Source organism: Euleptes europaea, chromosome 9 (assembly GCF_029931775.1).
Source record: "Euleptes europaea isolate rEulEur1 chromosome 9, rEulEur1.hap1, whole genome shotgun sequence".
Taxonomy (NCBI): Eukaryota; Metazoa; Chordata; class Lepidosauria; order Squamata; family Sphaerodactylidae; genus Euleptes; species Euleptes europaea.
This window is the reverse complement of record NC_079320.1, coordinates 12,561,958-12,634,046: the sequence shown is the minus strand read 5'-3', so window position 1 is coordinate 12,634,046 and position 72,089 is coordinate 12,561,958. Positions and strand designations below refer to the sequence as shown.

The following is a 72,089-nucleotide window of genomic DNA, read 5'->3' as shown; positions in this document are numbered from 1 at the left end:
TGTTTGTCTGACAGGGCATCTAAGGCAGCTGTCACTGCGAGATCCAAGCTCTCTCAATAATTTACTTCAGGTCTGCAGTAGGAGTCTGATAGACTGACATAGCCAGCCACATTTCTTACTCTTGAGACAGATCAGTGCTCACCAGAAGACGATTTAGCTGTTAGAAACAGCAAGGCATTTGAGTTAACACAGTTTCACATGAGGGTTGCCAACTCCAAGCTGGTAAATTCCAGGAGACTTGGGGTGGATCGCGGGAAGGGTGCGATTTGGGGAGGGGAGAGACCTCAGAGGGGTATAATACCATAGAGTCCACCCTCCAAAAGCAGCCATTTGCTCCATGGGAACGGATCTCTGTAGTCTGTAATTCCAGGAAATGTCTAGGCCCCACCTGGAGGCTGATAACCCTATGCCCAACATTAGGGTTGCAATAGCAGTTACGTCGTGGTTAAGAGTGGTGGTTTGGAGCGGTGGACTCTAATCTGGAGCGGGGTTTGATCCCCCACTCCTCCACATGAGCGGCGGAGGTTAATCTGGGGAACTGGATTTGTTTCCCCACTCCTACACATGAAGCCAGCTGGGTGACCCTGGGCTAGTCACAGCTCTCTCTGAACTCTCTCAGCCCCACCTACCTCACAGGTTGTCTGTTGTGGGGAGGGGGAGGGAAGGTGATTATAAGCCGGTTTGAGTCTCCCTTAAGTGGTGGAGAAAGTCGATATATAAAAAGCAACTCTTCTTCTTCTTCTTCTTCTTCTTCTTCTTCTTCTCCTTCTTCTTCTCCTCCTCCTCCTCCTCCTCCTCCTCCTCCTCCTCCTCCTCCTCCTCCTCCTCCTCCTGGTACTTTGGATATTATTATTACCATTATTATTATTATTTGTTATTATATAGCACAAATTGATCTGAAGAATGTATGTTCTTGCTTTCTTGCATGAGCTGTGACTCACCTTCCCCAAGACCAAGAATTCAAAAGGTGCCGCTGGGGAAGGGAGAGGAGTCTAGCAGATAATTTGATGGGTGACCCAGGGACTGTTTGCAAACCTTGAGACAAGATGGCCCATTAAACTGAAGCAATCTGGCAAACTCCTTTTAGCTCTTGTTTTATTGTCAAGGGTTGGCTATGGTTCGGTAACCAAAGTATTAACTTGACAGCTTTGATTCTTCCTGGCGTTTTTTTTTCAGATGAATAATTCAGCAACATTAAATAATTCAGGGAAGGACCTTCTCGACGGATATACATCTTGCTCTGTTCTCAGTCCAGCCACCTGCCGTCACTGTCTGCAGAGCTAAGTTACCCCTTTGAAGCTCTCCTTTCTGGTTTTTGATCTTGCATTCTCTCTTCTCCTCCACTACCGTTGTGCTTCGGAAACAAATAATTGGCACAAAAGCCATGTTCGGAAAAGTCATTCCCTCCCCCTTAACTACCTTCCCCATTATATTAACAAACTTTATTTGCCAAGGATTATCAAACATAATAATAAGATGTCTCCGGAAAAGACAAATGGATGGGGTTTTTCAAAGCCACTGTGCTAGTCATTGATCACAGACGGGCTTGAAGAAGAGATCAAACAACTTTGACGGGGCCTCCGAGGGAAGGATCAGATTCAACCTTGCACAGAGACACATGGGGCAACGGGAGGCCGAGATCAAACAAGGAAGCGGATGCTTAATCTTTCATGATTGTCCGGTACTGGGAAACAAAGTCCAGCTGGTGAGAAGGACAACCTGCCGGGCTTTTGAAAGATGTTGCCTGTTCAGAATTTCTTTCCTTTTTTTTTTAAGGCTGAAAAAGTGATTGCATTAAGTTTTAGAACAATACTGGCTGGTATCTGTGCCTGCAGTCATTTGCACTAGCTAGAAGGCTTTCCCTTAAATACCAATCTAATCTTATGTTGGCAGTGCTGGTTCTGGGGTAGGGTTGCCAGCTCTGGGTTGGGAAATACCTGGAGATTTTATCAGGAAATCTTAAATCCAAGCTGTTCTCAAGAGAGAAGGACGAGCCCAAGAATAAACCAGACTTGAGTTTGTCATGAAGTTTATTCATGAAATCTGAATATGGGCAACATGATAGGGCTGTATGAATATTGGGGGAACTTAAAAACCAGTGGCAGCCAGGGCAGGGAGTGGCTTAAGCATCTTCCCTGATAATATCCCAAAGTACATACATACTTAGCTTTCTTCCAGGTAAATAAATGCCTGTTTCAGTCAAATAGGGAAAACTAACCACTGTGGGGTAAAGGCGGAAGCCATCTCCATCCCCTGGAAATGGATAGCCCAGACATCACTGCAAAGCTTGTTAGTGGGTGGTAGATTAAGGTTGTTTATGCATGGGTACTTTCACTCACATTCACCCCCTAGGGTTGCCAACCTCCATGTACTAAAGGCTATAAAAATATAGATTTAGTGCTATACTGGCTAGGCAATAAGAATATACAAGCAGCACGGTGGCCAAACTAATAGTAATGAAACAAAAAACACTTTGCTCACAGTGTTGCAATGATGCTATATTACAAAATGAACAGACCCAGGCAGATGACAATACTGTTGTGAAAAACAATGACACATAGCCCTACAGCTATTAAACCATAGCCATTACTAAGAATGTTAATACAATACAGCAACAAGGTAATAGAAGTGCCATAGAGAACACATCAGTCACAGAAAACACATATATGATCAATTTCTGCACTTGTGTCAAATCGAAAGGGAAGTCCGGTTGCTAACCCCTTTCAAGCATCTTTGTCAGTCACATGTGACAGAGTGCGCAGATGAAATTGATCAATGGACGCTCAACGTTCCTTCGTTCTTTCGTAGCGATTACATTCAGCAGTCTGTTTGAGGCACTCAGTGCCTTAATGCCTAGAACATTTCAACGGAGGCACTATCTAGCAACCTTCCACGTATGTCGTATGCTTGAGTCCTGACCCACGTACTAAACAAGCAAAGAACTGTACGATGGCTCAATATCAAGAATATAATGATACAAATGCCAATGTAACGCTGAGTCTTTCGTGTCATTCACAAGCTGAGTTTATCGGACATAGCTGAGTGATTTTGGACTCCTTTGCTCCGTTTGCAGATTACCTGATCATCTGCTGGATATTAGTAGTGTATTTTTGTTAGTAATTGGTTACGTTGGCATTTGTATTATTATATTCTTGATATTGAGCCATCATGCTGTTCTTTGCTTGTTTATTACCTGTTTCTCAGCACAGGTAATTTTTGGTTTTTTCATCAGTGTTAACCTCCAGGTACTAGTTGGAGATCTCCTGCTATTACAACTGATCTCCAGCTGATAAAGTTCAATTCACCTGGAGAAAATGGCCGCTTTGGCAATTGAACTCTATGGCATTGAAGTCCCTCCCCTCTCCAAACCCCACCCTCCTCAGGCTCTGCCCCAAAAACCTCCCGCTGGTGGTGAAAAGGAACCTGGCAACCCTGTTGCCCCCAGTCTGTCTCGGTTGTTCCTTGGAGATATGCATGAGTTTTCTGTCCATTAGAAATGATCTCACTGCCAGCCCTCACAAATCCCAGGACTTCCTGCTCCTCTATTACACCGATTCTTCCCTCTCCCATGAGCTCAGCCCAGGTGAAATCCCTATGCATACAGCAAAGCGTGGGGCACGCAAGCTTGTTTTCTCTCATGGCCAATTACAAAGCAGCATGTAAGGAGGTGGGGATTCAAATGCTTCCTGCTTCCTGGGAGCTCTTTCTGAGCAGGCTTTTAAAAAGTAAGGCTTGGATTTCTCCCCTCCCTTCCTTTCAGATTGCTCCATTTTTTTTTCTTCTTAAAATGCTTTTTTTATTTGGCAATTGGGTTTTGGGGGGGGGCTTTTCTCTCACAGTAAGCTTTACAAAGTAAGCCAATTACAAAGCAGCATTTAAAGGGGCGGGGACTTGATTTGAGCTTGGAGACTGCTGGTGCAGAGATTCCCAACAGGAAGGTGTGGGTCCAGCAAGCAACGAATCTCAGGTAAAACTCCCATGCGTAAATGACCTAAGATTCTGTGTGCTCAGTGCAGAGAGATGCGTTGCAGCACACCACCCACATCCCCATAAAACACTGAGCCCGATCGGTGATCGCATTCTTCAGAATATATAGTCTTACACCAAGTGTGAAAAACCAGACAAAAATCCTGCAGAGGCTTCCTTCCAAAGTCTCCCAAGAGGATTCGAGTCACACACCAGGTGGGCTTGTCCGATTGTCAGCAAAGGACGGGATGTCCAGACCTGTGACTGATCGTGTATCTTGATGAAGTGCAGCTGTCATAACTGGGGTAGGAAGTGTCGCTGATTATGATGGTGATTAATAATAATAGGCGTCCACCTGCCGAGGCCTCATTAGGCGAGCCTCTCCTTTGTCGTGAGCCAGAGCTCCGTCTCCTGCTGCATTACTGAAACAGAATCCAAGAAAGCAGAGTAGCGCCCTTTCATCGACGAGGTTTCTCCTACATCGTCTCCAGGTCTCTTTGTAATGGCAATGCAGGCAAAGCACCCACTCCCAGTGGGAGTCCAGGGGGAGGGGACATGGGGCGCTGTTGGGCGACAGCGTGATATCACTGCCAGTGAAACCCTAGAAATTATGCCAGTGCTCTAGGAATCATTAGAAAACCATAGAGTTTGCAACGATTCCTATAGCTGACTAACGTCACTTCCAGGCTTTATCCAGGAGTGACGTCATGAGAGCTTAAGAACATAAGAAGAGCCATGCTGGATCAGACCAAGGCCCATCAAGTCTAGCAGTCTGTTCACACAGTGGCCAACCAGGGGCCTCTAGGAAGCCCACAAAAAAGACGGTTGCAGCGGCATTATCCTGCCTGTGCCCCACAGCACCTAATATAATAGGCATGCTTTTCTGATACTGTAGCGAATAGGCATGCATCATTACTAGTATTCATTTTGACTTGTAGCCATGGCTAGCCCTCTCCTCCATGAACATGTCCACTCCCCTCTTAAAGCCTTCCAAGTTGGCAGCCATCACCATATCCTGAGGCAGGGAGTTCCACAATTTAACCATTGCCCGATGGCAGCTTAACCCCCCCCCCATACTGGCTTCAAGAGAGGTGGCAGGAAATGGGATCCAGAGGCAGGGAATTCCTTTCCCCAGCAGGAAACTGGCAACCCTGGTCTCCGAGAAGTCTAGAAGGGTAGTCTTTTGTGGCAAAATAAAACAGAAGTCCTATGGCATCTCGAAGACTAACAACTTTTATTCCAGCACGACCTACACAGAGAATTACTATAGAAGTGTACTTCTTCTGGAGTACGACTAATATCATTGTTGGTTCTCAGGGTACCTAAAGTACAAATTCTGGAACCGAGTCTTTCCATGCTGAAAACGTTGGACAGGCAGCTGATTAGGATATTTTTGGATTCAAAATTAGGGATTTTCCGCATTCTTGCTTGACTCCAGAGTTGGTTTGGTAGTTGATCCCCAAGCGTTGAAAAGTGTTTGAGCACAGTTCTTCTGCACGTCTGCCTTCCCTCTGCATTTTCACAGTTGTGGAGTCTGTGAAAGCTAACGTGGTGTAGTGGTTAGGAGCGATGGTTTGGAGTGGTGGACTCTGATCTGGAGAACTGGGTTTGATTCCCCCACTCCTCCACATGAGCGGCGGAGGCTAATCTGGAATACTGGATTTGTTTCCCTGCTCCTACACAGGGTGTCTGTTGTGGGGAGGGGAAGGGAAGGTGATTGTCAGCCGGTTTGATTCTTCCTGAAGTGGTAGAGAAAGTTGGCATATAAAAACAAACTCTTCTTCTTCTTCATTAAATAATCAAGATTTTCATGGGAGGTGTTGTCATTTTATTTTTTGTGCATGGTTATACTGATATATTGATATAATGGTTGCATTTTAAAAAATATGGCACTAAAATATCAATAAACCATTATCATGATAGGTTATGTAGGATCTCTGAATTCCCACTTTTCATTTTTTTTAAAAAAGTAAGTCTCTAACCCCTTGCCTCGTGGAGATATAAGGAAAAAGGCAGATCTCCACAAGGGACCAGGCTAGAGACTTCCTTTTTAAAAAAAAATGAATGCTGGGAATTCAAAGAACTTGCTTTACCTATCATTATTACCGTGCATGAATATATTGATATTTTAATGCCATTATTTAAAAAAACAAAAACAAATGGAACCACTTGTCTTCAGAATAGGGAGGAGGAGAGGGAGTGGTTTGATGATGATGACAGTCCAGTCATCGAAAAGTGGGCTGAAGTCTAGGGTTGCCAGCTCTAGATTGGGAAATACCTGGAGATTTTTGGGTGGAGCCTGAGGAGGGCGGGGTTTGGGGAGGGGATGGACTTCAATGGGGTACAATGCCATAGAGTTAGGGTTGCTAAGTCCCCCCAGGCTATTGGCAGGGGTGGGGGTGGGGATCTTACCAGGCTTAAAATGAGGCCGAGGCCTTAACGTCTCCTGTGTGATGCCATCACCTCTGGAAATGACGTAATCATGGCGATGGGGATGAGGGAGAGAATTTGGTATTTGGGCAAAAACTCTATGGCAGAAGCTGTTTTTACCATAGCGTTTTTGCCCAAATACCAAAGTGTCTCCCCTGTTGTCACCTGTGTAATGACGTCACTTCTAAAAGTGACATCATCACACTGGTGAAGTTGAGCCTAGGCATTTTAAGCCTGGTAAGATCCCCGCTGGCCAGCTGGATGGTGCTAGGGGGAGGGGGTCCAAAGCGGGGGATCCCCTGCCCCTAGAGGGGGTCTGGAAGAAAAAAGGCTCTGTGCTGTATAATATGGGAAAGAAACAGCAACAGCACAAATATCAATGCAGTTATATATATTGGGTGCAAAAAATATATACAGTGACTACATAAATAACGAACAGTACATAAAAAGACAAAAGACAAGAATTCACTTAATAAAGGTAAGTACTAGACGTTATAACTATCACTGTAAAAGAAAATTGATATATCAGTGATAGTTATAACGTCTAGTACTTATATATTTTTTGCACCCAGTATATATAACTGCATTGATATTTGTGCTGTTGCTGTTTCTTTCCCCTAGCGGGGGTCTGGCAACCGTACATAGAGATTTCCAAAGTGGCCCTTTGCTCCAGGTGAACTGATCTCTGTCACCTTTAGAACAGTTGTATTAGCGGGTTGGCAACCCTAGGTGTGTGGGAGTGACCTGGAAAAGAAAACTGACAAACATTATGCATAGGGTTGCCATAGGGAGATCTCCTGCCATGACAACTGATCTCCAGCCGATAGAGATCAGTTCCCCTGGAGAAAATGGCCGCTTTGACAATCGGACTCTATGGCATAAGTCCCTCCCCTCCCCAAGCCCGCCCTCCTCAGGCGCCGACCCTCAGGCTTGGCGGCGAAGATGGACCTGGCAACCCTAATTATACACAAGGAAAAAGTGGCTCAAAACCGGCTTCCAGAAAAAGATCAGGGTAAAAGTGATCTCAAAAGAACCAGAGGGAAAAAACAGGAAAAAAACAGAAGCGAAAACTAAAGGCACAAAAATGCACATGGAAATCAAGGGATAAACAAAAAACAGTATGGGGATAACCCCCTCCCAAAAACAAATGCAGAAAAGCCCCTAGACAGGCAAACTCCTAAGACTATCTCCGTCTCAAGAAGGGCTGGTCCTTTGACCTGCTATGTTCCCCCACGTGCAGTTTGAAATGATGTAGCTCTGGAACTAGGGTTGCCAGGTCTCTCTTTGCAACTGGCGGGAGATTTTGGGGGTGGAGCCTGAAGAGGGCGGGGTTTGGGATGGGGAGGGACTTCAATGCCATAGAGTCCAATTGCCAAAGCAGCTATTTTCTCCAGGTGATCTGATCTCTATTGGCTGGAGATCCGTTGTAATAGCAGGAGATCTCCAGCTAGTGCCTGGAGGTTGGAAACCCTATGTCAAGTAGGCTAGAAGATATTCCATGATCGCTGCTGGGGTAATCTAGCCCTGAGTTGGTTGTGGCGTGCAGTTTGCAAGATTCCACAACCAGTCTTCCCATTTTTAATTGGTTCCATTAGTAGATTAATCAGTTAAGGCTTTAGTTATTTAAATTGTTTGGGGGGGAAGCAATTTTAATCAGCGAGACTGAGACTAAGGGTACCTCTATTATATCTCACAGTTAGTTGCGTTCCACTGCTAATCCCAGAACAGGGAATTAAAATAAAATGTCTCTTTGTTGTAACAATAATATCTTTTAAATGGGAAGTTCTTTTAGGAGACATGCATTTTGAGGTTTTCATACCATGCACATTTAGCCTACTCAGATAGAAGTCCGAAGATTGATTTTATTCAAAACCAGTTGACCGTTTTACTCATATGAGGTAACAGCTAATCCAACAGGACTTTTGCTTGGTGCCAAAAAAAGAAAAGAAAAAAAAAAGTTTATATTAACGAGTATCAGTGGTTCTTACTTTTTATGTTTCTCTACCAAGTAATAATACCTCCAACTGCTGGATTTTTATCTTTTACTCCTTCCACAGAAATCATTTTAGAGCTCTTCCCTTGTAAAGATACCCTTCCTTCTGCCCTGTTGTAGGATTTTGGACAGGGAGAGGGTAGAATTCGCACCTCCTCTTCAAGGTGAGGTCATGCCACTGATTTCTAAAATGTATGCCAAAAATTTCTGAATTATTCACTACCGCTGTGGCACCCTGAGTAGAGGCCTTCATGAGCCGTTTGCGGCGATGCCTCCCTCCCTTCCCTGAATAGTTAATTTGGAAGCTATCAATGTGTCAGCAGAGTTCAGATTATTCCTTTCAACACATATTACCTTCCTCAGAGGGGTGGTGAGAGGTTTAATTAGTTAATACCCACAAAGTGCTTTGAAGCTGTAAAGTGCTACCTAAATCAGTCTTATAACGTTCGAGGAAATTGGAGGAGAAATGTTATTTCTCAGCTTGGCTGGCTTATTAATGTCACAGGTATTTGCATAAGGAGAGGGCTTTCCCTCACTACAGACCACATCCATTAACAGCCATAGGCAAGAGCAGGTTTCTGGCCTTCTTGGTTTCTCGCTCATCTGAAGATCAGAGATAGGTTTGGACAGGGATAGTCGCAGCTTAGTGGTAGCACATATGAGCTGTGTTCAGAAAGTCTCAAGTTCAGTTCTCACTTACAGGAGCAGGTAATGGTTGTTGGGACAGACCTTTTTCTGCTTGAGACCCTGGAGAGCAGCAACCCGCGTAAAACTGATCCCTGATACTATAAGGCGGATTATTTAGTGGAAACACTTTCTAGCTGTTAGAAGGGTTCAACACAACCTAAGGATCCTGTGTGAACACCTTCCCTCAAGGTTATTATGGGAAGGTTGGCTTGATATGACATCAAGCCAACCTTCCCATAATAACCTTGAGGGGTAGCTGAGCTGCAGTAGTGTCATGTGACTGAGGGATGTGATCAGCTAACCTCATATCAGTTGGGGTCAGCAGTCCTATTGAAGCCTCATTGGGAGGGGAGGCATTAATTTAGGCCCGTGGTTTCCAAACTTTTCGGGCCACCGCCTCCTTGGTTCCACAAACTCAACCCCAGCATCCCCTACTCTATCCTATAAAAAACATTATTCAAAATAGGAGTTTGCATGACTCACTAAAGAAGATGATAACAATAAAATTTCAAAACTAACAATTAATTGCACATCTATTCAAAATCAAATTAAAACTTTTTAGTTGAAATATATTCAACAAAACTGATGAAGTTGGATCCAGTGGTACCAGCTCTTCAAAGTCTGGGAAAAAATTCTTATAGTTTCCACCAAATTTGCCAGCATGGTGCCACAGCTTGATCAATTGTAAATTAGTGAACAACACAGTTGAAGGGGCCCACCTCTAGCGCCCCCCTGCTGCCCCCTTGCCTCTTAGTGCCCCCCCAAGGTAATCCCACCGCCCCCCAGGGGGTGGTACTGCCCACTTTGGGAACCACTGGTATAGACCAAGGTGTTTTACAGGGGTAAGGGTTGGATGTGAAACAAAATTTTGTAGAGGACGCTGGCTTGGATCAGTTCCAATGGAGTTTTTAGCTGCCAGGGTAGTTAGATGCCAGTGTGGTAAGTAGGTCCCTATTCTGAGGTCCTTTGCCAGTGTGGTAAATAGGTCCCTATTCTGAAGCCCTTTGCTTATGGCTAGGAGGCTTTTAGACAAAGGCCTTTCATGCAGGGACATTTCCCCGCAGTCACCCTCGCCGACTGCTTCAGGGCTTCCTTTTGATTATGCATGCCTTAAGAACATAGGAAAGGCCATGCTGGATCAGACCAAGGTCCATCAAGTCCAGCAGTCTGTTCACACAGTGGCCAACCAGGTGCCTCTAGGAAGCCCACAAACAGAACAACTGCAGCAGCATTGTCCTGCCTGTGTCCCAAGGCACCTAAGATAACAGGCATTCTCCTCTGATCCTGGAGAGAACAGGTATGCATCATGACTAATATCCACTTTTAGTAGTAGCCATGAATACCCCTCTCCTTCATGAACATGTCCACTCCCCTCTTGAAGCCTTCCAAGTTGGCAGCCATCACCACATCCTGGGGCAGGGAGTTTCACAATTTAACTATGTGTTGTGTGAAGAAATACTTTTACCTGTTTTGAATCTTTCACCCTCCAGCTTCAGCAGATGACCCTGTGTTCTAGTATTATAAGAGAGGGAGAAAAGCTTCTCCCTGTCCACTCTCTCCATACCATGCATAATGTTATAGACCTCTATCATGTCTTCCCTTAACCACCTTCTTTCCAAGCTAAACAGCCCTAAGCGTTTTAACCATTCCTCATAGGGCAGTTGTTCTAGCCTCCTGATCATTTTGGTTGCTCTTTTCTGCACCTTCTCAAGCTCTGCCATATTCTTTTTTAGGTTTGCTGACCAGAACTGTACACAGTACGTGTGGTCTCCCCATAGATTTGTACAAGGGCAGTATGAGTGCCTCGCCGTCCCTGCGTGTTTTGCCTGCATTTTCCAGATTCTGGCTAAAACAGCACCTGGAAAACATGAGCAAAATGCGCGGGGAGAACGAGGCAACCTCTGACGGGTGGAAAAGGCACGCATAATCAAAAGGAAGCCCTGAAGCAGTTGGTGGGGGTGACCGTGGGGAGACATCCCTGCATAAAAGGCCAAAATATCTTCTGGGTTAAATATCAGAGCCAGGACACAGACTTTCTGGGGAAGCAAGTGAGACTCAGGACCTCTCAAAGACTCTCCTATCTATTGGACTGAAGGTCTTGCTTCCTGCTCTTGGCTTGAGACGAGCCATGCGCTCTCTTTCTGCTTTACGATCCCTTAAGCAAGGATTTGTCTTCTCCTTTTTGCCCTGCCCTCCCTCCACTCCGTTAAAGAAAACTGACTCAGCAAACTGTATTTTTCTCACAGCTTCCTATGCTATGTGGCTTCTGGCCTCATGGTTTCCCTTTCTACAATCCCCTAAATTTATTGCTCCGTCGATAGTCCCCCTCTGCTCCAGGAAACACACCGACAAAGCAGAGTGACAGAAGATGTTCTTTGGTCCGACCCGCCTTGAAATTTGTGGGCTGGCTGTCAAGGTGAAATTGAGGAGAGGCTTGTCTGGATTTTGGACTGGAGCTTAATGCATTTTGGCCGATCGTGGATTCTTTCTCAGATTAAAAAAAAAGGAGAGAGCGAAACGACATGGGTACCCTCACATTAGAGCTGGCTCTGCCCTCAAACATTGGCTTGGATATTGTGCCATTGTATTTGGATAGAGGCTTGCAGGGCTATCCTACACATCTTATTGAGCCTGTGGGCACATCTGGAATTTTGAGAGGGGGTGGTGAGCGCCACCCTAAAATGGCAGCCACATAGGGTTGCCAACCTCCAGGTACTAGCTGGAGATCTCCTGCTATTACAACTGCTCTCTCGCTGATAGAGATCAGTTCACCTGGAGAAAATGGCCCCTTTGGCAATTGGACTCTGTGGCTATTTATGCATGATCAATATTGATGCTCACTCAAAGCTCTTTTTTTAAACACGACTTTAAACATGCCTATTCACGGTCCCGACGCAAAAGGAGAAATTTCACACCCCCTCGCCTGCTCCTTCGTTCCGGTTTGCATAGCCATTAGCATGTGCATAGCTAACATGTCGCTGTTATTTTGCATGGTTCCTTCAGGGGATTTTTTGCGGCGGGGGCGGAGCAAACACCAAAGGTCGCGTTAGAGGGGCTCTTAAGTAATGCGAAGCAGGTATGCGCCGGCTTTGCAGTCACTTCCGGAATGACGGTTCAGCGTGAATAATTCAAAAAAATTTGTGGGGCACTTCAGCCTGGAACTCGCTGCTAATTACCAAGCATAAATGGCCTATGACATTGAAGGCCCTTCCCCTCCCTAAACCACACACTGACTAAGGTGCTTACCAGTCATCCTGATCCCCCAGTGGAATACCCTTTCATTTGAATGGGGACAACCAGTAGGGTTGTCAGGTCCCTTTTCGCCCCCAGTGGGAGGTTTTTGGGGCAGAGCCTGAGGAGGGCAGGATTTGGGGAGGGAAGGGACTTCAATGCCATAGAGTCCAATTGCCAAAGAGACCATTTTCCAAAGCGGCCATTTTTCTCCAGGTGATCTGACCTCTATCGGCTGGAGATCAGTTGTAATAGCAGGAGATCTCCAGCTATTACCTGCATGTTGTAAATTACCTGGAGGCTGGCAACCCTTGCAACCAGTAAGAAGCTTTGCCTGACAATGGCTTCACCTACTTTCTAAAAAGCTTGGCAGGCACCGAGGGAAGTACTGGGAGGGGCCATTGTGCGCACAAGCATCATGTTTGGGGACCCTGGACTAGAAAGTTGTAAGCACACTTGGGAATCTGCTGCCAGGCGAGGGTTTTTACTAGCGTCGCATGCTCAAATGTTTGTTTCTAAAAATTGATAGTAATTGCTGCCACCACTCCAAAACAGGTAGGTAGTAATTTTCTTTTTGTTGCTTTCTTGGGCTTCGGGCGTGCCTCGGTTTCTCCTATAAAACCAAAATTTTCACTTGCTACTAGTGGATAAGAATGCATTTTGGGTATACATATGCAGACAAGGCACAAATCCAAAATCAGTTTAGAACGTAAGTAATAAAAATAGGTTTTTTTTATTATGTCTTAGGACATCTATACTTTTGGAATCCAAAAACCACAAAATAAAAGAAGATATTTCTAAATATGTTTTCACCCCATGGGCAGGCTCTTTACTTGTAGGCTTTAAAATACAGCAGAGAATGTACAGCATTCTAAGAATCACAGTCTGCTGGAGCCAGAAGGCATAGATTGCCAACTTCCATTGCCCCAAACAGGGCCGGTTCAGGTTCTTCCCACCACCAAGCCCCCCAATATGCCCTCCTTCCCTCCCTCCCACCCATGTGCCTCCCACCTGCCGGAGTTCCCTTCCCTTGCCCGCTCGCGAGCTCGAGAGGGTGCAGAGGAGAGCGAGGAGGAAGTTCAGGGGCCTGGGGACCAAACCCTGTGTGGAAAGGCTGAGGGAGTTGGGAATGTTCAGTCTGGAGAAGAGGGAGTTGAAGAGGGACAGGATTGCTCTCTTTAAGTATCTGAAGGGCCGTCTCTTCGAGGAGGGCAGGGAGCTGATCCTGTTGGCAGCAGCGGATAGGACCCCAATAATGGGTTCAAATTGTGGGCGGAAAGGTACCAGCTAGATATCTGGTGAGGTGGTGAGCTCCCCCTCTCTGGCAGTCTTTAAGCAGAGGCTGGGCAAGCATTTGTCAGGGATGCTCTACGCCGATCCTGCATTGAGCAGGGGGTTGGACTAGATGGCCTGTATGGCCCCTTCCAACTCTATTATTCTATGATTCTGTATGCTGCAAATCAAAGCGCTGGGAAGCAGTCACTCTTGTTAAGCTTCCGGGGAATTTCAGCCCATTCCTTTAAACAGAAGCTTGGCGTTGCTTAGATTCTTCTCTCCCGGACGGAGTAAAATCAGAGGGATGCAGAGTCGACTTGCCCTGTGCCTTTTCTGCATGCACACCCCCTTCCACCGGCTTGCCTTCCTGGTCTGCAACGTTGTCCCTCTTGCCTCCCCCTTGCGGGGCCCCTTCCTTTTGACAGTGGTACCAGTGACATTCTCTGGGAACAAGGCTGGAAGCGAGCATCAGATAGCCCAAGCCCCTCTGCCGGGGATCGGACCTGATTTCTCTCTCGCCATCCTTTTAGAGCCACCTGGGTTGTTCCCTGCCAGAGAGGGGGTCCTAGCAGCATCCCCGCTTACCTTGCAGAATGCTGGGGCAGAATGAGATCGGGTAAACACGCTTCCCCCTTGGAAGGAACAGCCAAGGCATCGCTGTAAGAAAGAATCTCTCTGCTGAGCTTCAAAGGATATATATATATGTATACACACATATATATTTAACCTGGCACCGTGACAGCAAGCTCTCTAGACAAGAAGACTCCCTCCTGCTTGTATATGGCAAAGTTTCTTGCGGAGCTCCTGGGATGCACATTGCCACGCAAGAGACACTCCCCGATGTTCGAGGTAGGTGCCAGGGGTTCCGTGGCTCTCGTTCCTGGGCTTGCATGCTGGGGGAGGAGATGTGAGGATCTGATGACCTCTTGTTGTTCTGGCATTGCCTTCAAATGCCTGGAGGATGCTTTGGTTGATAGGTGCCTCTCCCTCATCGTAGGTCAGGGAGCCATCCAATAGGTGGGGCAGAGGGAGGGAGGGTGAAAAAAAAATAGATCAGGAGTTGTGGTTCTGTGGTAGAGCATGTGCTTGGCATGCAGAAGGTCCCAGGTTCGGTCCCCGGCATCTCCAGTTAAAGGGACCAGGCAAGTGGGTGATGTGAAAGACCTTTCTCTGCCTGAGACCCTGGAGAGCTGCTGCCAGTAGACAATACTGACTTTGATGGACCTTGATGGTCTGATTCAGTATAAGGCAGCTTCATGTGTTCATGTGTCTCCCCACATGTGGTTCCCAAACCCAGCTGAGCAGCTTGCTTTCCATTTGACAGAAGAGCACGTTGGCTCTGACAGCCGGAGTTTAATTTGCAGGCTCTTGATGCTTGCAGCGCTTGCTGGGAAATGCGTGGCTTTTTTGCAGCGTATGAGCATTTGCTCCATGCTCCTTTCAAGAATTAAATCCATCCCATCGCAAGTGGAAAGCGTGCAAAGGCGCTCATTCGTCTGGGAAGGGGTTCTTGGCTTTGAAAGTCCAGTGGGAGGGGCTGTGGCTCAGTGGTAGAGCATCTGCTTGGCATGCAGAAGGTCCCAGGTTCAATCCCCAGCATCTCCAGTTAAAGGGACTAGGCAAGTAGGTGATGTGAAAGACCTCAGTCTGAGACCCTGGAGAGCCGCTGCCGGTCAGAGCAGACAATGCTGACTTTGATGGACCGAGGGTCTGATCCAGTATAAGGCAGCTTCATGTGTTCTTCAAAGGGAGTCATGACTGGTTTTTGATCTGGAGACCAACTCTGAGCAACTGGGAGGCGGGATGTCAAGCCCAGAATATGGTTGAAGGATGAGTCTGGACTCTGGCAGAATTTGAGAAAGATGCGATGATGCTTTCTATTGCAAGTAGGCTTGCTAAGCATTGGCAGAAGAAGAAGAAGAGTTGGTTTTTGTATGCCATCTTTCTCTACCACTTAAGGAAGAATCAATCCGGCTTACAATCACCTTCCCTTCCCCTCTGCCCAACAGACACCCTGTGAGGTAGGTGGAGCTGAGAGAGTGTGACTAGCCCAAGGTCACCCAGCTGGCTTCATGTGTAGGAGTGGGGAGACAAATCCAGTTCACCAGCGCCCACCACTCATCTGGAGGAGTAGGAAATCAAACCCGGTTCTCCAGATCAGAGTCCAATGCTCCAAACCACTGCTCTTAACCATTATACCACGCTGGCAGCGGGAATAGAGTTTTGTGAACGAGGCACTTGTGCTCAGCCCAAGAAAACACCTGAACACCTGAAGCTGCCTTATACTGAATCAGACCTTTGGTCTATTAAAGTCAGTATTGTCAACTCAGATGAGCAGCGGCTCTCCAGGGTCTCAGGCAGAGGTATTTCCCATCGCCTGCTTGCCTGGTCCCTTTAACCGGAGATGCCGGGGATTGAACCGGGGACCTTCTGCATGTCAAGCACATGCTCTACCACTGAGCTACGGCCCTTCCCCAGTCCGCTTTGGTGGAACTCCCATACATTGCGTTTAGAAAGAAGAAGCAAGCTGAAAGACTGGCAAGGAAGGTCTGGTCAAACTGGGAGCAGGAAAGCTAACCAAGCCTGGAACCGTCTGTTCCCCTAGGCTTCACCTAGGCGGTCAGCATCGAATCTTGTGGGGAACCCCAGGTCTGAAATATGGAGATGGCAAATTCAGTGCTTAGCCCCAAATGGGAAAGAAATGCACTGAGTGCAAGAAATGCCCAGTGTGGTGTGGTGTATGAAGTTGCTGGTCTTGGACAAGAAGGACTTGGACAAGAAAGATAACCATCTTCAAGTACTTGAAGGGCTGTCATAGAGAGGATGGTGCTGAGTTGTTTTCTGTTGCCCCAGAAGGTCGGACCAGAACCAACGGGTTGAAATTAAATCAAAAGAGTTTCAGTCTAGACATTAGGAAGAATTTGCTAACCATTACAGCGGTTCCTCAGTGGAACAGGCTTCCTTGGGAGGTGGTGAGCTCTCCTTCCCTGGAGGTTTTTAAGCAGGGGCTAGATGGCCCATCTGTCAGCAATGCTGATTCTATGACCTTAGGCAGATGATGAGAGGGAGGGCACCTTGGCCATCTTCCGGGCATGGAGTAGGGGTCACTGGGGGTGTGGAGGGGAGGTTGTTGCGAATTTCCTGCATTGTGCAGGGGGTTGGACTAGATGACCCTGGTGGTCCCTTCCTACTCTATGATTCCATGATTCTGTGACTTGGGTTCAAGTGCTTGCTCCATCCTGTGGCAATGTGGCTTTACTTGAGATAGTCTCTCTCTGAGCAGTTTACCTTGCCAGGATTGTTGTAAAGGTAAGAGAAAGAATCCCTCTCGCACCGAAATTCCTTGGAGTAAAGGTGGAATACATTTATAATAAGTGGTGGTGGTGAATCAGTGAACGATAGTTGTTGGTACTGTGATAAAAAACAAGCAGACTTTATACATATGTGGTGGAAGTGTGAGAGAGCTATAACATTCTGGAATGAAATACGGTAGTGAAATACCTATCTGTTGGAATGGAGATTGACATCCCATGTAAACCTGAGATACTCTTGTTAAATTTAGTTCCAAACCTAACTAAAGATAAACAATGTATGGGGTTACACATGATAACTACTGCTAGAATGACTTTTGCCAGACACTGGAAACAAAAAATGACTCCAAAGATAGAGGAATGGTTGGTTAAAGTTAAAGAAATATATGTTTTAATTAAGCTAACGCATCAGAAAAATGGTGATACAATGAGTCTAGATGAGCCATGGTTACGAGCTGTAAATAAAATGGAACATCTTATAATTAAGGGTGAGAAAGGACAATGTGCTGCGATGACAGTCTAGCTATTTTACAGAGGACTAAACCGTGTATTCGGTGTGGTAGTATGATTGAGGATATTGGAATAAGTTGTATATAGAAATTCTGTTGAATTTTTAAGTTTACACATATTTTAAATTATGAAGATTGTTGTATGTTTTTGGTTGTTGTTTTTGGTTGTGGTTTATTTTATTGAATAAATATTTTTTTTAAATTAATTCATGCCATCATATTCCCTAAAAAAAGGGGGGGAAGTGGTGGTGGTGGAATGTGCTGTTGAGTCGCAGCTATCTTATGACCCCGTAGGGTTTTCAAGGCAAGAGACGTTCAGAGATGGTTTGATTTCCAAAGACTTAAAGGCACGCAGGTCTTCAGAAGGCAGAGTAGTGATTTCTGCCCATTGCTCCCTCCTGCTGCAGAACCCCACTTTGTTTCCTATGCTCTTCTGGGGGGGTGTCTACTGACCCCCAAGAACAAAAGGGAGGGGGGGGTGAGTGGACTGGAGCAGCAGGCGGAAGAGGAGAAAGTCCCGCTCTGTGAGATTCGCAGATTGCTGGGTACCAGTCGCTCATTCCTCCGGCGTTTTGGTACCGTAGAAACTGTTTTGGATGGCGCCGCCGGCATTGATCCTGTCTACAGTTTGACGAGGGATCTTGTGGTGAACAACATGGCCAGTGCCCTGTGCAGTCAAGGGCAGAAGTAGATGTCTTACAGAACTAATGTTTTAGCTCCACGCTTGAGTGTCCCTCTAGAAATGCAAGGGGGGGGGGGTTTTTTTGTTGACGCTAATCCTAAACATTTTGACTTGGAAGTAAGTACCTCTAGGTTAATTGGGGCTACATTCAATGTGTTTTTTTTAATGAGCTGTGTATGGGGAGCCCAGTCCTGACATGCTTTCCCTTGTGGCCCCACTGCAGCTTTTGAAGGACCGTGGGGAGCCAAGTTGGCTCCTGAACATGGTGTGTGTGTGGGGGAAGGGTCTCTTGCCTCCCCACATGTCATTTTCCTAGCTGAAACAGCCGGGAGGGGCGGATTATTTCAGCATGAACACAAGAACTTAAGAAAGGCCATTCTGGATCAGACCAAGGTCCAACAAGTCCAGCAGTCTGTTCACACAGTGGCCAACCAGGTGCCTCTAGGAAGCCCACAAACAAGATGACTGCAGCAGCATTATCCTGCCTGTGTTCCACAGCACCTAATATATTTGGCATGCTCCTCTGATCCTGGAGAGAATAGGTCTGCATCATGACTAGTATCCATTTTAACTAGTAGCTATGAATACCCCTCTCCTCCATGAACATGTCCACTCCCCTCTTCAAGCCTTCCAAGTTGGCAGCCATCACCACATCCTGGGGCAGGGAGTGCCACAATTTAACTATGCGTTGTGTGAAGAAATACTTCCTTTTATCTCTTTTGAATCTCTCACCCTCCAGCTTCAGCAGATGACCCTGCATGGAGAGGAAGCAGGACCTCTTCCTCCCATCTTAGACCCAGTAAAAACATAATGTGTAGTCCAAGCCTAACTGTGCATGGTTAGGATTGAAGTTTTAAGCTAGTCTGTTCCACACGTTCTGCCCAGGGAAGCTTTCCCACATTGCCTTGTCCCATGGAGTGGGACAAATGTGCCTCAGGGGATTCTGCATCATCTTTCATGATGCCCATTTAATTCATGTGAAACAGTGAGCAGGTCTCTTGAGTCTCACCGAGGGCCAACTGATGAGTTACAAAGCCCTCAGTTCTCGTTGACCAGACATGCTCTGGGAATTCTGTATTTGGAGATGAGGGGCCGTGGCTCAGTGGTAGAGCATCTGCTTGGCATGCAGAAGGTCCCAGGTTCAATCCCCAGCATCTCTAATTAAAGGGACTAGGCAAACAGGTGATGGGAAAGACCCCTGCCTGAGTCCCTGGAGAGCTGCTGCTGGTCTGGGTAGACAATGCTGACTTTGATGGACCGAGGGTCTGATTCAGTAGAAGGCAGCTTCATGTGTTCAATTCCCAGGTGTGCCCGCTTGAGACTGGGGTGTGCAGGGACAAGGGGTTTAAGCCTTCCCCCTCCTGCTCATTTATCCTGTTGAGGAATTTTGTAATGATAAGCTTACATGTAAGTTTCGCCGGTAGGGTAAATAGCAATATCTGGGAGAAAATAAATGCTTTGGAGAATGGACTCTATGGCATTGTACCCTGCTGAGGCCCCTCTCCTCACCAGGCTCCATCCTCAAATCTCCAGGAGTTTACCAACCAGGATCTGGCAACCGTAGCTCAAGCCTTTCTGCCACCGGAGTCGTACTCTTTAATTCCAGATCTGCAGAAGTGGAAATCGCCAGCTGGGAGAGGAAAGAACTCTCCAAGTGCTCAGAGGAGTTCTTTGCTTTTGCTATTACATCATATGTTCTTTTGGGGGAGAAACCTTGGTGGGCGGTGGATTGGTCAGGGCAAGGAAAACATACTTGCAAGAGAAGAGCTTGCCCTTCAGCTCCAAAGTTGATTTCTTTTGTAGTTCAGCATGGAAGCTGATAAAAACTAATTTAAAAGTGACTTGTTTTGGGGTACCGTGATGGGAGCTGCTGAAAAGGAGCAGTGTTGTACAGTGGTTAGAATGTTGGACTAGGGTCTGGGACAACCAGGTTCAAATCCCCCAATCTGCCATGGAAGCTTGCTGGGTGATTCTGAGCAGTCTGTCTCTCTGTCTCTCTCCGCTTCACCTACCTCACAGGATGGTTGCTGTGAGGAGAAAATGAAGGAAGGGAAGGCGATAGGGTTGCCAGGTCCCTCTGTGCCACTGGCGGAGCCTGAGGAGGGCGGGATTTGGGGAGAAGAGGGACTTCAATGCCATAGAGTCCAATTGCCAAAGCGGCCATTTTTTCCAGGTGAACTGATCGCTATCGGCTGGAGATCAGTTGTAACAGCAGGAGATCTCTAGCTACTCCCTGGTGGTTGGCAACCCTAGGAGGCGATGCTCTAAGCCACTGTGGGTCCCCATCGAGGAGAAAAGTGGGGTATAAATATCTAAAGAAAGAAAGAATTGACGTCCTGGCTAGTTTTTAAACCTCCATCTAATATTTGTCGGAGAGCAATTCTTTTTTAAAGCAGTATTCCTTCCCTTCAAAATATATTGAAGTGAATCCCCTCCACCGCCACCCTTTTGGCTGGCCTCCCGTGCCATGTACGCTTCTGATCTCTGAAAGAAACATGCAGCCACAGAGAAGTCCCATCAAAACACAGCCATGGCCTATCCGCTTCTGGCAGTAGCTAAAATTAGTTGGCTTCTCTGGTAGCGTCTGTATCCTCGGGCCTGGGGATTTCAGCATTTGTCAAGTGAGTGTTGGAAGCAATTGGTACTCAAAGAAGAACAAAGAGCAAATTAGCGAAGGCCTCTAATTCCATTTGATATCTTCTTCCCGTGGAGTCTCTTTTTGTGTTGGATGAAAGCTGCTTTGTTTCTCTGTGCGTTTCGCTTGATGTGTCAGACATGTCTTTGGGTTTACCCAAACCATGTGGGTTTGGGGAGAGATGTGCAGAACTGCATTTTCAGAGTCATGAGAGAAATGCAAGAGATGGTTTTAGGGTTGTCAACCTCCAGGTACTAGCTGGAGATCTCCTGCAATTACAACTGATTTCCAGCCGACAGAGATGGGTTCACCTGGATGGCTGCTTTGGCAATTTGACTCTATGGCATTGAAGTCCCTCCCTTCCGCAAACCCGACCCTCCTCAGGCTCTGCCCCCAAAACCTGCCCAGGTCTCCTGGGGAGGACCTGGTAACCCTAGATGGTTTGTAACCACCAAGGAATGATGTTTCCAGTTTTGGAGAAAGGCATCTTGATGAAGACATCCATATGACCTCAGCCTAAAATAATACACAGTCAGCCTGTTAGGGTTGCCAACAGGCCTGGAGAAAAATGCCTTCACCGTTTAATAGAGGCTTAATGTGTGGAGCCCCGTGGCACAGAGTGGTAAGCTGCAGTACTGCAGTCCAAGCTCGGCTCACAACCTGAGTTCGATCCCGACGGAAGTCGGTTTCAGATAGCCGGCTCAAGGTTGACTCAGCCTTCCATCCTTCCGATGTCGGTAACATGAGTACCCAGCTTGCTGGGGGTAAAGGAAAGATGACTGGGGAAGGCACTGGCAAACCACCCCGTAAACAAAGTCTGCCTAGGAAACGTCAGGATGTGACATCACCCCATGGGTCAGGAATGACCTGGTGCTTGCACAGGGGACCTTTACTTTAGTTTACCATTGTGTGGAAATGGGTAGCTGAAGCTTTTCGTGGCATGGAGGTAAATAATATCTCTGATAAATAACATGCCCTGAAGAATTCATTAAAAGGACAGAGCATTTTTCCCCCCTGGAAGTTGGCAACCCTAAGCCTACCTGCTGAAGACAGAGAAAATGTTTGTTTCTCCTCCCTTTTGAAAGATTTAAAAGATTTGAAATCTCAGTTAATCTTGCCCCCAACATTTAAGAAACTCTGAAGCCCAGTTGATGTAGCAGATCTCTCGCTTAGGAATATTGATCTTGAACCCCAGCTGCGCTTTTGACAACAATTCTCACAAATCATATTTACATGAACTACCGTTATTTATCATTATATGAATGGTATTCTTGAAATATTTTTATAGTACTGGCACACAGGTTTGTATTAAAAAATCTGCTATACCACTGGATCACCCCTTGAACGCAACCCAACGGGCAGAATAGGCTTGCCAACCTCCAGGTGGTGCCTGGAGATCACCCTGAATTACAACTGATCTCCAGACTACAGACACCAGCTCCCTTGGAGCAAATGGGTACTTTGAAGGGTGAACACTATGACATTATACCCTGCTGAGGTCCACCCCTTCCCCAAACACTGCCCTCCCAGGCTGTACCCCCAAATATCCAGGAATTTCTTAATCATGAGTTGGCAACCCTAACACTGCCCCTTTCAGACAATTTGGCAACCATATTTATTTGGAGGATCACACATTCTGGACTGCACAATCATAGCAGCTGACAACAGCTTTCTTCAGTGAATAATCTGAAAATTAGGTAGGCTAGTTGTCTTTTCTCTTCTAGCAGGATACCTAGCTGTTTTATAAATGCCTGCTGGGAAAATCTTTACACATTGAATTTCTTCCTTTAGCATAACTGTCAAAGAAACAGAGCCCCATCAGAAAGGGGGATCTTGTGAACAGGCTTTGGACTTACAAGGACTCTAAAAATAGATCATTCAGCAGTGAATAAAAAGAAGGGACCATAGGGCATTCATATAACAGTTTTAAACTTGATAGCTGCTTGGCTTTCTTTCCTTAACCTCAAACTGCAGGTCTCTAAGGAAAATGACCTAATTAAAACTACACAAGACATTACACACAATCCAGTTTGCTGTAAATAAAGTTCAGTCCCTTTAGTCTGGGCTTTAAGGAAAGATTAATTCACCCTGCTGTAAATACCTGTCACTTCTAAATAGCCAAGCATGAATAATGGTAGCTATCCCATTTCCAGGGAAATCCATTACAAAACCACCATGGATTCCAGAAAGAGAAGAAGACTGGACTCTATGGCATTGAAGTCCCTCCTCAAACCCCACCCTCCTCAGGCTCCGCCCCCAAAACCTCCAGGTATTTCCCAACCCGGAGCTGGCAACCCTACTGATATCGGAGGGGGAACTTACCCTGGAAGGATCCATGGATACTGCCCTATGATTGATTGAAAAGATCAGGAGGTTATGGTCAGCTTTCTCTATAAGTGCCGCTAGAGAGAAGAATTCCTTATTCCTTTACTTTTTCCCTCCTACCCCTCCTCGCTGTAAAGAAGATACTTGTATGATGCTCTGGAAACCTTTTGCTATATGAACTAACTTCGCTGTGTTAAGACTCCAGCAAGTAAGATAACTGTGTGTGTGTGTGTGTGCCTTCAAGTCGCCGCCGACTTATGGCGACCCCTTTTTGGGGCTTTTCATGGCAAGGGACCAAAAACAGAGGAAGTAAGATAACTAGGCAGCTTTTATTATTTCTGTGTATTTTATTGCCCCTGAGCTATGTGCCTTATTTTTAATACCTTCCTTAAATTTCGTCAATAAAGCCTTCTTTTGCTTTATGGTGTGTGTTGTTCAGGGAGTTACTGGCCCCAAACCCAGGTGAACTTGGTGACGTTGCTGCACCAAGGCAGGGTCAGCCTTGTCAGCAATGGAAATAATGTTTGATAAAATTAGCAGCGTTTCATGATTTGGGCTGGCTGGCTGGCTTCTCATGCGACCTGCATCCTAAACAACCTGCTTCAGCTTTAATAGCTCAATAGCATCCCATCTCCTCTGACAATTATTTGAGCATATGGTGCCGGAGACAGCCTGTCGGTCTCATCCAATGCTATGATCTTTATATGCAAATGTTAATTTGGTAACTGAGTCTGCTGGAAAGTTAAAAATGTTTTAATTACCGTGGCAGTAGGACATGCAAAGACTGGGTTAGGCTGCCCTGCAAGCTTAGGGTTGCCAGGTCCCCCCTCACGATCGGTGGGAGGTTTTAGGGGGTGGGGCTGGGGTGGCCGCGTGCATGCGCGGCTGTGTGCATGCAATGATGTCACTTCCGGAAGCGCCGCATCGTCGTGACCGATTTAGCACTCAAACCCCCAAATTTGGGGGGGGGTTGAGTGATAAAGCAGCTGTGGCGATGCGGCACTTCCGGGCGTAAACCCAGAAGTGACATCATCATTAGGGTTGCCAACCTCCAGGAAGTAGCTGAAGATCTCCCGCTATTGTGACTGATCTCCAGCCGATAGAGATCAGTTCCCCTGGAGAAGATGGCTGCTTTGGCAGTAGGACTCTATGGCATTGAAGTTCCTCCCCAAACCCCACCCTCCTCAGGCTCCGCCCCCAAAACTACTACTTGGAGGTTGGCAATCCTGTTCCCACATCAGCCTTGCTGCTACTGTTTGTTTAAATAAGCCTAGGAGGCCCCAGTTGTTGCTGGTTCCTCTGACTCAGCAGTCCTTGCCAGAGGGAGCTCATCATCCTCAACGCTGTCAGCTGTCAGGGCTCTTGGTAGTGCTTGCAATCTGGCACTTATCCTACGCTGGAGGAGGAGGGTTCTGCCCCTTTGGCATTGCTGCTGCAGCGGTGGTGGTGGTGCTGGGCCCAGGTGAGTCCTCTGCCCTGGGTGGTTGTAGGCCTGGGGCACAGTTGTCTGCCTGCGCCTGCTCTGGTTCCTCCCTGTCACTGGCAGCAGTTTCCAGATCTTCTTCCTCAACAGACTGATCCCTGGCAGAAGCTTCAGCAGGCTGACTCATGGCAGTTGCTCTCCTCCCCAAGCCGCACCCTCCCCAGGCTCCATCCCCAAAATCTTCAGGTATTTCCCAACCCAGAACTGGAGATGGGAAGACAAGAACATGGGTCTGCTGTCCAGGAAAACCTGGAACCGACATCCCACCTCTTGAGGAATTCCCAAAAACTCTGGTAAAACCATAGAATTTCTGGAGATTTCTAGAGAGAATTGACATCATTTCTAGGTTTTCCCTGGAAGTGACATCATGCCATGATCAATGGCCATTTCTTTGTTTATTTTTCTCCTGCTGCCGCTCAAAGCGATCGTGGGAAACAAGCTGGGGGTGGAGGATCCTCCATTTCCACTGGGTGCTTGGCAGCCCTATCAGTAGGGTTGCCAACCTCCAAGCACTAGCTGGGGATCTCCTGCTGTTACAACTGATCTCCAGGCGATAGAGATCAGTTCCCCTGGAGAAAGTGGCCGCTTTGGCAATGGGACTCTATGGCACTGAAATCCCTCCCCTGCCCAAACCCCACCCTCCTCAGGCTCTGCCCCAAAAACCTCCCGCTGGTGGTGAAGGAGGACTTGGCATGAGGGCAAGATGTCATCTGGATGTTCCCCTTTAGGGCAGAGGTTTCCTGCAGTCCTTCTGGGGAAACCTCTCTGTGTGGAAGCAGCCCAAGCAGATTACATGGTTTGTTTCAGATTATTCCCTAGTAGAATGAATCTTTATCTAGTAACTTGGCCTTTTAAATTTAATTAAGTAATGTCCTCTGAAGTACTTACTTTTATCTGGAGGAAATGGTGAATCTATTTTGTATTTTTTTAAAAGCCCAGTTGAGATAATTTGAAGTTGCTTTAATGATTTTTTTTTGGTGCTGGAAGAAAGATTACTTGTACATTAAATAGCAGTGCTGGAACAGGAGGAAATCTTATGCAGTTTAAGGAAGCACTGATCAAGAAGGCACCCATCAAGCAATCTTTAGATACTGTCTAAAACATGCCTTCCTTTTTGTACCGAATTCAGGGTTTAAATAATAGAGACACATACCTGGCTGATGTGACCTATAAAACGAGAAAACCCCAGAGTTTCATTTGGAATGCTGTTTCTTTGCAATATAAATTTATTGAGTGTGAATAGTCCAGCAAGCGGGCTGAAGGAATACATGTATCCCTGATGCTGTGACCAGGTGTGGTTGTGAGAACCAAAAAAGGACTGCAGAACTAGTAAAATAGAGATATAGGGTGGTGCTTTGTGGGGATTTGCATGTTGTCATTGAGACTTAGGAGCCTTACTGAGCTGGAACCCTGGCCACCCAACCGTTCAGATCCCACTTCCTGAACTGGAATTTGTTTGTGAGCTAGGGTTTCAGTTTGGTTGGACTTCCTGGTTGTCAGGGATCCCAAACCTGCCTTAGCAAACGCGAGGGTTTTTTTTTTTTGGAGGGGTGTTGCCTGAGTAAGATGGGATTTGGGGAGGGTGATGTCATTTCTGGGTGATGCTCTAGGCTGCCTTCACGAGTCTCTGTGGCCTTTATCATAGGGACTAGGGGAAATTCCTGGAGTGCCACTATGTGGAGACCACTTTTGTGTCTTGAAACACCATGAGGCAAGTTGCCAGCTCCGGGTTGGGAAATACCTAAAGATTTGAAGTGGGTGGGTGGGTGGAGCCTGAGGAGGGTGGGGTTTGGAGAGGGACTTCAATTGCATAGAGTCCAACTGCCAAAGCGGCCATTTTCTCCTGCCGAACCGATCTCTGTCTCCTGGAGGTCAGGTGTAATAGCGGGAGATCTCCAGCCACCACCTGGAGGTTAGCACAGGAGCGACACAATATTATAGGGTGCAAAAATATTCTATTGATAAGCTACCAAAGTGTGAGCAATATCAAAGCAAAAACAGTTTGTACAACACAATCCTATATCTACATAGTCCAGTAAACTCTGATATATGTATCTTCAGTGTTATAAAGCTGGTGTAACGTTGCTTTACAGATGATACGGGAATACGACCGTTTCAAAATTCTTCAGTTCAATTCTTCCTCAGTCCCCAAAAACGTCAAACAAGCTTGGCTTAAACATTTGTTGTATCCCAGCGCGGAACATGATGACTATCCTGGGTATCTAACTGCAGTCAAGAAATTGTTTAAGCCAAGCTTGTTTGACGTTTTTGGGGACTGAGGAAGAACTGAACTGAAGAATTTTGAAACGGCCGTATCCCCGTATCATCTGTAAAGCAACGTTACACCAGCTTTATAACACTGAAGATACATATATCAGAGTTTATTGGACTATGTAGATATAGGATTGTGTTGTACAAACTGTTTTTGCTTTATATTGCTCACACTTTGGTGACTTATCAATAGAATATTGTTGCACCCTGTAATATTGTTGTGACGCTCCTGTGCTAATTTCCTAACTGTGTAGTATCAGTACAGTGGTGTCTTTTTTTCCTCTACAACCACCTGGAGGTTGGCAACTCTACTGTTAGGGTTGCCAACCTCCAGGTGGTAAAACAAAGACAAGGGCACCTCCGTGCCTATACTGGAAGCTTTGGAAATTAGCACGGGAGAATGGGTACGAAGATGCACATAAACAGGTTGCAAAATAGCAAATATAAGAAGTGACAAAGCTAGGGAAGACAAAACAAGTGTGCAACACAGAACCTTAACAGCTAAGTTGCTAAATATATACAAAATTACAAGGTAAGTTTGCAATAGTCTTTTTGGTGTAAATCAGGAAGCAAAGTCCTCTTCTGGATTTCAAAGATAACCAGTTCCTTAGGATATCTTTGAAATCCAGAAGAGGACTTTGCTTCCTGATTTACACCAAAAAGACTATTGCATACTTACCTTGTAATTTTGTATATATTTAGCAACTTAGCTGTTAAGGTTCTGTGTTGCACACTTGTTTTGTCTTTTCTAGCTTTGCCACTTATTATATTTGCTATTTTGCAACCTGCTTATGTGCATCTTTGTACCCATTCTCCCGTGCTAATTTCCAAACCTCCAGGTGGTAGCTGGAGATCTCCCGCTATTACAGCTGATCTCCAGCCAATAGAGATCAGTTCCCCTGGAGAAAATGGCCACTTTGCCCATTGGACTCTATGGCATTGAAGTCCTTCCCCTCCCCAAACCCTGCCCTCCTTAGGCTCTGCCCCCAAAACCTCTTGCTGGTAGCGAACAGGGACCTGGCAACCCTATCTACAGGCCCCACCTGGAGGTCGGCATTCAGCAACCCTAAGTATTGAGATATACGGAACGTAGAAAAGCAATTTAGGGCTCTCTTGTGTGCACTTAGGGAAAAAATTTAATGTGGGGAAAAACATTCAAACCCAGTCTTAATTCGAGGGGATCCTTCTTTTTGAAAGGGGAAGGGGAAGTTCTGGCCAGGTCCTGAAAAATAATGTGCTGAATCTAATTTCTGGCTTGCTGGAGAATTCTCCATCTTCATTAATGTCCTTGGCTTGACATATTGCTGAGCCAGCTTTCAACAAGCAGAAAAAACAGAATGCAACCCTCCGTTCACTTGTGCTGATCCTCTGCCTAGTAGATTTTTATGATGATAATATTTAACTTGCGTCAGCTAAGGGGGACTTGCATAACATCATTGCTTAATTTAAATTATTTACATATCTATATATCTATTTATCTATCTTGCTTTTTCAAATAACTGTTGAAAATAGATTACAAATGAGACAGGAATGCAAAATTCATAGAAATACAGAAGATCCTACTAATATTCTGTTAGCGGTTACTTAAAATTCCTTGGTGGGGAATTTTAAAGCCACAGATGAAGTTGGGGCCTATTCTGGTTTCACTGAAGTGAGGCTCTGCCAACAGTAAATGGCTGCTTTGGAAAGTGGACTGTAAGGCATTATACCTAGGGTTGCCAACCTCCAGGTAGTAGCTGGAGATCTCCTGCTATTACAACTGATCTCCAGCTGATAGAGATCAGTTCACCTGGAGAAAATGGCCACTCTGGCAATTGGACTCTATAGCATTGAAGTCGCTCCTCTCCCCAAACCCCACCCTTCTTAGGCTCTGCCCTAAAAACCTCCCGCCGGTGACGAAGAGGGCCTTAGCAACTCTAATTATACCCTGCTGAAGTCCCTCCCCTCCCAAAGCCCCAGCATCCCCAGATGCCACCCCCAAAATCTCCAGGAATTTCCCACACCCAGACTTTGGACTTTTCTTTCTTGATTCTCTTAGCTGCTCTTTTCTAAACCTGAGTTGGTGGAAGTACAGTTGCCAACCTCCAGGTACTAGCTGGAGATCTCCTGCTATTACAACTATATGTGCATTTGTGTACCACTTTCCCGTGCTAATTTCCAAACCTATTTGGTATAGGCACGGAGGTGCCTTTATTTTTGCTTAACCTCCAGGTACTAGCTGGAGATCTCCTGCTATTACAACTGATCTCCAGCCAATAGAAATCAGTTCACCTGGAGAAAATGGCCGCTTTGGCCATTGGACTGTCTGACATTGAAGTCCCTCCCCTCCCCAAACCCCATCCTCCTCAGGCTCCACCCCAAAAACCTCCAGGTATTTCCCAACCTAGCTGGCAATCCTAGGTGGAAGGTCTTGGTCTGTTTGAGACATATGTTAGCTAATATAGAGAAAAGTAAATGTTTAGGGGGGATGTTCACTATGAACCTAAGTGGCAGAAGCTTCAGCAGGCTGACCCATGGCAGTTGCTCTCCTCCCCAAGCCCCACCTTCCCCAGGCTCCATCCCCAAAATCTTCAGGTATTTCCCAACCCAGAACTGGAGATGGGAAGACAAGAACATGGGTCCGCTGCCCAGGAAAACCTGGAACCCACATCCCACCTCTTGAGGAATTCCCAAAAACTCTGTGGTAAAACCATAGAATTTCTGGAGATTTCTAGAGAGGACTGACATCATTTCTAGGTTTTCCCTGGAAGTGACATCATGCCATGATCGATGGCCATTTCTTTGTTTATTTTTCTCCTGCTGCCGCTCAAAGCGATCGTGGGAAACAAGCTGGAGGTGGAGGATCCTCCATCTCCACTGGGTGCTTGGCAGCCCTATCAGTAGGGTTGCCAACCTCCAAGCACTAGCTGGGGATCTCCTGCTGTTACAATTCATCTCCAGGCGATAGAGATCAGTTCCCCTGGAGAAAGTGGCCGCTTTGGCAACTGGACTCTATGGCATTGAAGTCCCTCCCCTGCCCAAACCCTTCCCTCCTCAGGCTCCATCCCCAAAAACCTCCCGCCGGTGGCGAAGAGGGACCTGTGGCAACCCTAAGGTGGGGGGGGGGAGGGTCAGCATTACTAGGAATGCCATGACATCATTTCCAGTGCAACCTGGCAGTGGTGCCTTCGCGTTGTCAGTGACGCGGTAGCCGTCGCTTCCAGGTCGCACCAGATAGTGACATCAGCGCAGCACCAGTGACATCACAATGTGGCCCATGAGGCCCCACCCCCACAGGCGAGTCTCCCGTGGGCTGCTAGTTGGGTTGGCAATCCTGTACTTAACAATGCATGCAGTGTGCTTCCTTTCAATATGCCGCGATAGCCCTTTTCTGATATTACATATTGGCACTCCCATTACACATAACTGGGAGCGCATGCTGTGTGCTCTCCTCCCAAGGCACGTGGTTGCCATTTTGAGTGGCTGGAGCAACGTGCGTGCATCTTTGGTACATGTGACTGCATTCCCTCCAAAAACCTGGGGTTCCTTTTAGAATCATAGAGTTGGAAGGGACCACCAGGGTCATCTAGTCGAACCCTAGTCCCTCTAGTCCAACCCTCTGCACAATGCAGGAAATTCACCACTACCTCCCACCCCACACCCCCAGTGACCCCCTACTCCATGCCCAGAAGATGGCCGAGATGCCCTCCCTCTCAGCATCTGCCTAAGTTCATAGAATCAGCATTGCTGACAGATGGCCATCTAGCCTCTGCTTAAAAACCTCCAGGGAAGGAGCACTTACCACCTCCCGAGGAAGCCTGTTCCACCGAGGAACCGTTCTAACTGTTAGAAAATTCTTCCTAATGCCTAGATGGGTCATCTTTTGCATATACCAGAACTGTACATGCATGGAAAATACGATCACTCACACAAAATGGCGGCCACATATATCAAGAGGATTTTGTGTAGCATGTGCTCCCATTTTGCGTGGTTGGAGTACCACCATCAAACATCTGAAAAGGCCTACTATCCCTTGGACAGATGCCACCGTGCACCCTGTAGAGCAGACACAAAGCCTAGGCTTTCCTCACACCAGTGCTCATATCCTGATATATCCCTGCTTGGGATCTATACTGCTCCAGCTCCACAACCCTCAGCCATACAAGGATCTTCTGCTTCCTCAAATGGCCCTACCTTTTCTCCCGTGCTGCCTGGTACTGCCTGCCAGAACATCTCATGATGCAACCTCTTCGGCTTGCTTCAAGTTCTGCCTCAAAAGCCACCTTTTTCTTGAAACCTTTGGTGCAACCCCTTAATTCCCTCTCCCCACTGAAACGAAGGGCTTAATTATCATTTTATATTTCACACTTGTCCTCCACAGGGAGTTTTACTCAGATGTCATCTTAAGGTTCCCCACTGGGAATTCCATTCTGAAGTGCGTAGGGCCCTGATTCAGATTGGGATTGCAGCACTCAGAGAGAAGGAGTTTCTGCATTTCCCCCATGGCTTTTCCATGACCCACAATGGCCCCGGAGGGGCACTGTTTGCCTGGGGGAGGGAGCTGTACATGTACTGATGAGATGCACATTTCTAGATTGTCCTGTCCACACTAGGAAAATCCAGTAGCAAACAATAACTATAATGCAACAATAGGACAGCATCCAACAACGTTTGAAGCCAGAGAAAAAGTGAGTTTCCTTAAGGATCTGAATTATATAATTTGGGATTTTTAGTATATACGAAAGATGACGGATTGTGTGTTTGTGGTATTTATGTGTGTGTGTGTGACAAGTTTATAAACTTGTGAATGAGCAGATGGGAAGAAATAGCATGGTGGTGCATCTGGTGAACTCAATTGGTAGTAGATTCAGGACAAACTAATCTAGTGGAGAATTAACATATGCTGCAATATGTGATAATTGCCATTATCTTATATGGCTTTCATAAGTCAGAGGATAGATTTCTATCAGCCATGATAGCAATCTGTCCTGCCTTTTCCCAGGGGAGCTCAGGCCAGCATACATGGTTCTTCTGTCCTTTAATTTATCAGCGTACACACAAATATGTTTTGTACTGAAACAGACTCTTGGTCCATCAAGGTCAATTCTGTTTATTCGGACTGGCAGCTGCTGTTCAGGGATTCAGGGTGAGGTCTTTCACATCTCCCACAACCTGATCTTTTTTAGCTGGAGATGCTGGGGATTGAACCTGGGACCTTGTGCATGCCAAGCAGATGCTCTACCACTGAGCCACAGCCCCTCCCCAAACAACCTTCAGCACTAACCATCGAAACAACCTTGTTAGGCTATGAGAGAGTGATTGGCTCAACTTTCATGGCTGGCTAGGAGTCTGAACCCAGATCTCAAGGGTTCTTTGTGTAATACTGCCTAGCCACTACAACACGTTCACCACAAATGTACCAGTGTACCTCTGATTGCCAAGTGCCGCACATGACAACAGGGTAGGGTTGCCAGCTCCTGGTTGGGAAATAGTTGGAGATTTTGGGGGTGGAGCCTGAGGAGGCCGGGTTTTGAGAGGGAAGGGACTTCAATGCTATACAGTCCAATGGCCAAAGTGGCCATTTTCTCCAGGCGAACTGATCTCTGTCACCTGGAGATCAGTTGTAATAGCAGGAGATCTCCAGCCACCACCTGGAGGTTGGGAACCCTACGATAGGGGTTGGCTATCTGCATCACAAACTGCTTGGGTTTTCTTGAGAAGGAGGAGTGGGTTAGGTAAATTTCTGCTCTGAACCAGGCAAGCACTGCTTCTGTCCCTAACAGATGGTTTTGGTCTTCAGCATTTCACATCTTCTTTGCCCATTTTTGTGTGTGAAAAATAAGATCCAGCTCTCAATGAGACATTATGGAGCAGAATCAGGCACCACATGCAACCAATCTTAGCCCCAAGACCTGTGTATTTATTTCTGTGGGATTGGTTTAAAAGAAATGTTCCTTTAGGGCCGGGAGAGTTTAATGACTTCTCTAATTAGGCTTTTGATGGAATTCCTTAATTGATGTTTGCTCAATTTGTGAGCTCTTGGGCTATTTAATTAATGTCTGTCTGTGTCTGAGAATGCGCACAGCAATGTTTGATTAGCGCATGCTTCCTGATGTTCAAAATAATACATGTGGTCTCAGCTTAGTTCTTCCTAATTCTGCCAACCTTTCTGCTCCAGATGATACCCAGTATGGCATAGTACAGGGGTGTCAAACATATGGCCCGTGGGCTGGATCCGGCCCCTTGAGAGCTCTTATCCGGCCTGCGAGCCAGCCGAGGCGGCCACCACCCCCAGTCTGGATCTGGGCTGACGAGGCACGGCCTGACCTGACCAAACGACATTTATGTCATATCTGGACCTCGTAACAAATGAGTTTGACACCCCTGGCATAGTAGCTATGGCTGTGAGCCATGGTCCCTGGTTCAAATGTCGCCTCAGCTGTGAATTCAGTATGTGGCCTTAGCAAGTCACTGGGGTGTATCCTATCACTCTACTAGCTTGATAACTGCACACATCGTATATGAGAGACATGTACAAACCAGTATTACAACTAGAACCAATCTGACCAGATGTTTGAGTAATTTGTAATAGATTTTACAACCTATACACATGCCTGATTTGATTTAAACGGTTTGTATATGTATTTATTTCTGTAAATGTGTGCAGGCTTAACGTGGGTTTTAACTGATCACTGATGAAGGCCCAATAGGCCGAAACGCGTCTGGTTTGTGGTTACAGATATCAACCCTAGGAAATGCCATTGTGCTATTTTAATGTTTTTAAATATTTTTAACCTTTACATAGCGCTTCGAATAAATTATATTTTCAGTATTTATATACAGTATATTATACACATTTCTACCCAACCTTGGGTACCCAGCTAGTGTATCCTATCACTCCACTCAGCCTATCATTCCAGCCAAAGGGGCTTTCCTCCAGCTTCAGAAACTGTGAAACTGGTTCATTAACATTTCTAGCTGCCAAGATGGTATACTAGATGGATACTAGTCATGATGCAGACCTATTCTCTCCAGGATCAGAGGAGCATGCCTATTATATTAGGTGCTGTGGAACACAGGCAGGAACGATGCTGCCGCAGTCGTCTTGTTTGTGGGCTTCCTAGAGGCACCTGGTTGGCCACTGTGTGAACAAACTGCTGGACTTGATGGGCCTTGGTCTGATCCAGCAGGGCTTTTGTTATGTTCTTAAGAGAAAAACCTTTTACCATAGAGTTTCCAGCAGTTCCTAGAGGGGTGTGATGCCAACGTGGTTGTCAGCTCTAGTCCCGTGATAATCCCATAAACAGACATCAGCGGACAGGTAGTCTGAAAAGAGTTGATTTATTGGAAAATCCACAGGTTAACAGAAGCCAAGGGTCAAATAGACACTAGTGAAAACTATGGGAACAGTACAGGGCATATATGGAAGAGCAAAGGGCATATCGGGGTGGATCTGGTTACCATGGCAACCCCCCTCCAAGGAGCTAGGAGTCTTCCCACAGAGGCCAGAACCCGGAGAAACCACAACATTCCTTCTCAGACCATGTCTGACAGTGGTGTAGTGGTTAAGAGTGATGGACTCTAATCTGGAGAACCGGGTTTGATTCCCCACTCCTCCACATGAGCAGCAGACTCTAATCTGGTGAACCGGGTTGGTTTCCCCACTCCTACACATGAAGCCAACTGGGTGACCTCGGGCTAGTCACAGTTCTCTGAACTCTCTCAGTCCCACCTACCTCACAAGGTGTCTGTTGGGGGTGGGGAGACGAAGGAAAGGTGATTGTAAGCCGGTTTGATTCTCCTTAAAAAAAGGTAGAGAAAGTCAGCATATAAAAACAAATTCTTCTTCATCTTCTTTCCCCCAGAAGTGATGTCATACCATCACTGATGACTGTCCCCTGTGTCGTACCCCTGCCAGACTCCCTCTGGTTACCAAGCCGGGCCTGGCAACCCTACAGATACCTGAGTACCACATTGGCTTGAATGCTCTGAGCATTACATGATGCTCCGAAGTGCTTTGTCCCAGTGTCCCCAACTCAGTTTTGTGCTGCGACATGTCAGAAACAAGGTTGAATATCAAGTTGATTTAGTGACAGCCAAAAAAAAAAAAAAGTATATGGGGAAGAGAAAAATGTCACCTATAAATCCGTTCTTGATCAGTTTTGATAGCATCACCCGGAGGCTCTTGGAAGGGATAGAGATGTAATTGGCTCAGTGTCAGCCCGAAGAATTTCGCTTTTTTACCAGTGGTTAGAAATGAAATACCGTCACAACCTGGGATAAATGAGATGGAAGTGAAGCACATGGCGGGTCAAGGGAAAAGGGCAGGAAAAATTGGGTGCGGCATTCGTGCAGAAAATAAATTGCATCCAGCCTTTGGAATGCGCCCCTGTTACTGAACCTGAATAGTTTGAGTCTCTCTTTCCCATCCAGCTGGACAAGTTGATAGCTTGGTATATTAAAGTAGGAGCCCTGACAAAGAAGGGAAATGTTAATAGATGGCTCTGCAATCAACGTTGGAAGAGACGTACTGATGGCACCCTGGACCAACTTCATTTCGATGGCTTGATGCAAAAACGGAGGCTCGCTTAAAAAAACAATATGGAATCACAGTTGACAAAAACATTCTCTGCTTATTTCAGTAGGCTACGCTGCCTTTGAAGATGCTTTTTTGGCTTTGCTTCTTTTAAAGTAGAAGCTTGATGCTACTTTTCCTTTTTTTTAAAAAAAAAAGTGCCTCGAAGTTTTTTTAATGCCTATGAAATGCTTTTCAAAGGATGTTCGGGAAATTGGTGAAATGCAGCTATGCCATTGACATAGACAATGGTTGTTATGGTTAATAAATGCGAGGGAGCATCAAGGATTGGGTCACTGTTCTTTGGGCATTTCCCCCCATTTTTCAAATTATCACTTAAGCGATATATCGCTGTTTTTTCACCGAAAATGGGGAAAAAATTCCGGAGTAAAACATCGGCTATGGCTTCCCTTTGCGATATTTTCACCTCAAAAAAACAAGTTTATTTGCGGGGGAGGGGGGATGCAGCAACGTGCACATGTGTGGGATGGCGGAGGGCAGGGAAAGGGGCAGGGCAAATGGCTATGGGAGGAACACCATTGAGATAACCCAACCCTATCGGGGCACAGTTCTGTGAGCTGGGATACTTTGCATAACACCGAGCTCCAATCAACCTAGGACTTTCTTGCCGTGAATAAACATTTTAAAGGACGGATTTTAAAAAGGAGCTTTGAGCGAGCATCAAAATCACCCGTGCATAAAAGGCCATAGTGTTTGGTGGTGGTGGTGGGGATTGTACTGCCCTTAATCACAATAAGGAGGAAGTATCATTTCACAGTTTAAGAAATCATATTCTTCCTCTGTGTGAAGCTACAGCAAGAAAAGGCAAAGAAGAGCCAGGTGCAAGGTTGAGAGTTTATTTAGCACTTCTAGATCCCTACGGGTTTCAGTTTGCTTCGCTGGGGGATCTTCTGTAGACATTTCTCAACTCCAAAGGGATGAAGCCCTGGTGTAAAGTATCCTTCTACATGCAAAACAAGTTCGATGCCCTCATCTAAGCGGGGGGAGTACAGATACCCCCATTTTATCCTTACATATCAAACATCTTGAGCTTGCAGGAGGGTTATCTGGTATGATGGAAATATATCAATATTTATGAATCATTCAAAGGACCAGGTCTCTTAAACTGTACGGGGGCAGGGATTTATCATGGTGACTTTGCCTTTCAAGTGTTCCATGGCGAGGATAATTCCTAAAGCGTAAGTGATCCAGGGATATCTGCTGGGTTTTTCAGACCCTGGATTTGTGTGTCTGAAGGCTTTATCGAGGCGTTCACGCTGTTGACAGAGCAGCTTGCCTGCCTAAGCCGTTGTCGCAGCTGCAAATTCCACTGCATGCTCTGTGACATCTCTCCCCGGGCGCCGGGCATTTAGCGGCTTAGCAAGGTATTTTATTTAAGGAGAGAAAAAGCTGAGTTAATAATCTTTAAAAGTGTAGTTTAAAAAGGAAGTATTTCTTTGCACAATGCATAGTTAAATTGTGGAACTCCCTGCCCTAGGATGTGGTGATGGCTGCCAACTTGGAAGGCTTTAAGAAGGGAGTGGATATGTTCATGGAGGAGATGGGTATTCATGGTTACTAGTCAAAATGGATGCTAGTCATGATGAAGGCCTATTCTCTCCAGGATCAGTGAGCATGCCTATCATATTAGGTGCCTGGAACACAGGCAGGATAATGCTGCTGCAGTTGTCTTGTTTGTGGGGTTCCTAGAGGCACCTGGTTGGCCACTGTGTGAACAGACTGCTGGACTTAATGGGCCTTGATCTGATCCAGCATGGCTTCTCTTATGTTATTACAGAAGAGAGGGGTATCTATGGCTACTAGTCAAAATGGATACTAGTCATGATGCATGCCAATTCTCTCCAGGATCGGAGGATCCATGAATGCAAGGTCTTTATTCAGCCCAGGTAAATGCACTGTCTTAGTTTGAATATCAACTGTAATTCAGGAATTTCAAAGGGAGATTGGAAAGAGAAACCGCTGAATTACAGTTGATATTCAAACTAAAGACAATGCATTTACCTGGGCTGAATAAAGACCTTGCATTCATGGCTCATTACCAATGCTGATTTCTCCACACCCATCTCTCCCCTGGACATCACAGATTCTTCTGCATACCACACCTCATCCCATCACGCCTGCTGTTCACATTTACACACTGTTAACATTTACATGCTAATGCTTGTCTGAATTCACTCTCCTCTACTTAAAGGCAGATGGATTCACATTCTAGCTGTATCTGAAGAAGTGAGCTGTGGCTCACGAAAGCTCATCCCCTGCCAGAAAATATATTTTTGTTAGTCTTTAAGGTGCTACTGGACTCTTGCTCTTTTCTAGCCTTTCTACTTAGGGTTGCCAACATCTAGGAACTAGCTGGAGATCTCCTGCTATTACAACTGATCTCCAGCCGCTAGTGATCAGTTCCCCTGGAGAAAATGGCCGCCTTGGTCTCTATGGCATTGAAGTCCCTCCCCTCCCCAAACCCCTCCCTCCTCAGACTCCACCCCAAAAACCTCCCGCCGGTGGCGAAGAGGGACCTGGCAACCCTATTGCCACTGCTGACCAACACAGCTACTCTTCTGAAACTATCCTGCGGGTCAGGGGAACGTCAGGGACAGTCGTGGGATGCACTGTGGCACGATGCCGCTTGAAGAGAAATCTACAGAAATTATGAATCCCTCTCCCCCAGTCCATGAGTAGAAGTACCTCTCGACTGTGAAAGGATGGGGTTTGGATCTAACCCAGCGCCCCCCCTGCACTCCCGAATGCAGAATGTTGCAGAATGTTGGATAGAATTTGCCAAGGTTTTCCTCCTCTGGAAGGGTATGCATTATCTTCCTTCCTTGCTGCCTACCAGCTGTGCAGCTTTCCCAACAGTGTCCCACGAAGCCGGGGAAGCGAATGTCCCTCCTGATATCAAACGCTATCTACATACATTAGGGGCTTTTAAAATGTGAGTTGTTTCTCCTTCTTGACAGCCTGTGTCTCCTGGCCTTAAAGCGAACTTTTCCAGTAGCTCTCATCTCTTGCTTGCATTCTGAATGTCTAAGCAAAGGAAAAAAAAACCAGAGAGAGAGAGAGAATTCAGCCCCACGTTATCCAGAGGGAGAGGTGACGTCTGTGGCTCTTTTATTTTTATTTTTTTTATTTTTTATTTTTTTATAAATTTTTATTGATTTTTTAAAGCTATAAATTCTCCATAATTTTGATAACAGCGTAAAAATAATATCACAATCGCAATTATATTGATTGTTGTCTTAATTACCATTAAACATAAAAAATATGACAACTTCCCCATCACCTCCATCTACCTCTTAATAAAGTATTATTAGCCTGTGGCTCTTTTATTTTTAACGTGCACTGAAGTGACAGCCAGAGCAATCGCGTTCCCTGTGGGGAGGTGGAATAGCAGCCCGGAGATGGCGTTTGCAGGCCCTCTTCGTCTGGAGACGCACAATGCTGGGAGGAATCGGTTCAGCCTGGCTTTCTTCTCTAATATGGCAGCCCCCTGTGAAGACAGAAGAACCGTTTTGTTCTTGACATCAGTTTATTCTCAATTTTGGGGGCTTAAGCTTTGCTTTTGCCGTTCCCAGAGGCCTAGGCAACATGCTCCGCTAACAAGCTACACCTGCAGCTCCTTACCTTAGCAGATAGCACCTTCAAGGACAGTGGTACATGCCAGCTTAATTAATAGAGTTGCCAACCTCCAGGTAGCTGGCACGGGAAGAAATCAGTACAATAATACAAAATGTGTATATTGTGTTTCGAAACATTTCAACAAGTACAATGGACTACAACAAGTGACAATAAACGATATATACAAAATATACAAAACGTGTTTGATGCAGTCTATGAATAGTACAGTCTATAAATAGTAGAATCTTCTTAGTATATAGAAAAGTATTTTTAAAAGTCCATCGGGTACATGTATAAATGATCACAAAATCTTCATTAAGCATGATGGGTGGGGGACAGCCGTTTCAAGAAAATTTCTTCAGCCCCATTTCCAATCAAGTATCCAAGCTTAATTAAATTCTATATATCATCATGAAGTCAGTTCACCAGTTCCCGTAGGGTACTCCCAAGTGTAGGCAGCAGCTTAGCTTGGGAAGATGAGAGGGGGGATGAAGTCACTCTCCTGGGAACACTATCCCGGCCTAAACCATGGGGTTGCCCACCTCCAGGTACTAGCTGGAGATCTCCTGCTATTACAACTGATCTCCAGCCAATAGAGATCAGTTCCCCGGGAGAAAATGGCCACTTGGCAATTGGACTCTATGGCATCGAAGTCCCTTCCCTCCCCAAACCCTGCCCTCCTCAGGCTTCGCCCCAAAAAGCTCCCACTGGTGGTGAAGAGGGATCTGGCAACCCTAGGGGCAAGTGAATGCGGACTCCCTCACAGACATGCAGATCCCCCACCTCCTCTCACATACTAAAGGCAAGGAGAGTGAGATAGGTAGGTGGGTTGTTACAAACCCATCTTTCCTTCAACTTGGCCAGCTCAGTTAATACTGGTTCTTTGCACCCCTTCCTTTCCTTTCCTTGGTCAGCCAGGGGTTGAGCTGTGCTTTCTCTCAACAGCGGTGCTCTTGGGATTTCCCTACAACCGCCGCTTGCAGTACAGACTGTGTCAGGGAACCCTGGGGATTATGTAACTCTCCATCAATATAAATATTGGCAGAGTGAGGGCTGGGGAAAATCAATTCTGCTCAGTGCCAGTCAATGCTTTCTGTTCCAAGAAGCATTAAGTGGCGGTAGAAGCAATACAAAATGGCAGCTATTTTTTCCAAGGCTCATCTCTGCCTCTCTTGTGGTTCATTGGTGTGCCCTGATGGGGAATTAGTGTCCTTGAAACTGCATCTCAAGCTTTTCTATTTGCTGTATTATTAGGGTTAAAACAGACATTTGGTGGTCAAATGACATCATGCAGTTTTGTATTAATACTTCCGAAAAACCCTATACCAGGAATGGGGGAACATCTTCTCAGAAGCTTGCTAGCAGAAGATCCCATCCTTGTTTAGTTAAAAATAATCACGTGCATTCAAGGAGTGGGGCTGTTTTCCTTTTTGTGTATTATTTTCCATCCCTTTCAGAAGTGCCGTGGAAATTACAGAGGAGAATGAGGTGCATTATGTGAGCGAAAAGCTCACGAAAGCTCATACCCTGCCAGAAAATATTTTTGTTAGTCTTTAAGGTGCTACTGGACTCTTGCTCTTTTCTATTATAAATCGAGTTTTAGCAATGACATTCTGCTAGATACAAACGCTCCCTGCCTCTCTGATGGCGTCTTTCATAATGTCCGAACTGTACAACTGCACAAACCCAAAGAAAAGGAGATGCTTTGTTATAACGATAGTTTCTGCTTCTGCTGGGTATTCGGTTTTTGAGCACTTGGGTGAAGAGAGATGTTACTTAATTATCGATCTCGTTTCTTTTCTTACTTGCATCAGGAACTGGGAAGGTCCCAGGTTTCTCTCTATATAGAGCACTGATTCCCAACCAGGGGTCCGTGAGAACTAAATTAAGGTCCACGAAACAAAGTTATAAACCCATAATACATTAATATTTTCAATTAAAAGTTCTCTATTATAAAATATATATATTCAAATATTATTCTAAGTTTAATGTTTAACTAACAGTTATGATTAAAGTTTATTTTCAAATTCTCGGAATTTTTATTTTGAACCTTGGGGTCCCTGCACCGAACAAAAAAGTCCTAGTTCTCCCTGGTCAAAAAAAGGTTGGGAACCACTGATATAGAGAGAGGGGGGGAGGGAGAGGAGAGAGAGGGGTCCTGTTTTTCTCCTTGATTGAGAAGCCAGCAGAAAAGTGCCCAGCCGAATGCTAAAATATGAGAGCCAGCGTGGTGTAGGGGTTAAGAGCAGTGGACTCTATTCTGGAGAACCGGGTTTGATTCCCCCACTCCTCCACATGAAGCCTGCTGGGTTACCTTGGGCCAGTCACAGTTCTCTAAACTCTCTCAGTCTCACCTACCTCACAAGGTGTCTGCTGTGGGGAGGGGAAGGGAAGGTGATTTTAAGCTGGTCTGATTCTCCTTAAAAAGTAGAGAAAGCCAACATAAAAATACCAATCTCCTCCTCCTCCTCCTCCTCCTCCCTTCTCTTTCCTTCTCCTTCTTCCTTCTTCTCCTTCCTTCTCCTTCCTCCTCCTCCTCCTCCTCTTTCTCCTCCTCCTCCTCCTTTCTTCCTCCTTCTTCCTTCTTCCATCTGAATCAGTTAATGTTTGGAAAATATGTGATATTCTGGTAATTTTTTTTTTTTAGCAGCTATGACCATGGTTTCTCATTGCATCAGAATGCTCTTAAATTCTGTGCTTGGGTGTAAATCCCACTGAGATCAATAGAAAGGGTAGAGGCTCAGAGACATGACAACCTTTGCGTGGAAAAGCGACTTGGCATCTTGTCAAAGGCTGTCAGATAGCAGGTGCTGCCGGAAAAAAATGCTTCTTTGCCTGAAAGTCACTTCTAGTCAAAGAAGGTAATACCGAGCTAGATGAACTAATGCCCTGATTCCATAAAGTCAGCACCACATGTTAATAAGTTATACAGAGGATTACCGTCATAGCAAGCTTTGTACTTCTTTATTCATTTAACCTGGGGTTCCTCAACATGCACCCTCCAGTACTTCACCTAACACTTGCTGAGCTTTTCAGGGCTTTTTACTGGCTGCCTTCTATGACGGATCTCCTTTTGCTTATTTATTTTTCCTCACCAACCACTGCTGTCACTCCAGAGACGTATGCATTGTCCCTTGTAGTTTTTCCGTCCCTCACTTAAGAGGATGAGGAATCCGCCAACAACTCTTTATTTATATTAGTCATAAATATGGCACAAGTGAGGCTTAATGAAATAAAAACTCAAAACCCTCCCTGTCTCCCTCACACACCTGCTGGCTCTTCAGCTCTTTGTGTCTGCCACCTGCGAGCCCACGTGAAGTTTGGAGGTAGCAGGCGGCGAAGAGCTGAACGCTGGGCTCAGGAACCGAAAAACCCAGAACCCCCCCCCCCCCCCGATATGGGGATTCGGCTTTTTCCCCCCAAAAAAATTTCTAGCTCTATTAAACCGGAACCTGAAAAATACCGGGGGCGGGGGGTGGGTGGAATAGTGCACCCCTCTAGTTGCAGCAGTTGCCAGACCAGGAAATGGGATTGTTGGGTACAGTTAACAGGATTAAGTTATTCCAAAAATGCAGCATCACCAGTGTGGTGTGGTGGTTAAGAGCGGTGGTTTGGAGTGGTGGACTCTGATCAGGAGAACCGGGTTGGTTTCCCCACTCCCACACATGAAGCCAGCTGGGTGACCTTGGGCTAGTCACAGTTCTCTTACAGCTCTCTCAGCCCCACCTACCTCACAAGGCGTCTATTGTGGGGAGGGGAAGGGAAGGCGATTGTAAGCCGGTTTGATTCTTTCTTAAGTGGTACAGAAAGTCGGCATATAAAAACCAACTCTTCTTCTAGCCTGCTTGTAAATGTTTACAATGGCTTATTTTCCATCCAGAAAATGGCCTGAAATAATTTTGCCCACCAATAATAATAATTCCTGCCTTGCAAAATTGATTTGCCTTGCTGCTATAAAATTCTCGCCTTTTCAGGGTAAGCCTGGTGATCTCAGTTGAAAGGAACAAAATAGTTGGGGAAGACCCTTTTCTGATGGGACAAGTTTGTTGTGGGGTAGGGTTGAGTAACAGGGGTGGTTGGCATCTCTCATTTTTTAGAGCTGTCTGTTAGAATTTTTCACACGATACACTGGGAATATGAATAGTAAAAAGGGGGAAAAATAGAAGAGAAAGTAATTTAGGAGAAAGAAGCATGGGTATAAAGATCCTAAAGGGCGTGTGCATATAATAATGCTGTTACTCATTTCACTTGTGGATGCTCAAGGAATTCATGCAGGACAACCGGGGCTGCATTCAGACCTCACAGCAAATTATAACAGTGGTGTTTTGTCAGTCACTGGCATGAACGCTGCTTTTGCCGTACTGCTCGCCCCCTCTTTCTCCTCTCCCCTCCTTTAGCACATGGAACGTGATATAAAACTTCCCAATTTGACCAAACGGCCAATTTGCTATGGTGCTGAATTGCAAGCGCCTGAGCAAACTGCAGCTTTTTTCCACTCGCAAGCTAAGGTTTAGAATCCTGGCTTGTACAAGCAAAGAATCTCCAGTTGACTGAAGAATCTGCATTCTGGACATCATGTAGGGTTGCCGACCTCCAGGTACTGGTTAGGTAAATTTAAGTTAGCCTGCTATATAGTTAGTTAGCAAACTAAGAATAGCAGAAAAAATCAAGCAATAATTATCAATGCAATAATAATCTTGTTCAATTTAGGCATATATAAACATTCAGTTGTACATTCATTGTCTGTGCAATAATAATGCAAATAAAAGCTGGAGATCTCCCACTATTACAACTGATCTCCAGCCAATAGAGATCAGTTCACCCGGAGAAAATGGCTTCTTTGGCAATTGGACTCTATGGCATTGAAGTCCCTCCCCTCCCCAAACCCCGCCCTCCTCAGGCTCTGCCCCAAAAACCTCCTGCCGGTGAAGAAGAGGGACCTGGCAACCCTAACGTTGGAGCTTGATCAAACCGGAAAGTTTTCTTTTTTTTTTTTTTTTTTTTTTATAATTTTTTTTATTATTTTCATAATAAACACAAAAAAAAGAAAAAAAAGAAAAAAAAATACAAAGTACATATACATTTAAAAAGAATAAAAAATAAAAAGAAAAATTACAAATTCAGCGCACTGTTTCTCCACTAATACAATATTCAAATCTCTCTATAAATCATACCGTGCCCTGAATCCAAACCACATCCCCCCACCACAGTGCCCTCCACCAATTGACTTCCGATGGAGTGTTATGACATATCAGAAAAAAATTCTATTATTATATCATATTTAAAATCATATTGTACTATAATTCGTTAACTATACTTTTAAAATCCGTTTTTGCCACTTTATCCCAATATGCGGTGGCCTTTACCCATATACATTTAAATTCCTCCATATCTTTATCTTGTAAAAATGCTGTAATTTTGGCCATCCGCATATACATCCATAATTTTTCTCGCCACTCTTTGATTGAAGGTTTATTTGTTAGCTTCCATTTTTTAGCAATTACAATTCTTGCTGCAGCAAAGCTATATTGGCATATGACTCTATCACCTTTATCTAGATCTCTTTTTGGAATACCCAAAAGACAAAAGGCGGGGTCTTTCTTAATTTTTAATTTAATCAGATTGTTGGTTTCCTTCAGAACTAATCTCCAAAACCTCCTTATTTTTTTACAAAACCACCAAACGTGCATAAATGTACCTATTTCCGTACCACATTTCCAACATAAAGCTTCATCATCCTTCTTCATTTTACTTAGTAGTACTGGGGTAAACCGGAAAGTTTTCAACCAAGTTCTGCCTGCTAGAGAAGGAGAGGTGGGTAGGAGCCAGATACGTTTCCCAAACCTCTGTTTAATTGCAGTTTTCCATGATAGCTGAATGGAGCCCCAGTGAATAATTGGAAATAGCAATTAGTTCCTCAGCCCCAAAGAAAGCGTTTTTTCCTTATGGTGTATTTCTTTATTTTGGAAGTTTCTATCCTCCTTCATTGGCAAAAAAAAAATTCTCACAAGAGAGCTTCTGAACAAAGTTTTTAACAAGTCAGTAATTAGTGGCACAATAAAATAAAGAGGCTCACACTGAAAAATTAAAAGGCAGCAAATTAAACAAGATAAGATGAGCCACATTAAAACTAAAAACCCAGAAGATTAGAAAACGTTAAACTATTTATGGTGGTTTACAGTACAGTCCTAGATAGTCTTACACCTTTCTAAGCCCATTGACTTCACAGGGCTTAGAAGGGTGTAACTCCCATTGCACCATTATCTGATGCCATTATGGCACCAGTTAAAAATGGGTAGCTGACATATATGTTTTTTAAAGATACATCCTACAAAGGCAGGAGTGGTGTAGGACAAAACAGGGAAGAAAAGTCTAGAGGAACTCCTTGCTACATGCACTACTTAGTGGATAACCCCCCCCCCCAATTTGGCCACAGTAGGGTTGCCAGGTCCCTCTTCACCACCAGCGGGAGGTTTTTGGGGCGGACTCTGAGGAGAGTGGGGTTTGGGGAGGGGAGGGACTTCAGTGCCATTGAGTTCAATTGCCAAACGGCCGTTTTCTGCAGGTGAACTGATCTCTATCAGCTGGAGATCAGTTGTACTAGCAGGAGATCTCCAGCTAGTACCTGGAGGTTGGCAACCATAGGCCACAGCAACATTCCAGAGAGCATGCAAATCTGCAAAGGGTTGCGTGCTTAGAAGAAGAGTTGTTTTTTATACCCTACTTTTTCTCTACCTTTAAGGAGTCTCAAAGCGGTTTGTAATCACCTTCCCTCCCCACCCCAAACAGACACCTTGTGAGATAGGTGAGGCTGAGAGAGTTCTGAGAGAGCTGTGACTGGCCCAAGGTCACCCAGCAGGCCTCATGCGTAGGAGTGGGGAAACCAACCTGATTCTCCAGATTAGAGTCCGCCACTCTTAACCACTACACCACGTTGGCATGATAGCCCTGAAATGGAAGCACCTTCTTGAGGTGTGGCGCATTTGGTTCTATTGCCAGTGTGGTGTAGTGGTTAAGAGCGTGGTTTTGAGTGGTGGACTTTGATCTGGAGAACCAGGTTTGATTCCTCACTCCTCCACATGAGTGGCGGAAGCTAATCTGGGGAACTGGATTTGTTTCCCCACTCCTACACATGAAGCCAGCTGGGTGACCTTGGGCTAGTCACAGTTCTCTTACAGCTCTCTCAGCCCCACCTACCTCACAGGGTGTCTGTGGTGGGGAGGGGAAGGGAAGGTGATTGTAAGTCGGTTTGCGTCTCCCTTAAGTAGTAGAGAAAGTCGGCATATAAAAACCAACTCTTCTTCTTAAGTGCCACAAGTCAACTCTGGGGCCGCATCTGAATGAGTGATCTGTGTTGGCTCAACCAGATTAGCCTCTGGTTCCATCTAGGATCCCCACTGGGGCTTGGATTCTTATCTCCTTCCTGTTTTCTTCCCTCTTGACATTATCCCCGCTGACCCTGGGGTGACAAGAGCATATGGACTTTATTGGGAAACTAATTAAAGGGCGATCAATACCCATTAGGATCGTGCACTCTGGGAGGTTAATTTCTGAAGGGCCTGCAGGCTTTCATAAGGTGATGAATGCCCTGCCTACTCCAGGGTAACTAACAATCATTATTTCTCTTTGATAAAACCTAAGCTGCTGTCTGTCAGAAACCTTAGGACCTTTGGAAATGTCAGCTCCAGGGAACGCTTCATCATTGGGGTGGGGAGTTCGTTGAATCTCTTTAGCATATTGTGCTAGTGTTCTGGGACAGTGACTGAACTGTGAGACCAGGGATCCTGGATTCAAATTGCTATACCGATCAGTGTAATGGGGTAAATTTAAAGATCAAACAGCAGATGAGGATGAGGATGAGGGGAGGGGCTGTAGCTCAGTTTGTGGAACATCTGCATGACATGCAGAAGGTCCCAGGTTCAATTGCCGGCATCTCCCATTAAAGGGACTAGACAAGTAGGTGATGTGAAAGACCCCTGCCTGAGACCCTGGAGAGCCGCCACCGGACTGAGTAGACAATGCTGAATTTGATGGACCAAGGGTCGGATTCAGTAGAAGGCAGCTTCATGTGTTCATGTGCTCATGATGACTGTAAGCCTCCTTGGACCGTGAGGAAAGGCGAGATATCACTGTTTTAATAAATATAATTAATTTATCAAGAATATGGAAGCCTACATTATTAACAGGATACTCGTTATAGTGAAATGTTTTGCCTGCACTGAACAATTGTTGTATTCAACACAATGGTGGTTTCCTCGGGGTTCCTCATGGTCGCTGCTAATGCAGGTTTCCCTCTATTGTCTTTGCCCCAGTCACCTGTGGTGGCCATTCCCCCCCCCCCTTGCGTTATCCCTTGCGGCATGTGGCAGGGGGGCAGAATAGCTGCCCTAATCTCTGGGGCAAAGGAAAATGGCACCAATATAGGTGGGACTGGGACAATCCAGACTGTCCTGCCCACATGGTAGCTGTCTCAGCTTTTCCAAAACATCACAGCAAAATAGGTTTGGGATGGGGAAGATCCAGGAGGTGCATGAACGCGCCATGATGCTTTGGGGAAACGGGGAGAGGAAACCCCACTTCACAAAAGCAGCCATCCCAGAGCAATTAAGTATTGTAATCTATCAAGTTACCATGAAGGTGTAAGAGCCCAGTGGCGCAGAGTGTTAAGCTGCAGTACTGCAGTCCAAGCTCTGCTCATGACCTGAGTTCGATCCTGATGGAAGTCAGTTTCAGGTAGCCGGCTCAAGGTTGACTCAGCCTTCCATCCTTCCGAGGTCGGTAAAATGAGTACCCAGCTAGGGGTAAAGGGAAGATGACTGGGGAAGGCACTAGCAAACCACCCCATAAACAAAGTCTGCCTAGTAAATGTCGGGATGTGACGTCACCCCATGGGTCAGGAATGACCTGGTGCTTGCACAGGGGACCTTTACCTTTAGTACGAAGGTATGAGAATATGACCAGGTATCTCCCTCTTTGTTTTTTTTAAGGCTTATCTGGTCTTAAGATCTATTGATGAGTTAATAATGCAAGAAGGTACAGAATGACCATTTATGCTTGGTAATTAGCAGTGCGTTCCAGGCTGAAGTGCCCTGCATATTTTTTTTTATTTCTTCACGCTGAACCATCATTCCAGCCTTCACTGTGAAGTCGGTGCATACCTGCTTTGCATTTCTTAAGAGCCCCTTTAACACGACCTTTTGTATTTGCTCCGCCCCACATCGAAGCATTCACTGAAGGAAGCATGCAGAATCACAGCCTCGGCTTGGCTATGCAAACGACTACTGCTAATGGCTATGCAAACGAAGGAGCAGGCGACTGTGGGGGATGGAATTTCTTTGACTTTCTCCTGTTGCATTGGGACCCTGAATAGTCATTTTTAAGGTCGGATTTAAAAAAGGAGCTTTGATCGAGCATCAAAATCGACCCTGCATAAATGGCCAATGACTTAAAACTGCTCCAAATAGTAGTTGATGAAGGTCTTGTTGAAGGTATGGAGCACTGATTATGTAAAAGGTGTGTATGTTGTATGTTTTATTTTATGTTGTTTTGAAAATAAAAACTTAATTAAAAAAGAAAAGAAAATCATGTTTATTGGCATTGGCTTCTCCATCTTTGCCAAAGGGTGAAAAGCATGTGAGATTTATGTTGCTTTTATGATATTTATTTCCAAACATGGTGAATGGAGAAGCTGGAAGTGTTCCGACTAGTCTTTAAACAGCCTCAGTTTTCCCCAAGAGCAAACAGCATCTGCTCAGAGTTTCCCAAAGCTCTTCTTCCAGTTCTAGCTGCAAAAGTCAGACAATGAGTCACTAGCTGCAATTCCAAGAACATTTCCCTGGGAATAAGACCTATTTATTTTATTTTAAACATTTATTTACTGACTAGGGTTGCCAACCTCCAGGTACTAGCTGGAGGTCTCCTATTAGAATCATAGAGTTGGAAGGGGCCACCAAGGTTATCTAGTCCAACCCCCTGCACAATGCAGAAAATCAACAACTACCTCCCCCCACATCCCCAGTAACCCAAACCCTCCCCCCGCTATGCAGGATCCCACAATCAAAGCACTCCGTACAGATGGCCATCTAGCCTCTGCTTAAAGACCTCCAAAGATGGGACTCCACCACCCTCTGAGGCAGCACATTCCACCGTTGAACAGCCCTCACCATCAGAAAGTTCTTCCTAATGTTTAGGTGGAATCGCTTTTCTATTTAAATCCATTACTCCGTGTCCTAGTCTCTGGAGCAACAGAGAACAAGCTACCGGTAGTTCCCTCATCAACATGACATCCATTCAAATATATTCAAATATATTACAACAAAAATATTACAACTGCTCTCCAGCCGATAGAGAACAGTTCACCTGGAGAAAAATGGCTGCCTTGGCAATTGGACTCTATGGCACTGAAATCTCTCCCCTCCCCAAACCCCGACTTCTGAAGAGATCAGGCTAGCCTGGGTCCAAAACATGTAGAAAGCCAAAATTGGCTGAAAAATTTCCATGACACTTCAAAAGCCAAGGTGTGATATACATGTTGTCCAATACACACTGATCACTATTTTTAAAAATGTAAAAAAGGTCTGGAACTTGGACTGTGGAAAAGGCATCTGTGTTGGGGCAGGGAGGAGACTTAGAGGGGAATAGGGTTGCCAGTCTCCGGGTACTAGCTGGAGATCTCCTGCTATTACAACTGATCTCCAGCCAATAGAGATCAGCTCACCTGGAGAAAAAGGCCGCTTTGACAATTGGACTCTATGGCATTGAGATCCCTCCCCTAGCCAAACCCCGCCCTCCTCAGGGTCCACCCCAAAAACCTCCTGCTGGTGGCGAAGAGGGACCTGGCAACCTTACTTTGAACACAAATAGGGTTCCCAAGGCAGTGAGTAACATGGGGCTTACTTTTGAGTAGACCTACCTAGGTTTAAGAGCATAAGGAAGACAAGCCATGCTGGATCAGATCAAAGCCCATCAAGTCCAGCAGTCTGTTCACACAGGGGCCACCCAGGTGCCTCTAGGAAGCCCCCAAACAAGACAACTGCAGCAGCACCATCCTGCCTGTGTTCGACAGCACCTAAAATATACGGCATGCTCCTCTGATCCTGGAGAGAATAGGTCTGCATCATGACTAGTATCTATTTTAACTAGTAGCCATGAATACCCCTCTCCTCCATTAACATGTCCACTCACCTCTTCAAGCCTTCCAAGTTGGTAGCCATCACCACATCCTGGGGCAGGGAGTTCCACAATTTAACTATGTGTTAACTATGCGTTTGCTTCTTCAAGTGCTTTTCCAGCTTGCCCTGAGCATTTGGGGTGGGGGGATTCTTGCTCAGTAGCCATCAGCCATTGCCATCCATTGAAGAAAAATCAGAGCTCTTTCAACGCTGCTGCTTAGTAAGAAGCGCTCAAATTCCTCACAGAGAAAGGTCATCTCTTCACTTGACACACCGGGATAACATTTATGTCGCACCATTTCCCCTCACCTCCCGTCTGCCCTTTGTGAAATTTCCCATCGTGCGGCCTGACTCAGCCAAGTTTATCACACATCGCGCAACCACATCTGCAGCTGCTGCGCCAGGAAGTCCCTGTGAATAGCGCTCCTGTCTTGCCTGCCCTCTGTGGCTGAAAGTTTTAATGTGTTTTAAATAATTAAAATGACAATTCATTAGTTCGGCTCCAGGCTTTCCCCAGTCACACCGCAAAAATTCATTACTATTTACAGATGCTCATCTTGTTAACTCTGCCAGATGTTCTCCAGTTCATGAAGGGAGGCTGAGAATAGACCAGAGAGAGGAGAGGGGTGGGCAAACACGAGATTAATGGGTGGTGGTGGCAGCCCTCAACATTAGATCGTATTTCTGGGGGTCCCAGACAATACAGAAAACACACCATCTTCTTCCTCTTTTTTTTTGCCATCAAGGCACAGCTGATTTATGGCGATCCTGTAGGGTTTTCAAGACAAGAGAAATTCAGAGGTGGTTTGCCATTGCCTGCCTCCACATCATGCCCCTGGTAGTCCTTGGAGGTCTCCCATTCAAATACTTACCAGGGTCGAGGCTGAGAGTATGTGACTGGCGCAAGGTCACCCAGCAAGTTTCCATTGCAGAGTGGGGATTCGAACCTGGGTTTCCCAGATCATTAGCCGACACCTTAATAGGGTTGCCAGGTTCCTCTTCGCCACTGGTGGGAGGTTTTTGGGGCGGAGCCTGAGGAGGGCGGGGTTTTGGGAGGGGAGGGACTTCAATGCCATTGAGTCCAATTGCCAAAGCGGCCATTTTCTCCAGGTGAACTGATCACTATCGGCTGGAGATCAGTTGTAATAACAGGAGATCTCCAGCTAGTACCTGGAGGCTGGCAACCCTACACCTTAACCACCACACCACGCTGGCTCTCATCTTCCTAGCATTCCTTTATTGCCGTTTTCTCTCTCCCCCCCCCCCCAGTATTGGCAGACCTCACAATCTGCTGGTTACTGGTGACTTCCTCAGTCTAACAGAGAAGGGTGTTCTCTGTTGTGTTCACTCTGGCAGGATCAATGTAAGAAAGAAGGCAATATGCATACCTTGACACAAATGCTCAAAACACACATAAACAGATTAATCAGGGGCTTTCTGTCAAGGGGAAAAGTTTCTCCCCTCCTAGAAAAAACTCCTGGAAATGACCATACCCCCCCCCCCAATAATTGGGAGGAGAATAGGGAAGAGAAGATGACCATTAATTCTCTGCTGTTCAATACAGAACAGGACAAAGAGCTTGACTGGTGCTTCCATGTTCCATCTGGACACAACCATTTGGGTGACAATCAATGAAAGACAAACAGGACTTGCAATATAGGTCGTTTATGCATGGGTACTTTCACCCACATTCGCCCCTGGTCTGTCTTGGTTGTTCCTTGGAGTTATGCATGAGTTTCCCGTCCATTAGAGATGACCTCGCTGGAGATCAGTTGTAATAGCAGGAGATCTCCGGCTAATACCTGGAGGTTGGCAACCCTAGGTAAGTGCGAACCGGTTTCCACACATGAACACATGAAGCTGCCTTCTACTGAATCAGACCCTTGGTCCATCAAGTCAGCATTGTCTACTCAGACCGGCAGCGGCTCTCCAGGGTCTCAGGTGGAGGTCTTTCGCATCACCTACTTGCCTAGTCCCTTTAACTGGAGATGCCAGGGATTGAACCTGGGACCTTCTGCACACCAAGAAGATGCTCTACCACTGAGCCACAGCCCCTCCCCCTGCTCTATTGCAGTTTACATGCAGCTCCTGTTTAGTTTACACTTCCAAACATAGTTTATATGTTTGATTTTAAAACTGTAATCTGCCTCAAGGTCTGTAAATGGTGTGGGCTGAAGCTCCGTAGTTCTCAGTTTGCACAGATACTTTTTGCAGACAGCCAGCTCAGTTCCTTAATAAACAAAGACATCGCATGTGGCACAAACTCCTTATTTATTTATTGGCCTGATGTTGGTTTCTTCAGCTGTAAACATTTTAACAGCAACTTTAAAAATGCATCCTGGTTTAACGCGTTCCTTTCTTAAAACTCAGCAGAGTGTCAACTGTCTCTAAACACACCCTGGGCTGATGTGTTTGCGCATCATAAATTATTGCGCAGTGAGAGGGAGAAAGAGGCTGAGCACATGGAAAATAAGAAAGAGCCCAGATGCTGCAAAAGCGATCCTGTTCTTGAGGGGGGTTGAAGGTTGTAAGCAATGTCTGTATGACTGCAGGAGAAGAAGCTGCTTTATAGGGAGAAGCCGGCCACACTGTTTTCAGGGACATCAGGTGGGGTTGCCAACCTTCAGGTGGAGCCTGGAGATCTCCCAGAATTCCAGCTGATCTCCAGACTACAGAGATCAGTTCCCCTGGAGACAGTGGCTGCTTTGGAGGGTGGACTTATGGCATGTTGTAAGCCCCCCAAGTCCCCTGTGGGGTAGGGTTGCCAACCTCCAGGTACTGGAGATTCGTCATCCAGGCTTACTGGAAGGCTATGTGCCTGCAATTGGGAACATATGTTCTGATTGAATCAGCTTCTGGGGACTGCCAATGATGAGAAAGCGGCTTGCAAAATAGGACATTTATCGGAGACCTATTTTGGCTTTTACCCACACAGCTTACAGGACTCAGAGTCTTATGCATCTTTAAGGACCTAGAGTCTCATGAACGAGTTGATGTATTTCCAAATGGATTCTACACATGTACAACATGATATTGCATCAATTATTTGTACTAATTAATGTATGTGCATTTGATTTTGAATATATTTAACAGCATATTCTTGTCTGGAATATATATTTTTTGCCATAAGTGCTTGTGATTTCCAGTAGCTTTCACTTGGGGCACTAGATCCAATTTTGATTGCCAAACCTCCAGGTACTAGCTGGAGATCTCCTCCTATTACAACTGATGTCCAGCAGATAGAGATCAGTTCACCTGGAGAAAATGGCCACTTTGGCAATTGGACTGTATGGCAGGATATAGAGGAAGTCCCTCCCCTCCCCAAACCCCACCCTCCTCAGTCTCCGCCCCAAAATTCTCCAGGTATTTCCCAAACAGGAGCTGGCTACCCTACTGTGGGGAGAGGGTGGGGGGTATAAATAAAATAAATAAAATAAATAAATCACATCCCTACTGATAGGGTTGACAGCTCCAGGTTGAGAAATACCTGGAGATTTTGGAGGTGGAGCCTGAGGAGGGCGGGATTCAGAGAGGGGAGGGACTTCAATGCCATACAGGTGTGAGTTAGGTCTGTGAGTCAGGGCTGAAGACAGTGTGCCTTGCTTGAAGGCATAAGAAAGGGACAAATTAAGCCTGGAGGAGCGTCAGCATCTCGGTTGATGAAGTATCTGAAACATGATTTTATCCAGATTTCACGTCCCTCCTTCATTCCTACTTGGAACTCTATGGAGCTGACACTCAAGCTTATTTGATTGGATTCCACTTCCATGTTGGTTGACATCTAGCAGCCAGTTCTTGCTGTTGAACTGTTTCCTTTTTAAGTTGGCTGGAGCTAGAGGTTTTCGTTGCACTTGGTGGATTGTGTTATAGCCTATTTGTGAATGTATTCATATCATTATACTATATAGACATCCATGTTAGTACGGTGTAGTGTTTGTCATAGATAGAAGTTATAGTTGTGTATTTAACATATTGTATTCTTCACAGCCATTGTGCTGTGTGTTTTGTTTAGTACCTGGAGGTTGGCAACCTAGATATGAACCAGTTCCACAAACTTCACGCCTTCTTCCTTTATTGTAGGCCTTGGCATCCAATAAGGAACCATCCCTGTAAAATGCTTCAGGCAGTGCAATACCATAGCTAAGTAAAAATTATTCCACGTCTAGCACCACTTTCTAGCTTTTGTAGTATATACTTCTTCCATATAAGACACTTCTTGCCATGATCCAGACGGAATTAACATTGCCCGTGAGGTTTCCTAATTTCTTTTCATCCTTAACATAATCATGGAATGTCTTTCTTTCTCTCACTTGTTTCACAGTCCAGAAGCCAGTCCCGCATCGGCCTGAAGCAAAACACCAAGCAGAAGGTAAGCTCATTACTTCCTCCATCAATCCCGATGCTCTGATTTGAACATATTTTAAAACTGATTCTCAAATGTATTAGATGTGGAAGTCAGCCTGCAGAGATTCTTCTGTATCATTTCTTATAGTTCTTAAGTAGGTACAGTATATGGAAAAAAAACCTTCCTTCCATCTAATCGTGATAGTGACCTGCAGAAACCAGATGAAAACTAAATCTAGTCATATAACTGCATCGAAAGTTCCTGGGGAAGGGCTGTGGCTCAGTGGAAGAGCCTCTGCTTGGCATGCAGAGGTCCCTGGTTCAATCCCCGGCATCTCCAGTTAAAAGGACCAGGCAATTGGTGATGAGAAACACCTCTGTCTGAGACCCTGGACAGCTGCTGCCAGTCAGAGTAGACAATACTGACCCTGATGAACTGATTCGGTATAAGGCAGCTTCATGTGTGTATTCATGTGTGAAATATGTGTGTGGAGGTGATGGGCTTTAAGTTAATCATTCTATCCACATGGAGACAATTCTATATGTAGCTGTGGCTGCTGCCTACAATGCAGAGGCGTTCACAGTAGCAACAGAGCATCCACACAGAAGTTGTCCTCCCAATTTCCTTGCCCTGCTGCCCAGCCACCATTACCTTCCCCTCCACCTGAACACTTTAAAAAATGGAATTGCTAGATTGCTGTAGCATAATAATATTATAATATTAGAACCATCTTACTGAGTTTCAAAGCGGTTATGCAGTGTAAAGCGATAATATTCCATATGAAAGGTCATCTAATAAGCACAGCTAGGTTCGAGTCCAGTAGCACCTTGGAGACCAACAAGATTTTCAAGGTATAAACTCCCTTTGTTAGATACCTTTGACTCTTGAAAGTATATTCTCCAAAATACTTGATGGACCTGTTAGACCCGTGTTGGCGAACCTATGGCACGTCGAGCCCTCTCTGTGGGCACGCGCGGACCCGTTGCATCTGCCTAGGGCTGTGCCGGCCGTGGTGAGGGCGCTGAGGGCGGTGCTCCTTCTCCCCAAGCCCATGCTTCCCAAGCCTGCGCTGGCACCCTCCCTCTCCTTGCACCCGGGGCAAGCCCCGCCCCTCTTCAGTTTGGACAGGGAGGCCGTGGCCAAGCACCTTGCCACACACCCCTCTCAGCTAAGCTGCGGGGCAGCTCAGTTGTTTGTCAGGCCCCCGCCCATCTTCAGTTTGGACCAGGAGGCTGTGGCAGAGCACCTTGCCACACCACCCCCTCTCAGCTGAGCTGCGGGACAGCTCAGCTGTTTTTCGGGGGGCCCGCCCGTCTTCAGTTTGTCTGGGGCCCCACCCGTCTAAAAAAGCATTTAGAAAATTCTACAACATTTGCAGACAATCCTACAAGCCATCAGGAAATCTACAAGGAATTTTCTAGCATTGTAGCAGCTGCAAAGGTGAATTTTAGTAACTGATTTTTACAGTTCCGTAAGATGGAGACAACCCTGTGTTTTCTTTCTTCTCCAGATAAAGCCAAATTTGAAGAACTTGATCTTTCCTGCCTACACTGGTTAGATTTAGAAAATCTGGAAATGGAGCTAATAGAATTTCAAGAAAGCTCTATCTGGAAAAATAAATTCTATGACCTGCGTGAAACACTTGAAAAGATAGAAGGGATGCCAAAGGACAGCACAGTTAGTTCTGAAAATGAAATCCTTAAAGTGTGGAATTCTTTGCCAAATAATTTTAAGTCAATGAAAGCACTTGGGATTGCTTTCCTTACTTTATTTGGATCATCTTATGCTTGTGAGCAGCTGTTTTCAGCTTTGAATTATATCAAATCTGACACCAGAAACAGGCTAACAGATGACCTGAGTGCTGTATGTGTTGCTCTCAAACTTACAAAGTATGAGCCAAGGGTAGACAAATTATCAGCATGCACACAACAGCAAAAATCACATTAATTGTTCAAAAAAATTGACGATGTCCTCAAAGATGTCACAAAAATGGTGAATTACATCATGGCTCGTGCTCTGAATTGTTGACAGTTTCAAGCACTTCTTGAGGAGGTTCAGGCACAGTATAATTGTTTACTTATGTACAATAATGTCCGGTGGCTGAGCAGAGGACGAGTCCTGGAGAGATGCATGCCAAATGCAAACTTCTACCTTTCAATAAAAAGTTGTTTGTATCATTGAAAGCTCTGTTATTGTGTTTTTCTTTTAACGCAAAATATGTGAATGGATGAGTTGTTTTTTCTAAACCAAAACCTCGGTATTCAGGTTAAATTGCCGTATTGGCACTTGGCGATAAATAAGTGGGTTTTGGGTTGCAGTTTGGGCACTCGGTCTCTAAAAGGTTCGGCATCACTGTGTTAGACTGTAGACCAACACAGCAACTGTTTGAAACTAATAAGCACAGTGTAGGTCGGTGCTGATAGGAAGAAAGTAGATTCCTTTGAACTGTGGCGTTGGAGGAGAGTGTTTTGGATACCGTGGACTGCCCCAAAAGCAAATCAGTGGGTTATAGATCAAATCAAGCTTGAACTGACCCTAGAAGCTAAAACGACTAAACTGAGGCTATCGTACTTTGGTCACATTATGAGAAGACATGAGTCACTGAAAAAGACAATCATGCTAGGAAATGTTGAGGGCAGCAGGAAAAGAGGAAAATCCAACAAGAGATGGATGGACTCTATAAAGGAAGCCACAGCCCTCAGTTTGCAAGATCTGAGCAAGTCTATTAAGCATAGGACATTTTAGAGGACATTGATTCGTAGGGTCGCCATGAGTCGGAAGCAACTTGACGGCACTTCACACACACACAGGTCGGTGCAATCTAATGGCAGGGCTTAAGCATTCAAAAACATAGGTGGCTATAAGACATGTGTGAGTGCTGTCACGAATTAATTTGTATGGGACTGAACCCAAGAAGTGGCAGACCAATGGGTGGGATCAAAAACCGGAGGGTTTCCTCTGCAACAGAAGGCGTTGAGCTAAAGAGAGTTTGCTTTTAACAATCCCGTCTGTTACAGCGGTAATACCTTGTCAGTCATGCCAGACAAAGAGAAGCTAATTGGGTTTATTAGCAAACTGCTTTGCTCTCACATGCTCACCTCTTGCATATTTTTGTAGAAGAGGGTACATCTCATCCCACTTCCCTGAGAAGGGGAGTCTTTCCTGGTTCAGTTTTAATGAGGGAGAGAGAAAGCAACTGCATGCATTCCAGACTTTTACAGTGTTTTTGCAAAACAGCAACAACAACAAAAAGAATTTTGACGTATCTAAATGGGTAACAGATTTACAGAAGCACGGGCTACTGTGGACCTAAGCCCACTTCTATTTATTTACAAATAAAGCTTTGGTGATCTGATGAGACTCAGCACAATGAGTTTCATAGAATCATAGAGTTGGAAGGGACCACCAGGGTCATCTAGTCCAACCCCCTGCAAAATGCAGGAAATTCACAACTACCTCCCCCCCAAACCCCCAGTGACCCCTACAGGCCCAGAAGATGGCCACGATGCCCTCCCTCTCATGAACTGCCTAAGGTCATAGAATCAGCATTGCAGACAGATGGCCATCTAGCCTCTGCTTAAAATCCTCAAGAGAAGGAGACCTCACCACCTCCCGAGGAAGCCTGTTCCACTGAGGAACCGCTGTAACTGTTAGAAAATTCTTCCTAATGTCTAGATGGGTTTCTTTTTATAGAGTCTGGAAGTCAAGCAACAATAGGGTGTTCTCTGCCAATAGTTGGGTGAAATGGTATGTTTGCGCATGGAGTAATTAGCACTGCTGCAAGAGCCATTCCTTATACTGCGCTCTGGAGATCTCACCAACAAGTTAAGCCGAGCATACTGGAAGCAAGCAGACGCCTAAAAGCAGGTAGTGCTATTGTTAATTCTGCTTCAGATTTGGAGAGCCAGTATGGCGTAGTCGTTAGAGTGTCGGACTAGGATTTGGGAGCCCCGTGTTCGAATCCCCACTCTTCTGTGGAAGTAGAGTTCACATGAACACATGAAGCTGCCTTATACTGAATCAGGACTTTGGTCCATCATGGTCAGTATTGTCTACTCAGACCAGCAGCGGCTCTCCGGGGTCTCAGGCAGAGGTCTTTCACATCACTCTCTCAGCCTCACCTACTTTTCAGGGCTGCTGTGAGGATAAGATGGAGGAGAGGAGAATGATGTAAGTTGCTTTGAGTCTTCATTGAGGGGAAAGACAGGATATAAATGAAGAAAATAAATAAACCAAAATGAAATAAAGTATAACAGCATGGGGACCCTTGCAGCCTATCACCATTGCTTCTGATTTTATCCAATCCAGGAAGGTGTAATCTTTTAGCTTGTTATCTTCAAGTTGCCTAACATACTCCTCCCTGCAGTGATTGCGCATTAGGTCGTTTATGCATGGGAACTTTCACTTATGTTCGCCCCCAGTCTGTCTTGGTTGTTCCTTGGAGTTGTGCATGAGTTTCCCCTCCATTAGATATGACCTCGCTGCCAGCCCTCATGGTGGTTTGGAGTGGTGGATGCAAATCTGGAGAACAGGGTTTGATTCCCCACTCCTCCACATTAGCAGCGGACGCTAATCTGGTGAAATGGGTTGGTTTCCCCACTCCTACACATGAAGCCAGCTTGGTGACCTTGGGCTAGTCACAGCTTTCTTAGAGTTCTCTCAGCCCCACCTACCTCACAGGGCATCTTTTGTGGGCGTGGGAAGGGAAGGTGATTGTAAGCCCGTTTGATTCTTCATTAACTGATAGAGAAAGTCAACATATAAAAACCAACTCTTCTTCTTCACTCCTGTCAAGATAATTTTATTTATATAGGTACTGTTTATGATCTATGCATACAATGTGTGTGTAAAGTGCCGTCAAGTCGCAGTCAACTTATGGTGACCCTATAGGGTTTTCAAGGCAAGAGAGGAACAGAGGAGTTTGCCAATGCCTGCCTATACGTAGAGACCCTGGAATTCCTTGGTGGTCGCTCATCCAAGTACTAATCAGGGCCGACCCTGCTTAGCTCCCAAGATCTGATGAGATCTGGTTAGCCTGGGTAATCCAGGTCAGGGCATGATCTAGAATCATAGAATCATAGAGTTGGAAGGGACCACCAGGCTCATCTAGTCCAGCCCCCTGCACAATGCAGGAAATTCCAAACTACCTCCCCCCAACACCCTGAGTGACCCCTACATCATGCCCATTTTTTAATGGCATAAATGTCACTTGGTCAGCCAGGTCCTGTGTATCGATATATAAGTATCCATATTATAGTGGATAATAGTGTATGGACATTGCCTAGCGTGTGACTGAAATAGCAACTAGCTGTGAGCATCGCTTGGGCTTCCGAGTCTGAGCACCAGAATAATCCTTTTCTGCTCCATGATAGCCTTGCCTGTTAGTTTGACGACATGCATCGTATTGCTAGCACGATGTGGTATAATAGCTATAATTGCTTATAGTATAGCATCATTGCTATATTGCACCCTTGCCACTCTTAACATTTCCCACTGTAACAGGAGTGCCGTCATTAAAATGCATTAGAAGATAGAACGGTTGTAAAGTAACAGCTGATTCTACCTATCCGATCGACGTAACGTTGATTGTTTATCCGTTCCTGTACCTACTGGTTAAAGCAACATGCTTTGAATATGTGCTCATCTCATTATATCGAAGAGATGCTGGAAACCACTCGCAGGGGGCCCCAAAATCATGAGGTTACACAAGACTTAACAGCTAAATGTGGTACACATGAAGCTGCCTTATACTGAATCAGACCCTTGGTCCGTCAAAGTCAGTATTGTCTACTCAGACCGGCAGCAGCTCTCCAGGGTCTCAGGTAGAGGTTTTTCATATCACCTACTTGCCTAGTCCCTTTAACTGAAGATGCCAGGGATTGAACCTGGGACCATCTGCATGACAAGCAGATGCTCTACCACTGAGCCCCAGTGTGTGTTTAAAATAATATGGGGATTAATGATGAGGGCTGCTGAGAACCACTGTGGGACCCCATACAAAGATTCCTCCTCTAGGCCACCTTCATGCCCTGCAGCCCAGCCCAAATATCATATGAAAACAAATCACATTACTTGCTGTTATCATTAGTGGTTCTATATCTCTCTGTACTATAATTTCTTGTTCAGTCCATGCCTCACGTTCATATCCCTTCCTTCCTTCAAGGAGATCTGGTCGATGTATGCACCCACCCATTTTTCCCTCAGAAGAAGAGTTGGTTTTTATATGCTGACTTTCTCTGCCACTTAAGGAAGAATCAAACCGGCTTATAATCTAGGGTTGCCAACCTAGAATGTTACAGATACCATAAACTGCCCCAAAACAAAACAAAAAAACAAAAAACAAATCAGTGGGTTATCGATCAAATCAATCCTGAACTGACCCTAGAAGCTAAAATGACTAAACTGAGGCTGTCGTACTTTGGTCACGTTATGAGAAGACAAGAGTCACTGGCAAACACAATCATGCTAGGAAAAGTTGAGGGCAGCAGGAAAAGAGGAAGACCCAACAAGAGATGGGTTAACTCTATAAAGGAAGCCATGGCCCTCAATTTGCAAGATCTGAGCAAGGCTGTTAAGGATAGGATGTTCTGGAGGACATTGATTCATAGGGTCGCCATGAGTCGGGTGCGACTTGACGGCACTTAACACACACAACTCAAAAGGAAGGCATGGGGTATATCCCAAAATAAACTAATTCTGCATCATTTGGAGATCTGAAATTTAGCACCCACATATCCCAAGGCACCCTCATGACAAGACTGCAAATAGGACATTTGTATAGAGGTCCATGAAAAATGAGATAGGAAATGTAACCTGAAAACACAGGTATTCATTAGAAAGAGCTGGGGTCAGTGCACCCTCATCTTCCATAAGTCAGACCACAAGGTAATTATTCCTCAGGAATCCCTATAGGTCTGAGGATTGAAAAGCTGGATGATTTATACATAGTCTAGCTTCTTCTTTCCCTTGTATGCCATCAGGAACAAGGCCTAAATGTACTCTTGGGCATTTTACACAGGGTGTGACCCTGAAAGCATCTAGTTTAATTTCTGATTTAATAGGATTCTCCATTTTGATTTTTAGTAGAAATACAGCATTTTGTGGAGGGGGCTGCTCTGGAAACCACCACCCCTCCCCCGTGCTGACAAATAGCCTATTATCTATCAAGAGCTATTGTGGACACATCCAGGCATGACTGATTAAAATGACATGGTGTTTTGTGTTTGTGAATAAAGTCACTAATGTCTGGCCTGCTATTGATTGGAGGATGAAATTTCATTTGTGCTCGGAGTGGGTACTGCTATATTTGCCTATTTCAACTGTGCATTAAATCCTTGGGCATAAATCCATACAGGGAAAAAAGATCTCTGGATGAATCAATGGTAAAACCATTTTACCGCCTTTCCTGAAACAGCCTGCAACATATTTCACATTAGGCAGTTAAATAATTCCACAATTGATGGGGCATCTGTGCCAGTATTTTGTTATGGAACTTGCCATGAACATTTATAGAAGGATCAGTGTTAGTACCGGGTCAAGTTTCTGCCTGTTATCAACCTAGTTGGCCTGTTAGATGCTGCCAATCAGGACTGTAAGATACTTGGTGTGTGTGTGGGGGGGAATCTGACCTTTCTGTCCTGGTCAGCTTGGCCCTGTCTTTGGTTGCTTTTATTAAAACAACCCTTGTTATATTGTGGGGAGTTGTGAATTTGATGATGCTCTAGGGTTGCCAACCTCCAGGCGGTGGCTGGAGATCGCCTGCTATTACAACTGATCTCCTGCCGACAGAGATCAGTTCACCTGGAGAAAATGGCCACTTTGGCAATTGGACTCTATGGCATTGAAGTTCCTCTCCTCCCCAAACCCCGCCCTCCTCAGGCTCCGCCCCAAAAATCTCCAGGTATTTCCCAACCCGGAGCTGGCAACCCTAAGTGTTTGACTGCAATAGAAGAGCGAGACTTGAGTCCAGTAGTGCCTTAAAGACTTGACGGCAAAAAGTAGTAGTAGTAGTAGTAGTAATGGGAGGCAGCCTGGTCACCATTAGGGTGGTAAAATGGGAAAAACACAGATCCAACCAATGGGGCACAATCCTCCAGGACGTTCTTCTGTATATGCCTCACTGGATTGAACGAGAATTTTTGTACATTAGGTAGGAGGGAACAATGATATTTGGGTTTCCAACTTCAGGCACCAAAATCTGGCTGACCTAGATTTTTTTTAAAATTCATAGGAGTTTTTCAAAGTTTGCATTTTAAACTTAATTCACTTCCAAGCTCACAAGTTCCTCTCTGCTGAGTAAATATTGTCCCACAATTAAGCGGAGTGATTAGATGCGTTTAGCGTTAAATGAAGAAGTAACTGGATGCGATCTTCTTGACAGTTTGCATTTCATCCGCTTTTCCCTCTGTAATTATCCGAGAGTTCTCCAAATGTTCATTAACTAAATGGAAGGCAGACGATGGCCGTTAGTCAGCGATATGAATCCCGCTGGCACATTTTGTTAGCTCTTTACACGATTAATATTTCCCATATCACCAGTTCTAAGGGAAGCATTCGCAGTGTTGCCAGTTTCTTCGTGGGCTGCGATTGAGTAACAGCTTTAACATAGCACAAATCATGTGTTTCTGGAGCTTTACAATAATTCTTATGGTCAAAGAAGGTAGGCAAATATAATTATCACTGCAGATGACAAGGGCTTGAAGTAAGAACATTATGGCTTGCCTAAGGCCAACCACTGCATTGATATTTATGGCCCTGACCTGGATGGCCCAGGCTAGCCCAATCTCATCAGATCTCAGGAGCTAAGCAGGGTCGGCCCTGGTTAGTACTTGGATGGGAGATGACCAAGGAAGTCCAAGGTCCGCTATGCAGAGGCAGGCAATGGCAAACCACCTCTGTTTGTCTCTTGCCTTGAAAACCCTACGGGGAGGCATTTGACTGGGTGAGGTTGGCTCCAGGTTTTGGAGGTCCCTGGGCTAATGTTCTCTAATAGAGAGACTACCCCGAGGGCCTTGTGACATCACTGGGGCTGCTGAGGTGGCCTTCTGCTTCATTCATTCATTCATTCATTCATTCATTCATTCATTCATTCATTCATTTATACTCCGCCCTTCTGGGCGCAGAGAGACATCTGGAGGAATAGAGTGCATCTTTTCTATGAGCGAACCATGTTCTCTTGCCTCTTTCTCCCACCACAAAATTTGAGCCCACGTGCTGTCTTATTGCCACAGGCTGTAGACCTCAGCAGATGATCCTCAGAAGCTAATCTTGTGACCTTATGATCTAAAATTCTGTAGAGGCTCCATTATGGAGCAGTTGTGCCCTTGTGAAATGTCAGGAAGATACATGTGCAAACGCATAAATGTGCTGTGTTTGATACCAGGCATGGATAAGTTAGAGATTTTACTATTCCAAGGCTTGCCAGAAGTTTTTAGAGCAGAGCGTCGATGTATTCGGCACCAAAAGCCAATCCACTTAAGGTTGCTTTTATTGTGTGCTTGTTCTGAGACTTGCCTCCTGCAGGCTGTTTTTGCAAGAATGCTTTTAGGTTGTTTGTCATCACGCTTTACATGTGGCTGTGCTTTCCCTTGAATGCGCATGGAACTGTGGGCATGGGTTTAATGTGCAAATGCGATGCGTGCCCAGAATGAAGACAGGGAAAGAGGTGACCTCACAGATGTTTAATTTCTCCTTGACTTCTTTGAGCAACCTGATCCTTAACTGAAAATGTTCGGCTTCCATATAGACAATGGCTGGGTTCTGAGCCATAAAAATCCAGCCTGCAGCTCAATCCCTGGGAATTTTTCTTGCATGTGGCATCCACGTGCATCCTCTTTTGTCTCTAGCTTTTGTCACCGCTGTCCTCAGCTCTTCTCATTTGAATAGAATAATAAAATCATAGAGTTGGAAGGGACCACAAGGGTCATCTAGTCCAACCTCATGCACAATGCAGGAAATTCACAACTACCCCCCCACACTCCCAGTGACCCCTACTCCATGCCCAGAAGATGGCCAAGATGCCCTCCCTCTTAAGATCTGCCTATGGTCATAGAATCAGTATTGCTGACAGATGGCCATCTAGCCTCTGCTTAAAAACCCCAAGGGCAGAGAGCTTGCCACCTCCCGAGGAAGCCTGTTCCACTGAGGAACCACTCTGTTACAAAATTCTTCCTAATGTTTAGATGGAAACTCTTTTGATTTCATTTCAGCCTGTTGGTTCTGGTCCGACCTTCTGGGGCAACGGAAAACAACTCGGCTCCATCCTCTATATGCCAGCCCGTCAAGTACTTGAAGATGGTTATCTCGTATTTGGTAGATTCCAGAGCAGAGCCATATTAGTCTATTGCAGTGGTTCCCAAAGTGAGCAATACCACCCCCTGGGGGGCAGTGGGATTACCTGGGGGGCACTAAGAGGCAAGGGGGCAGCAGGGGGGTGCTAGAGGTCGGTCCCTTCAACTGTGTTGTTAGATAGGGTAGGGGGCACTGGGGTTGAGTTTGTGTAACCAAGGGGGCTGTGGCCCGAAAAGTTTGGGAAACATTGGTCTATTGCAAGCAAGAGTCTCTTAAAGACTAGCAACTTTCATGAGCCAGAGCTTGCTTGATAAGTGTCTTGTTGTCCTGCCTTGTCAGTTCATCTCTTCACTTCACTAGGTGGGTGCTGTAGTTGGGATTACTTGATGCAAATCCTGCGAAGTGAGCAGTCAGATCAGCAAGGCCAGATGGGTCCTCGGGAGTCATCTTCTACCAGACAGGCCTAGCAGAGACAATTGTCGTTTATGCCTGGGAGTTTTACTTGAGGTTCGTTGCTTGCTGGACCCACACTTTCCTCTCGGGAGTCTATTCACCAGCAGTCTCCAAGCTCAAATCAGGAAGTATTTGAGGCCCCGCCCCTTGAAATGCTACGTTGTAACTGGCTGTAGTGAGAAAAAAGTTCCCTCTCCCGCAAAACCCAATTGCTACATAAAAAAGCATTTAAAGAACATTAAAAAAACACAATGGAGTAAAGAAGGGGGGGAGAAATCCAAGCCTTGCTTTTTAAAAGCCTTTCTTCTGCTCAGAAAGAGCTCCAAGGAAGCAGGAAGTATTTGAATCCCCGCCTCTGGACATGCTGCTTTGTAATTTGCTGTGAGCAGAACTAAGCTTGTGTGTCCCGCACTTTGCTTTATGCATGGAGCTCAACCCGGGCTGAGCTCAGGGGAGAGGGAAGAATCAGGTTAACAGAGGAATGGGAAGGTCCAGGATTTGTGAGGGCTGGCAGCGCGGTCATCCCTAATGGAGGGAAAACTCATGCATAACTCCAAGAAACAACCGAGACAGATTGGGGGTGAACGTGAGTGAAAGCACCCATGCATAAACCATTAAGTTGCCGGCTAGGGCCCCACCACTGTAAGTCTTGATCTTCTTGCTGCATTGCCTAATGAATGTGTACATATCCTGACTTTTCAGTTGTCACAATAGTAACTTTTAAAGTGAACCAGGCATGAGAGAGATTTTTCACTTTCTGTTTTCCAGACGTCGCCATTCAGCTCCTTGGCCAATGAGAAGTCTCTGTTTGACTGCAGAAGAGTAAGTGAAATATTTTCTGTTTCCAACCTCCTTTCTCAGATTCTAAAAGGCTGTTGCTTACCCACTGGGTGGATAGTGACCTGAAGGATGTTCGCTGCTGTAATTAAATAATAGAATGGAAAACACTGGAAGCTTGACCACCAGTGGGTCAAACAAAGGTAAAACCTCTTTTGATTTGCCATTAGTGGGCACGGAATGGATTATGCTGCATTTCTTCTCGTGTTGCCATTTGTGTTTCAAAAGGATTAGAAACAAACAAAGAAAGAACGTGCAATTTGCCAGTGCAGCCGAGGTAATATTAATGCCTTTGTCGCTTCTGATAACATCGTTCCAAGATTTTATTTCCTTTTTACAGCGTATTAGCCAAGTAATGACAACAGAGTGAGGAACCAAATTGGTGTTCTGATATTTATGTCCGGGCGGGAATCATACCAGCCGTTTGGAAATAGGCAGTTGGCTTAAATGAATGGTAATGGGTATATTTATGATGGCAAAGGCTTGGTAATAGCACATTTCAAAGGCTGAACTGTCCAGGGCTGTCCAGTGCTGAGAAACCTAATTCCTTCTTTCAGCCCATGTTTTTATCTGTCGCTTTAATCAGCCGTTTAGCACTTGCAATGGATCAAGAAAGCAGTTGACTTTTTAATGTTGTTCTACAAGTGGCATGATTTCTTTCCTGTCTTGTGCTGTGTTCCTCTCTACGTTTTGAAGGTATTCCTTTAAAGATTATTTTCATTTCCTAGGCTTTTTAAATAGCCATAAAATTTTATTCTCAAATGAATGAACCCATTCCCCTCTTCCTTTCTCATCTAACCCTACAGAGATGTTGCAAGCCGTTGCAGATTTGTGATGCTGTTCAAAACAGATTTTTCTCTCTGGGTTGGCTTCCTTCTTTGGGAAGGGAGTTTAGAAGTTGCCAGGCCCCACTCCTTAAGTCCAGTTCTGTTTTTCTGTAAAATAGTTGTATATAGAAATGCTCAAACAACGACCAGTTTGGCTGACATTCTGTGTGCCGGTGTCAATTCAGGCAGCCCATTAATTGACAGAATGTCGAGGTGTTCACACCCTGTGAAGGACAACGGGTTAATCTGCAGCTGTAGCTGACAGACGAAGAGTGGACGGAGCCAAAAAAAGCTGACACTCTGAGCTCTGAGAGAGAGAAAGGCATTCAGAGCTTGGTAACCAGCATAAGAGAAGGCTGTGAAAGTTTCAGAGCTTGGTAACCATAGAATCATAGAGTTGGAAGGGACCACCAGGGTCATCTAGTCCAACCTCCGGCACAATGCAGGAAATTCACACTACCTTCCCCCCCCACACACAGTGACCCCTACTCCATGCCCAGAAGATGGCCAAGATGCTCTCCCTCTCATCATCTGCCTAAGGTAACAGAATCAGCATTGCTGACAGATGGCCATCTAACCTCTTCTTAAAAACCTCCAGGGAAGGAGAGCTTACCACCTCCTGAGAAAGCCAGTTCCACTGAGGAACTGCTCGAACTGTTAGAAAATTCTTCCTAATGTCTAGGCGGAAACTCTCTTGATTTAATTTCAACCAGTTGGTTCTGGTCCGACCTTCTGGGGCAACAGAAAACAACTCGGCACCCTCCTCTATGTGACAGCCCTTCAAGTACCTGAAGATGGTTATCATATTCCCTCTCAGTCTTCTCCTCTTCAGGCTAAACATACCCAGCTCCTTCAACCTTTCCTCAAAGGACTTGGTCTCCAGACCCCTCACCATCTTTGTTGCCCTCCTCTGGACACGTTCCAGCTTGTCTACATCTTTCTTAAATTGCAGTAACCAAAACTGAACACAGTACTCTAGGTGAGGTCTAACCAGAGCAGAGGAAAGCGTAAGAGGAGGCTGTGAAAGATTCAGAGCTTGGTAGCAAGACTGAGAAGAAGCTGTGAAAGGTTTTAAGCCGGTGAACCTGCGTGACAGGCAGCCGTGAACAAATCTGTGAACCGAAGGGTTCTGTATAGCCTAAGTGAGGTGACAGGATTGAGAATTGGGTGTAAAAGGGCCCTTTCTCAGGTCACAAAGGGGAATTAGTCCATGGGATAGAGCTATTCAGGTTGCAGGGTGGCGTGGAGGATTACTGCCACTGGTGTGGGGTAGTCAGTGAGAAATGGAAGAGGGAATTTGGTAATTCCCATACTTCTGTATTGTTCTCCGGGAATAAGAGATTCAAAGTCTCTTCATTCCTGTTAGCTAGGCTGGGAACGGAGTCTGTGAAACTGAATCTTAGCTTGTAACCTAAGAACTGAAGAAACTTAATTTGAGAAAACATCTAAGCTAAAGTCAACTTGAGTAACATCTGAACTAAGCTATCTCTCTGAATCTTGTGTACATCTATGTGATTTTGTGTTTTCCCTCCAATTCCGCCTTTTCCTTAAAAATCCATCTTGTGAATACTGTCAATTAAATTTCCCTGTTTTGTTTGTTAACATTAAGAAGCCTCTTGTGTCAAGTTTCTCTCTGAGGTAAATCAGAGTCTGGGACTGGAGAAGGAGAAAAATAATCTCCTCACAAATACACTCGGGCTAATGCTTCCCCTCAGCATACACAGTCAGGCTGAGAGAGTGGGTACAAAGTGGGTAAAAGGGGGTGCGTAATACACCTGTAAAAGGGGGTGCGTAATACACGTGCAAGCTTCGTCTCTCTCACAGCCAATTACAAAGCAGTGTGTAAAGAGGCGGGGATTCAAATGCTTCCTGCTTCCTCAACAAGAGATGGATTGACTCAATAACGGAAGCCACAGCTTTCAGTTTGCAAGATCTGAGCAAGGCTGTCAAAGATAGGACATTTTGGAGGACTTTCATTCATAGGGTCGCCATGAGTCAGAAGCGACTTGACAGCACTTAACACACACAACACACAATACACCTGTTTGCCTCTGTCTTCAGAAACAGGCAACTTGCAGCCATGTTTTGCCATTTATACTTGGCATACTTTGTGGTGTGAAAGAAACCATCACTTCCTGTGATTTCCAGATTAGGGCGCTTTAATACAATACGGTTTGTTTTTGCATACACATTTGCATTCCTGTTTTCTTCCATAAATGTACTGGTGCTGGTCTGAGAAAGTGGCCTTGAAACTAACTGATTTTGGCACCCATGTTCCATGTCATGACAGAAATTCAATGTATGGATTCGGTTTGCAGAATTGGATTTTGGCTCCTAAAACATGTATGCCACTAAATCTGTTTTCTGTATGTGTGTGGGAATTTTGTATATCAAAATCAACACGTCTATACATGGTGGAATTGGCCTAGGAAAACTGCTCTCTTTTATTTAAATTGCAAAGGTGTGGACTTTTCTTGCAGTTCCACGTTGGAACAACTGATATGCAATTAGGGTGGATTTCCTCTCAGTATGCATAGACAGAACAAGGCAAATCCCTGGCATCTCAAAAGGCCTGGCAGTAGGTGATGTGAAAAACCCCTGGAGAGCCACTGACAGTCTGAGTAGACAAGACTGACCTTGATGGGCCGATGGTCTGATTCAGTATAATGTAGCTGCCTTATACTGAACCAGACCCTGGGTCCATCCAAGTCAGTATTGTCTATTCAGACGGACAGCGGCTCTCCAGGGTCTCAGGCAGAGGTCTTTCCCATCACCTACTTGCCTAGTCCCTTTAACTGGAGATGCCAGGGATTGAACCTGGGACCTTCTGCAGGCCAAGCATATGCTCTTCCACTGAGCCACAGCCCCTGTGTGGTCTCTCACAGTATGTCCTGCTTTTGCCTTGTGGCTCAAGGCAACCTACAGTTTCAAGATTAACAACGTACACACTAAAGTGAAACTGCATTAACCCCACCCAGCCAAGAAAATTCCTATAGCCTCCTGAAAACGTCTAAGGATAGTTCTCCCCCAGCCCTGTTGGGGAGCCCATTCCATAAATTGGAATCCATGGTCATTTATGCATGGGAGTTTTACCTGAGGTTTGTTGCTCACTGGACCCATGCCTTCCTGTTGGGAATCTATGCACCAGCAGTCTCCAAGCTCAGATCAAGTCCCCGCCTCTTTAAATGCTGCTTTGTAATTGGCTTACTTTGTAGTGCTTACTGTGGGGGTTACCGCATTATGTATTCCCAGCGATGTATTAAGAGTTTGAAAATGTTATAAAAAATACTGTTCACACTTTCTGTGTATTCCCACTGGTATATTAAGAGTTTGAAACTGTTATAAAAAATACTGATCGCACTTTGTTTGGCCCCTTTAGCTGTGAAGACATCTTCCAACCATTTTTTAGCCGTGGCATCCAAAAACCCGTTTAAAGCGATGTTTTTTTTATAACATTTTCATACTCTTAATACATTGCTGGGAATACATAATGCAGTAACCCCCTGTGAGAGAAAAGCCCCCCAAAACCCAGTTGCCAAATAAAAAAGTATTTTAAGAAAAAAAAATGAGTGATATGAAAGGACAGGGGGAGAAATCCAATCCTCTTTTTTAAAAAGCCTTTCTTCTGCTCAGAAACAGCTCAGAGGAAGCAGGAAATATTTGAATCCCCGCCCCCTTACACACTGCTTTGTAATTGGCTGTGAGAGAAATGAAGCTTGCATGTCCCATGCTTTGCCTTATGCATGGGGATTTCACCCGATCTGAGCTCAGAGGAGAGGGAAGAATCAAGTTAACAGAGGAAGAGGAAGTCCCAGGATTTGTGAGGGCTGGCAGCGAGGTCATCTCTAATGGAGGGAAAACTCATGCATAACTCCAAGGAACAACCGAGACAGACCAGGGGCGAACCTAAATGAAAGTACCCATGGTTAATGATCCATGATTGAAAAGGAATGGACTCTAGAAGATGCTGCGTGGGCAATCTTAAGTGGAAGAACAACCAGAAGGTGGCAGCCAGAGGACTGTAATTGGTGTATGGGGACATATAGTTGTCCGAGGTACTGTAATAAAAATGTTGAGGGAAGTTTCCCCCCTATGTGCATTGTGGAGTGTCTGCAATAGCTTTTGCTGCTGCACGTTGAAAAAGAGCAATGAAAACATATCAGGATGGTCGGGATTGCTGAACTGGAACATTGTGTCTGCCCCTCCAAATCAAAACACAGACCTTCACCTCTATTCTCCTCTCACCCATCTTGCGTCTGCCCTGCATCTGTCACCTGACATTACGTCTGACAGAGCGATGCTCACGGTGCCAAACATCTGTGGAAGCGTACAAGCGACATAACGTATTCTGGGTTGGAATGCACAGTGAGTTTCAAGGAGTCTGCAAGGCGACGCTTGCAAAATATTTCTCTAGAATCTCCATAAAATATTCATGACACCTTTATGTATTTGAACAAAACCTCGGCGTCCGTTCCCTCTGCCCTGTCTGGCAGGTAATATCAGGGACACAGGTGTTTGCACGAGAGCGTGTGGCATGAGCCTGCTACCCTGCGGAATTGGAGGTAGTTTTTAATTTACATGGATGATATTTCACTTGGCCAGACAGGGTAATCTTCATTCGGGAGAAGAGATTATGGGAACCACACGTTGTATAATGGGACACGGGAAGCTGTAGATGTCTCGTCAATTCCCTGCAAGCCCTTCTTTTCTGTTTAAACAGATCTTCCTCCAAACAATAACGCTAATGGCTGTTTGCTTAATATTCCACACTAGCGCTTGATCTTTGACTAGATGAGGCAGGCAACTTTTAATTCTGGATTCCCAGAGTGCATTGCTCAGCAGCTGCCTCTAGCAAGATGAATCCAATGGCAGATAACAAAATATTTAACTTGGTTTGTTTTTATCTGGGTGATGGCAACAGCATTTCTGTGCCAAGTATTCAATGTCTCTGCATGCTTAGGCCTTTCCTGTCTGTCTGTCTGTCTATCTATCTGGTTCTTGTAGGTTATCCGGGCTGTGTGACCGTGGTCTTGGTATTTTCTTTCCTGACGTTTCGCCAGCAGCTGTGGCAGGCATCTTCAGAGGAGTAATACTGAAGGACAGTGTCTCTCAGTGTCAAGTGTGTAGGAAGAGTAATATATAGTCAGAAAGGGGTTGGGTTTGAATCATTGTCCTGCA

General features: G+C 45.5%; 1 long non-coding RNA gene and 1 other non-coding gene across 2 annotated transcripts; one reads left to right on the top strand and one right to left on the bottom strand.

The window, feature by feature from the left end:
* Positions 1-14,351: 14,351 nt before the first annotated feature.
* Positions 14,352-66,089, top strand: LOC130482640 (uncharacterized). Its single transcript, XR_008933507.1, has 3 exons — positions 14,352-14,431; positions 54,481-54,528; positions 66,016-66,089. It is a non-coding gene; the product is annotated as an uncharacterized LOC130482640 (long non-coding RNA).
* Positions 60,369-60,434, bottom strand: TRNAD-GUC (transfer RNA aspartic acid (anticodon GUC)). The gene has a single exon. It is a non-coding gene; the product is annotated as a tRNA-Asp (tRNA).
* Positions 66,090-72,089: the final 6,000 nt, after the last annotated feature.